This window comes from Mus musculus, chromosome 10 (genome assembly GCF_000001635.26).
Source record: "Mus musculus strain C57BL/6J chromosome 10, GRCm38.p6 C57BL/6J".
Taxonomy (NCBI): Eukaryota; Metazoa; Chordata; class Mammalia; order Rodentia; family Muridae; genus Mus; species Mus musculus.
The window spans coordinates 67,868,193-67,940,281 of NC_000076.6; the positions used below are offsets into that span (position 1 = coordinate 67,868,193).

The 72,089-nt window shown below is 43.7% G+C and overlaps 1 protein-coding gene across 1 annotated transcript; it reads right to left on the bottom strand.

Moving 5' to 3' along the window:
* Positions 1-17,912: 17,912 nt before the first annotated feature.
* Zfp365 (zinc finger protein 365) lies at positions 17,913-44,470 on the bottom strand. Its single transcript, NM_178679.2, has 5 exons — positions 44,179-44,470; positions 41,009-41,767; positions 29,242-29,422; positions 21,761-21,798; positions 17,913-20,899 (listed from the first exon to the last, which is right to left on the bottom strand). Exons 2-5 carry the CDS (start codon positions 41,752-41,754, stop codon positions 20,638-20,640), a joined length of 1,227 nt encoding a protein of 408 aa, NP_848794.1. The 5' UTR covers positions 41,755-41,767; positions 44,179-44,470; the 3' UTR covers positions 17,913-20,637.
* Between the last annotated feature and the right edge of the window lie 27,619 nt (positions 44,471-72,089).

Sequence of the window (72,089 nt, forward strand, 5' to 3'; positions counted from 1 at the left end):
TGTGAGTTTGAAGTGGTTATATATATATATATATATATATATATATATATATATATATATATATATATATATATGTTTATATATCCTTGTTTGGGTAAAGAAGATCCTGGAAGGATACCCAAGAGAAGTTTTGTTTTCATAATTAATGTTATTGCTTGCTAATAATTTCACAAACAATTGGAAAGAGAGGAAAAGTCAATGTGTTTGTCTAAGTCTAGAGCTGTTGGCCAAAATCAATAGCTCTGACCTATTTGTAATAAAGTAGCCGGTCTCCAGGCAGAACTATTGCAGTGGAGACCAGGAAATGTGATAGAGACAGAAGGTGAGGCCCATGACTTTTTACCAACTGTTCTGGTTTTTTTCCCTTTGGCCAAACACATTATGAGCTGTTTAAAAGGGAAACGCTATAATTATATCCCAAACGGCAAATAAAACTGGCAGCAAAAAGACATGATTAGATTCTTAGTCCCTATTACCACTTCTGTCAAAACAGGCGTGGCAGCCACTCAGTCGACTCATTTGGGAGCACACCTAAGGCCACACCTCGATTGTCATACTACGTCTTGTTTGTCAGATGTCTTGTGCCTGGTCTTGAAATAGAAAGAAAAATAGTCATTGTGATTCACTCAGCAAGTTCCACAGGTGAGCCCGTGTGCCCACGGACTTCCCTGGTGACTCTTACTCTTTCCTAGTTCCATACCTTGTACTATGGTGACAAATGAACAATTGTTGTAAAGAGTTGCCACTAAACTAGCATTTTATGCTTTACCTGGGGTTTTGGTTTTATGCCACATAAAGCTTATGTTTTAAAACCTGAAAAGTAACTTGGGGACATAGCTGCGTTGATAGAACTGATGATGCTTTTACTATGTGCTGAGCCCTGTGTTTGACCCCAGCACCACATAAACCAGGCTAGTGGTGCCTGCGGGCTGTCTTGTAACCCAAGAAGCAGAACCCAGAGATTCACAAGTTCAAGGTCATCCTTGGATACAGAGCAAGCTTGAGGCTACCCAGTCTGAAAAAGTAAATAGCAAATAAAATTTAAATAATGTTTTTTAAATGAGTATCATTGAAAGTTCAAATGGGAGGATTTTTTTTTAATGTTTGGGGGAAAGCTTTCTATTCTAAGTATTCTTTATATTACATTGTTCAACTTTAGGGAGGAGGGCTCTCACCTGCTATTGTTTAGGAAAGGAAAATCATGGGAAGCATGTGATATCATGCCTGTGTTCAGCGTTCAGTGGGCTAAGGCAGGAAGATTGCTGCTAGCTCAAGGACACCCTGGAGTATATAGTAAGTAAGGTCTGATCACAGATAGATAGATAGATAGATAGATAGATAGATAGATAGATAGATAGATAGATAGATAGATAGGAGATGGAATGATGGATAGAGAGATGATAGATTGATGGATAGATAGATAGATAGATAGATAGATAGATAGATAGATAGATAGATAGATAGATAGACAAATAGATGAATAGATGAGAAAACAAAACAAGAACTTCAGAAGTTTAGTGTAATGAGACAGATTTCAAAAGCACACAAGAAAAGAAGCACTTCAAGCACGTGAGGCAAGAACCTTAAAACCATGATGCAACCACTGTGCTTGTAACTCTTCTCTAAGTGATAACTCACAGGCAGGTATGGGATGAGCTTGGCTTACAGCATCCAAATGGAATGGCGGTTACACTTAACGACGGGTAACTCAATTACATTGTGTTTATGAGACAGAACACATAGTACCATTAAGAACATTAGTGGTGAACACATCTCAGCTCTGTTTACTCAACCTCCTACTGATCCTACTGTTCGAATGCCATGGCTGTCCCTGGGTTGTGGCCTTGTCCTGGCTAAGGATCATTTAGGAAGCAGTACTATTCAAGAACACTAGCACTCTGTTGAGTTTCTCTCCAGTTCTAGCCGCGACTCCTCACAGTCAACAGAACGTCTGCTTCTGCCCCTTCATTTCCGAAGACAGAGGTGGGAACGGGAGAAAAATTCATCCTCATTTCTCCCTTTGACGCAGCTAATGGCTGAAATTTCCTAAGAAGTCGGGAGGACAGCACATCGGCTGGCACTGTGCCACTAGTATTGAGAGTTCCTGAGGAAGAGGCACTATGTTAATTATTTTTACTTCCCTGTGATGTCTCTGGCAAAAGAAAAAAAAACTCTTTAAAAAAAAGATAATTTTCTTTGGTTTTGGTTTGCAGAAAATTCTAGCATGATGGGAAGGCATGGTGGAGCCTCTCATATTCTCACTAGACAGGAAGCAGAGTTGAGGGTGTTTGTGTGTGTGTGTGTGTGTGTGTGTGTGTGTGTGTGTGTGTGTAGTCATGTCTGTGTATATGTATGTATATGTACCCATGTTTATATCTGTGTGTGTGCATGTGTATGTATGTATGTGTAGCCGTGTCTGTGTGTGTGCACGTGTGTGCATGTATGTGTGTGTGCATGTGTGTAGTCCTGTCTGTGTGTATGTGTGTGTATCCATGTCTGTGTATAAGTGTGTGCATGTGTATGTAATGCATGTGTGTAGCCGCATCTGTGTGTATGTGTCTATGTGTGTATGTGTGTGTGCATGCATGTGTGCACATGTGTGTAGCCATGTCTGTGCGTATGTGTACCCATGTTTGTGTGTGTGTTAGTGGTGGGATTTAAACAATCCCCAAATCCCAAGAACCTCTCCCTAGTAGGCCACTTTTTCCAGCTGGGCTCCACCTCCACCTAAAGGTTCTAGAACCTTCTAAGATATTACCATCCATGGAAAGACTAAGTGCTGGTAGCATGTATCTGTGGGGCACATTTCATATTCAAGTGAAAGCACACTATCGGCTTTTACCATAATGCAAACTTTGCGTGTGTATTTAGCCACACAATAACCTCGGAGAATTTAGGAATAATTGCCAGGAATTATTGTTAATTACCTGATTAACAACAGCTAAATAAATGTGATTTTTTTCTTTCTTTTTTTGGCTTCTTTTCTTCCTTCCTTCCTTCCTTTCTTCTTTCCTCCCTCCCTCCCTCCCCCCACCCTCCCTCTCTCTCTCCCCTTTCTGTCTCTCTCTCTCTTTCTCTCTTTTTTCTTTTTCGAGACAAATTCTTACTCTGCAGCTTTGAGTGAGCTGGAACTCACTATTTAGATCAGGTTGTCCTTGAACTCGGATCTACCTGCCTCCCCCATCACTGAGATTAAAGTTGTGTGCCACCATGCCTGGCTTTTGTTTATTTTCTAATTGATTCAAAGGTTTAAAAATGTCCTCCAAAGACCTTTTCTTTATTATAATTGTTGTTCTTGCTGTTGTGTATGCATGCATGATACATGTGCAGTGCCCAGGTACCAAGGCAAAACTGTGGATACCAGAGGACAGTTTATGGGAATCCATTCTTTCTTTCCATCGTGTGGGTCCCAGAATCTAATTCAGGTCTTCAAGCTTTGTGGCAAGCATCTTTGGGATATCTCATTGGCATCGATAGTTCAGTTTTTAGCACATCAAAATCACCTTTCGGACCTTCAAGTGGAAATGCTAGGCTGTAGTCTGTAGCATTTTGGGAAAAGGCTGTCCCTGCAGTGAGCCAAGATTGAGATTCAGATCTTTACTGTCAGACAAGCACATGAGGCAGCAGTGGCCAGCGTCCCCACTTATTACACTTATTGCTCTCAGGTCCACTTACAAGACTGGGAAGCTTCCTGCAAAAACCCAAAGACATCCCTACCTAAGAAGGGTTGACACCCAGAGAGAGGCATTTGCAATTAGAGACAGTAGTCATTTAGGACCAGAGCAGTTCCTAACAGTAGAGGGCAGCACCGTGCATCTGTGGTTCCACTCAGCCACTGCTCTGCCACTGTTCACTGGTGGCTTCACCTGCAGTTGTGGACATTGACACTAGGGTAAACAGAAATGCTATCAATTAGGGCTTTTCCCAGCACACCCCCAAGCCTACTGTTAAAAATGTAGCAAGTAGTTAGGAGAATCCCATAAAGGACACTTGTAGGAGAGATGGCCTGTGTGGGGAGACACTTGTAGGAGAGATGGCCTGTGTGGGGGGCATTGCTTGAGAGACTTTCTTAACATCAACCTGGTACTGAGCTCCTATCTGGGCATAAGTTGGGCTGGAATGGGAGACATATTTCTTTGAGCACCTATCTATGTCCGGAATACCTTTAAAGGGCTCAAATTCCACTCTCTATAATACCAGTATTGAGAGGCCGTAGCCAAAGCCACATGAAACAAACATTAGCCTTCATGTCTTAACATATTTCTTCCTTTATCTATCCTAAAAAATTCCAAGCAAGTTAGTAGTTGCATATGATTCACATATACTGAAGACAAGGTAAAATACGGGACAGAAACACATTCTCTGAGCTCCTTCTTGCAATAGAAGATGAGTAATGCAGACTCCAAACTGCTCATTGTGGAGAGAATAGGAGACTATCAGGAGTGCGCAGCCCTAAGTGCAATTGATCAGTGTCACATCTCTCCCCACACCTCAGGGATCAACTCTGAGGAGAAGGTGGAGCCAGAGGTATCGTAGCTGGATACAAAGAAACAATGTTTTCCTGGGCATGAAAGGGCAATCACACATATAAACTCACTGTGGTTGGGACAGCAAGCTCAAGGCAGACAAAAATTTCAGGATAGAGGTCAAAGATAAGCATGAAATTCCCTAGCCAAGAACCTATTGGTAATTTGATGGCTTCTGCGAGAGGGAAGTCAGGGTTTCCTTAGGGGTGTTGCCCCCTGGTAGATGGATCACAATGGGGGGGGGTAATATATACACGCCCAAGCATGTTTTGGCAGTATAAATTGGATTCCATGGGTTTACTACTATTATTTTTGTAGGGACATAATTTAGGTAGCTATAGAGACAGGGCTAGATCTGAGAGTAGATCAGAAAGGAAGTGAATACGATCCTATCAGGTTGTATGAAATTCTCCAAGATTTAATGAAAATACTTTTAAAAGAGAAGAAAAATAAGTTTCTCTGAATAGGCCTGTGATTCAGCTCCAATGTCTCCACATTCCTTCATTTCCATTATTTGGGAATATTGTCTTTCATATTTAGATAAAACGAAAGATGGAAATATATTCATTTCCTCTCTCATTTCTGTGACCAAATACCTGACAAGAAGTAATTTAAGGAACTTATTTCCTCTCACAATTTCACAGTGAGGAAGGTGGGGCAGCCGGGACTCAATGGCAGAGGGTAGCAGCGCATCTTGTTCTATCTTGGCAGGTCCAGTGGCAGAGACCGGAGTAGTACTGGGCTATTTCTTCAATTGCACTCTTCAGAGACCCGCTTTCTTCCGTCTGTTTCCCTTTCCTAACTATTCCACAACCTCCTCCTCACCGTGCACCTCCAGCTTTGAAGCCTCTGTTATGGTTTAAATGGGAAGTATCCCCACATTCAGCCACGAATGAGGGGGGGGGAGCAAGGAGGAGGAAAAGGAAAAGGAAGGAGAAGAAGGAAAGGAGGAGGAGGGGAGGAGGAAGAGGAGGAGGAAGAGGAAGAGGGAGGGAGGGAGGGAGGGTCCAGAGACAGCTGAAGAATTTGGTTATGGAGTTACAAGAATAAAAAGTCAAATATAGGTTTTAATGTATGGAGAGGGAGCTATCCATATTGATTGATTGTGGACAAGTTATTGTAACATCAGAATGGAAAGCTATCATAACACGATGAGAAGTGTGTGCATAGATGTATGGAGGTATGTGTATAGAGGTCAGAGGGCAAAGGTGAGTGCCATTTCTCAGACACTGCCCATCCTTGGATTGGAGGCAAGTTCCCACAATAGCTGGGAATTCACAGTGTAGGCTAAGCTGGGTCACAGAGCCCCATTGTCTGCCTGTCTCTATCCACCCAGCCCTGGGATCACAAGTGCATGCTACCACACCTGGACTCTCCCCCCCCCCCACTTTTTATTGTGGGTTGTAGGGAATAGAACTTACATCTTCACATTTGCAAGGTAATCCTTGTAACAGTTGAACTGTCTTCTCAGCCCACGGCACTCTATTTCAACTTGGATTTTTTTTTAAAATTGTGACAGAATATCTTTTTATTCAACGAAACTTTATTAAACCACTACTATATGTCAGGTGTTAGCTTCAGTGTGAAGTATCATGATAGTGAGCTCATGCAATCCTTTACCATGGGATATCTTTGGGCTTCTCAGCTGGGAGGACCTGGGGCTAATGAGCCCTTGTGTATTAGTTATAGAGTAATTACCAACCCTCAAACCAAATAAGCCTCTGCTCACTTATCTTTTTAACCATCTCTTTGTGTGTGCCTTTTTAAACAGAACATTGAGAGTTCAGTTTGGAAGCCAGGTTGGGAGGTGGAGTCAGTGTTAAGCAAAGTGCACACACACACACACACTCACTCACACACTCAAACACACACATGCATACACATATACTCAAATACACACCCTCACACAGACACACTCACACACACATAATACACTCAAATATACACACTCACAAACACTCACACACATTTAAATACACTCACACTCATACACACCCAAATACACAGACACTCTCCCATACACACACTCTCACACACATGCACAAATACTCAAATACACACACTCACACACCCTCTCTCAAACACACACTCAAACATATACACACACTGAAATATACACACTCAAACACACATACACACTCAAATACACACACTCATGCACACAGACACACATTCACACATTCACACACACTCAAGTGCACACACACTCACACACACATTCACACACTCAAATACACACACACACTGACACACACAGCCTCTCAAGTTAAAATCTTGAGGAATCGACTATAACCAGGCATTTTTGTTTTCCTACAGGTGATTTTTTTATGGTCTATTACAAAAACCTCATTAAATGCACAAAGTCATTTGTAATCAGATCTGATTTTTTTTTCCTTTCATCAAGACCCAAGCCCTCATTCTGTTTCCAGTTCTCTCCTCCCACCAGTATAACCAACCAAAGACACCGTAACATATGGCCGACTCCGTGGACGAGAATGCATCTTGTAAGACCAAGCACATTCAATTCTGAAAATACGAATGATTTTAATAATCAGAAGAACCAAGTGTATAATCATGGTGCCAAATATCATGCTAGTAATTATAATTATTTCCCTCTCAAAATCAATTGGTGTGTAAGCTCAAAGCATGTATTTCATTATAGCCTAATTGGATTCATACAGCTGTGATCTCCTGGTAACCCTAATCCTGTTATAAAACGGAAAAAAATCATCATTATAGTTGATTTACATACATTTTTAGTATCACCTACATTACCCTCTTGGCAAGGGTTTTCTGTTCAAATTTCTTTTTGACTAGAGAGTTGTAGTAATTTATAATAACTCGAGGAGCATTATTTCCTAGTCTCCTCGGAGTTCAAATAAAAATTTAGCATTTTCATTCCTCATTTTCAAAACTAAATATTATCTCAAAGCCTGGCTTCCTAAAAATTTCCAAAGAAGTTCTGAAAGCACTAAAAGTGTGAAGGGTCAAAGTGTGAAGGGTCCCTTTTATTCCACTTACCATGAAATATGTAAAACAAAAATATGTTAGTGCCGTTAGATCTTATTTTGGGGGGTGGGGGGCTGTCCTGAAACTCACTCTGTAGACCAGGCTGGCCTCGAACTCAGAAATCCGCCTGCCTCTGCCTCCCAAGTGCTGGGATTAAAGGCGTGCACCACCAACGCCCGGCAGTGCTGTTAAATCCTAAAACTCTTGATATTGGTCTGCGCGTGTGCGTGCGCATGTGCATGGTTGTTGCATGAGCGTAAGCAGGTGTATTTTGAAGTATGTGCTCCTAAATGCTGTGGAAGCCGGAAGTTTGGTATCTTCCTTAACTACACTCCACTCTTTCTTTTGAGATAAGGTCTCTCATGGATGCAGGATGCTGAGTGGCTAGCTGGCTAGTGAGCCTCCAGGATCAGCCTGTCTCCAATCCTTCAAGAGAGAGGAGTCTCTCGCCTCTCTACCGCCCCCTTTGGGGTCCTGCCATCTTTATTACACTTTGTTTGTTTGTTTTGTTTTTTCCGAGACAGGGTTTCTCTGTGTAGCCCTGGCTGTCCTGAAACTCACTTTGTAGACCAGACTGGTCTCGAACTCAGAAATTTGCCTGCCTCTGCCTCCTGAGTGCTGGGATTAAAGGCACTGCGCCACCACACCCGGCTCTTTATTACATTTAAAGAGCTCTTTACCGTGATACTCTTCCCTGCTGTCGCGGCTCAAGATGGACACTGGAGAGCCTTCCAAGCGCATTGAACCTGTTTTTGTTTTTGTTTTTGTTTTTCAACATCTTGCTTATGAACCTGTCTGATGAGCTCTTCTTAGAGGGTCCAGTGAAAATGGACAGCAGACAGAGGTGACAGGCCGTTCCGATATTCCGATCCCTGTCAGGTTCTCTCCGTTCTAGCATTCAGTTTTGAGACGCTCCATTTGTCTAACACAAGCCCCCCCCCCCTCATAGAGTCCAGCTTCCGTCAGCTAAGTGCATGGCAAAATCCATTCTAAATGTATTGAGTTAACACAATCAGTCCAAGGTTTCTATTCTTTCCTATCAGTTCACGAGAATACATTGTCCTGGTCTCAGTGATCGAGTTTATACTAAAAGCCATCCCAACGCCTATTCCCCCAAGCTTCTGCCAACACAAATCAGACATTGTATTGGCATTTACACTGTCTCCCGTGGCTTAGAATTTATTCTTGTTCCCCTGTAGTGTATTGAGTATTTCTCTACCAGGGCATGGATCTAGAGACAGTGTTGGATGGGCTGGATCTTAAATAAAAACCATGCCCATTTGCAGCAAATTCTAGGTGCATTTGGGGTCTCCAGAAAGGGGTAATCAGCCTCCTGGTCCAACAGGAAAGAGAATAACTGAGTGTAATTCAGGGATTGACTGGATTTTCACACCCACCCTGCTTTGCTCCACTCTGGTGTTTAGAGTGTCAGTCAATGAACTCATTTCTCCAAAAGACATCTATCTCTTCTCATGCTGCAGACTGGGAGTCTCGACATAGCCAAACTCTGACTGTGGCTTTGAGATGTGTTGGTGTCGTTAGTACAAGAGGTAATATGCTATTTTAGGATGGTTGTAATTATGTTTGTTCAACCATGTTTAAACCCGGGAGTTTCAAGCATTAAGCTTGTAAATTCAACTAGGATTTCCCACAGTCTTTTTTATTGTTCCTATCAAAATAATTCATTACGACAGCCATTTGGCTTCGAGAAGATTTCCTCTCAGTAGACATTTTACTCTAAGCAAAAATAAACTAAAATAGGCAAATCTTTCCTTGACTGATGTAAATAAAACATTACCAACCACAATTAGCTATTAGTGAACCTTATATATAACTAGACTAGATGCCTTCATTTGACTGGTCGTTTTCCAAAGCTCTTCTGATAGAAAATGTTTTACGGGTCAGGGTTCAGAAGAGAAAACAGAAACATTCCAGAAGGGATTGGATACTTTTGAAGGATCATTGGAAGAACTAGAAAAGAAATATGGAAGAAAGCCATCATGTGCTTTTGAGTTCACCGTTGATTTGCATGAAATTAACATAATACTCTTGTGGCCCAGGCCAAGAACTCTCGAGGCTGCCCTGGAGTAAAGTTTACTCTATACTCAGTCTGATTTCCAGCCTGCTATATAAAGTAACTGTAAAGTGAAAAAGAATATGCACACATCTTCTCTGGGCTATGGCAGATACATGCTCACATGCAATACAATGGTCTCTTCCTGGGAGAAGGTTACCTATGATGATGCAGGGTTCAGTTTGTGTCTTACAAATATGGAAGGAATTCCCGTCTTAGATCCCTACCTACCCCAGCTTGGTTTTATGTCGATTTGACGCAATCTAAAGTCATCTCAGAGGAGGGAGTCTCAATTGAGAAAATCCCTCCATTAGAACAGGCTGTTGGCAAGCCTATGGAGCACTTTCTTAATTAGTGATTGATGGGGGTGGAGGGGCAGCCCATTGTGCGTGGGGCCATCCCTAGGCTCCTGGTCTTAGGTTCTATAGGAAGGCAAGCTGAGCAAGCCATGAGGTACAAACTCGTAAGCCACACCCTCCATGGTCTCTACATGGGCTTGAGCCTCCAGATTCCTTCCCTGGTTTTCCTCCATGATGTACTTTTACCTGAAAGTACAAACAAAACAAGCCCTTTCCTCTCCAACGTGATTTTAGTCAAAGTATTTCATCACAGTAACAGTAACCCTATCTAAGAAACTAGCTGTGTGCGGTAGATTGCTTGGGTGGGCCTGCAGTACATGAAGGAAAATAAAATTTAGATTTCAGTGTTAGTCTGTTGAAAAAAAAAAGCTAGCTTTGTTAAGAGATTGGATGTGTGTGTGTGTGTGTGTGTGTGTGCAAACACTTTGTAAAAGAAAATCAAGTCTATAAAAAAAAGTAAATTTATGGTTCATAAAAATCTAGAAACTTAGGTATTGTGCTTTCTTTGCTACTGGCTTTCTAGGTAATTATTGATAATTATTGGAACATTACTCCCTTCAACATGTCTCAGCTTCCCGGGGAATAAAAAGAGAAGCCTAAAAGCTCTAAGTCCTTCCCATTTCAAAGGAAGAAAAAAAATCTGTGTAGTCTGCTGTGGGTGCTGACACACATCTAGCTTGAGTTAGGTGGATGCACCTGTGGAATGTCGGAAAGGGTCCCCCTGATTTGATTAAGAACCCTACCATTCACAGGTAACGGCCGAAGAAAGAGCATCGCCTGGTTGGTGCGTGGCTTTAACAAAGAAGCAGGCATGCACAATTGTCTGTGTTCACAGCAGGTTCGATTTCTGAGATACTGCTGCTTGTTTCATCCCCTGGCATCATTAATGGCATTTGAAAACTAACTAGAGGCCATAAGATATTAAAATGGTCTTCTCCAAATACTCCAGACCAGACGCCTGTAACTGTCTGCATCAGGCCTAAGCATCAGGGACCATTACCACAGCACAAAATGAGGGGGAATAAAAAACAAAACAAAACAAAACAAAACAAAACAAAAAACAAAAACAAAACAGGCACCTCGCGTTTAGCTCCGATAGACTGCTACCTTTGAGGACCAGTGTGAGAACTAGAAACAATTGTTTGTAAACAAAGTAAATGCATTTATCAAGGTTGATTTTTAATAGTTTCAAAAAACTTTATGTGATGGATGAATGGATGGACTGGTAGGTGGGTGAGTAGATGGATGGATAGATGAATGTATGTACGTATGTTTGTATGTATGGATGTATAGATGGATAGATGATGTAGAGACAGATGGAAGAATATATAGATAGATTGAGATAGATAGACAGACGGATGGATGGATGGATGGATGGATGGATGGATGGATGGATGGATGGATATATAGTTGGGTGGGTGGATGGATGGATGGATGGATGGATGGATGGATGGATATATAGTTGGGTGGATGGATGGATAGATGGATGGATGGATGAATGGATGGATGGATGGATGGATGGACAGATGATGGATCAATAGAGAGAGAGAGAGACAGACAGACAGTCTATTTTGATCTCAAACCAGATGGAACTACCTTTAAGCATTCTTATGCTTGAACTAGAGAAGTACATTTCTGACAGAAACTCATGTTCTGTGGTTATATGTCTGCTCATATGCCTCCAATCCAGAAGTCTTCCAATATAAATAGAAAAGGCACAATGTACCGCTCAGTGATGACAGGATTCAAGACCTTTTAAAACGTCTCAAATCCATCAGCTATGTCTGTCCCCAACACTCTGCTATGAAGAAGTGAATTTACAGGCTCTTCCTTCAGGAGGTGGACACTTGTTCTGGAATGAAGTTGTAGGAAATCCTGTAAATGTTTCATCCTGGATGGGCTCAAGAGTCTCTTCTACAAGAATGTTAGCTTGGTTGCACATAGCCATTCTCTGCCATGCCTCATTTCTTGCATTTGGTTCTCTTTATACCAAACTTCAGCTTCAAAGCATTTCTGTTAGGTTAATGTTAATGGTTGAATCCACTGTGTGGGAGATGCAACCATTTGAGAGGTTCTCTCAAAACTAAAGGTGAAGGAATAAAATTCAGAGGTGAATTCAAAATAAAAACTAGGCCATGTATGTGGTTGAGTGGTCAATCAAAAAGCATGTTTAGTTTTTTAATGAGAATGGCCCACATAGGCTTTTATGCTTAAATACTTGGTCTCTGATTGGTGGGACTGTTCAGGAAGGATTAAGAAGAGGAGTCCCACTTGGAGGAGGTAGGTGTCACTGGGACCAACTTTGAGTTTCAAAAGATTCTTGCTTTTCCCAGCCAGTCTCTCTCTGCCTCCCACGAGTGGTTTGAGATCTGAGCACTCAGCTGTTTCTGCTACCATAGAAAGGCATTTGAAAGCCTCTATGATTCCCCAAATCAGTGGACAAAGACTTTAAAGTCACTGTGAGCTGGGGTGTAATTCAGGAGCAGAGACCTTACCTAGCATGACCCTTGGATCATTCCCCAGAAGTAGCAGCAGCAGCAACAGCAGCAGCAGCAGCAATAACATTTGATTGCTGTGCTTAAGAAAGGAGAGAGCATTGTTTTTAAATGCAGAATTTCTCAAAGGACTATGTTTTCTGTAATGTAAACGATATGTTGCGTCTCTCATAGACATATGATTTAAATGCATGGCCTCCAGATGGTGGTACTATTTTGAGCTCTGGGAACTTAAATGGTGGGGCTGAGCATGAGGAAGTAGGTTACCGAGGGCAGTTTCTTGGGAATATATTATCTGTGGCTCCTTTCTGTCTGATTCTCTGCATCTTGTCCTCCAAGGTGTGAGTTGCTCTACTCTGCTGTACCCTCCCTACCATGATATCGTAGAACTTCTGAAATTGGGAGCCAGATTGAACCCCTTCTTCCTTAAATTATGTTAGCATTTTGGTCACAGTGACAAAGGAAGTGGCCAGTACACAAAACCAGTACCAGGAGTGTGGTTATTGCTGTGACTAAATCTGACCACCTTGTTTCTACACTCTTGGAATTGATTTGTGGGGACAATTTAGAAATATGAGCTAGAGAAGCCCTAAAATGCTCAGACAGGGATTGATCAATGATTCTAATGGAATCTCAGAAGACTGGATTGAGACTAGAATATGGATTAAAAGGTAGACAGTAAAGGCCAATCCATGAGGTTTCAGATAGGAACAAGGATTCTGTTGGAAATTGGACTAAAAGACATTCACGTTACACTCTGATGAGGAATGGTATATGCTTTGTTTGTCCATGTTCTAAGTTTCATAGAGAGACCCAATTTTTAAAAACTTGACTAATTTATTTCACAGCAGAAATTTTAAGAGAGACTAGTATTCAGGATATGGTGCCATGCTCATTGGTTGATTACAATGAAGTTTATCGTGAAAATTAAAAACAAAAACAAAACACAGCGGAAAAAGATTTGAAAATCTTGCTGCCTCTCCAGAGAAAGGATGGATGAATTAATAATAGTGGTCCATAAAAAGATACGTGCTATTAAAAAGCTCTGGGACAAAAGGAAATTGGCCAGACCATAGCCACCACTGTGTCAAAGATATGAAATAACAAGGTCATGTGAAAGACTTTTCCTTTAATGGAGAGAGTCACTCAGATACTCTATATGCAAAGGGACTCATGGGGAATTTTTTCTCAGATTCAGGTTCTATCACCCAAGTATTCACAGAGCACTGCAACCAAAGTTCAAGGTTGACAGACATTGGCCTCATTCTTGAGGGGCTGGCTTTGTGGAAACACTGAATGTAGGAGTTATGAGGTCATTGGGGCTTCTCAAGTTCTTAAGAATGTATATGAGGGGGTAATTCTAGGTAGAGGGACTCTCAGGGTATGGTTAATAAAGCTCTGATGTGGGACCTGGGCTATAATGTAACCTTGGGTTGATAGTGATACTGAAATGTAGAATATCCACCAATATTCTTATAGCTATGGGCTATAAGGTGAGTCAGACTAAACAATGGCCAAGTGGACTGCTAATGGCAAGACCAAAGGAACGGATCTAGCAGAACACCACTTCCTCTGGATGCTGGGCATGGGGTTCTAAGATTTAATGATAATCTTGGTAGACTTCAGCCTCTGGTTCTATGGTGGTTTGAATAATAATGGTTCCCATAGGCTCATATACTTGAGTGCTTAGTCACCGTGGAATGGAACTGTTTGAAAGGATTAAAGGGATTAGGAGGTGTGGCCTTATTGGCGAAAGTATCTCACTGGGGATGGATTTTGAGGTTTCTAAAACCCATGTCAGACCCAATCTCTCTGCCTGTTGCCTGCCTACCTGTAGATCAGGATATAGCTATCAGGTACTTTTCCAGCCCCATACCTGCCATGCTGCTTGCCATGATAATGGACTAAGTCTCTGAAACTGTAAGCAAACCTGCAATTGAATGCCCCCTCTTTTAAGAGTTGTCTTGCTCAAGATGTCTCTTCACAGCATTAGCAAACTGACTAAGACAGTTCCCATCTCTCCTTTCTATGCTGCAGTTTGGACACCCTGTGTTTAGAACTTGGACTAAAGGCATTTTCTACTATAGAAAGGGTATTAGCTTTCGGAGGCTAGGGACAAAATTTTATGGCTTGAATACATAAAGACCCCTGTAGGCTCATTATTTGAGTGCTTAGTCCCCAAATGGCAATGTTATTTATGGAAGACCTGGAAATGTAGACAGTGGGCTGACCTGGAAGAAGTATGTCACAAAGGGTGGGAAAGTGTGAGCATGTGACCTTGGAGACCAGAGGCCAACCTTGAGTTTCGTATCAGTCTCTTCATCATCATCATCATCATTATCATCATCATCATCATCACCATTATTGAGGCAGGGACTCTCAGTGACTCTGGGGCTCAATGATTGGCTAGCTGAGACCGTCCCAACCTACACAGTTCTGGGATTGTAGAAACTTGCCACCATTCACCGTGTTCTACATGTGTAAGGGATTTCCAAAGTCAAGACCTAATGCTGTGTGTGCAGCAAGCACTTAACCTCCCCAGTCCCAGAGGCACTAACTGATTGATTATCAATGCAAGGCTGAATTCTAGGACGGGAGTCTTCATGGAATCAACAGATACATGGGTGTATGATCATCTCCTCATTTAGCAGTGAAGAAGCTCAAAGCTGGAAACAGGAACCAGGTAAAATTCAGAACGATGTCACCTGGCTCTCACTCCCGAGCCCTAGAAACTTCTGTAAACCATAAACGTCCCAATTTTACTGTAAAACATGATAAAGTCACCTTCATAGCTATCTTCATAACAGAGACAAATGCTGATGTATAGCCAACACAACATGGAAGAGATGGGGGTGGGGGGACAACACGACATTGGAGCCCAAAATGCCACACACCCATTGTGTCTCACTAGGTCCAACATTGCAAAGTTCTCCCCAAAGCTGGAAAGGATTGCTGTTGATTCAATGGAGCACCAGATGAAGCTGTTGGCTTGCCTTCAGGAGCCATGTTGTAACAAAAAGGTACCTTCTCTGAAAACATCAGATCTACACTCAGCCAAGCAAGACACCCTGTGTGCTGAAGCAGCCATTGCCAAACTCACGCCGCTCATTTCTCCAGCCACCATCTCTCTCCACCTGCCAATGGGAAAGCACACTGTGCTTCCATTATTCCTACGCTTCTCCCAAAGACTCCAGAAGGGTAAACGCAGGCGTGTGTAACTGGAAAACTTTACAAAGCCCACACCAGTAAAATATAATCTCTCAAATCAATTTGCCACATCACCTCTATGCTTGCTTTACGGGGATCAACATTTACATTAATGCAGAATCTATACGAAGTATCATAGAAACCCAGGACTGCCTTAAAAATATCCAGTCTAAATGCTAGCACAAAAATCGTATCTGCCATAAAGAGCTGCTGATGCAGGGAGCTCACTTGTTCCCAATTTAACCTTTTCCTTGCTGCGCTTTAAACATTTTTATTATGTAATGATCTGACTTCTGATTCTTGACAGTCTTCTTGCACTGACTCCAGTAATGTCTTTTACAGCCACAAGGCTGGTCATTCTCCATGTGACTCTTGAGATACTTGAAGACAGCCATCATATCCCCTCTTGTCACATGGCCAATTCTCATGTTCCATTCTGGGTACCTGCCACCAATGTATGCAAAATTTATCAGTGTTCTTATTACGGGGTGGCAGAATCCAGCCTGCCCATAGATTAAGTTCCTCTCCTGAGTAGCCCTTTCTGTCCTGAGCAACAGCAGCCTATGTATTAGAGTAAGTCAGGGTAAGTCGTTCTTTAGTAAGTAGCTGACATAAGGCACAGATTGTAAAGGTTGACTGCTACCTTAGTGCTACAGGAAAGAAGCCACACACACCTTTAATCCCAGCACTTGGGAGGCAGAGGCAGGCTGATTTCTGAGTTTGAGCCCAGCCTGGTCTACAAAGTGAGTTCCAGGACAGCCAGGGCTACACAGAGAAACCCTGTCTCAAAAAACAAACAAACAACCCCCCAAAACAAAACATGTCTGACAGCCCATGTCTGTTTCATTTTCCCAACAAATCATTCATCAAGTTTTGTGTTTTGAGAAGAGTAAGTTTGTCAGTGTTTTCTCTTGTGGCACATGGTCCTAGCTAAGAAATGCTAACTCCAAGTCACCAAGGTTTGTGCCACCTCTAAAGTTTATCATTTAAAGGCCTAAATTGTGACGTCGGGGCTTGTTGTGAGTTCTGCACAGTGTCGAGTTCATTGTGTGCTCTGTGGATATTCAGTGTTGCAAGCGTCTGCAGGGTTTTGTCCGTCCTTCTTTCCTCCCTCCCTTCCTTCCCATCTAAATTCTTTCTTTCTCTCTGTTCCCATAGCCTCTCATGTATCCCTGGGTTGGCCTTGAACTTGCGATGTGTCTGAGGATGACCTTGAATTCTTGATCCACCTTCTAAGTACTGAGATTACAGACTTTCTTTGTAGCTGAAGTGTTGGGTGTTGTTATGTCATTTCTTTATGTATGGATAGAGCACTTGGATCATCTCAGCTCCTCTGTGACTTATTACTCTTTCTCCCCCGTTTCTTTGTACATCTCTTGGCACCTCTCTCTTGCTCCCATGCCTTCCTATTTCCCCTTAGCTTCTGCAAATGAGACAAAGCATGTGAATGCCTGACAGAGTGAAATGGATGCAACTAATGATCCCCATGGTGAGGTCGTGAGTCCTCTAGAGGAATCCAATTCTTAACATTGCCCATTGTTAGTGTTTGAAATCTGCCCAAGCCTCCTGTTCAGGATTGAGCATGCATGTCATCCTTGGAATTCAAGACACTGAGACTAACATTTTCAACTGCTGGGGGATAATCATGAATATCATGCTAGTGCTTAGACCTGTAACATGGAAAACCCACTAGCCTAACACTAGTTAAGTATTGGGAGCAGAGGCAGGCCATCTCACCAATAACTTGGAAACAACTGGAATTCACTGAGTTCCCATAGTTCCATGCTTCGTAGAAAACCAGCGGTTGAGTGCTTCCTCTCTCTGAAGCCTGCTCTTAGTACAGCGGCAAGGATGTGCAGCAGCCACAGGCTGGGGTGGGTACGCTAGGACATCTGTTTATGGTTTCCGCTAAGAGTTGACAAGATAAAACTAAAGTGTTGGGAAAATTACACATAGTCATCGAGGAAGACAGGGAAGATGTGGAGAGGGCTTTTAATGAGCCTCCCTGGGTGTGAACATATGTTAAAAAGAATATTTAGATAGAGGTATTAGAAAGTATGAAAATAAATGAGCCAGTTTTCCTGAAGGCTGATTGGTGTACAAGGGCATGCTCATTATGTACAAAAGGAACAGTTTATTTGTGAAGCATAGTTTTGTTTGCTGTTAGTGGAGCAATAAATGTGACTTTCAAAAAAAAACAAAAAAAACAAAACACTTGACCTAGAAGGAACAGACCAAAGTGTTAGTCAGAAATATAGCTTTATTATCATAGTATTTCATAATCTAAAAACTTCTCTTTTTTTCCATCCTGGGAACAGAAATACTCTAACATCTATACATTTGACTGGCCCTGCAGCATACTGGAATACAGCTTCCAAGCAAGCCGCACTTACACATAAGAATCTGTTATAGTTTGGGGAGAGGGTGGGGCATTGACACAACAGTTCAAATGAAGATCTTTTCCCCTTACAAAATAAATAATAAAATTCAATGTATACCTCAGTTAATTCTTGATAACAGTTTCCCAGAAACTTTGGTGATTTGTTTAAAAAGTCACTGCTTCAAATCTAAGGTCGATTGCCTGAGGGGACTCGAGAGCGTGTGTGTGTGTGTGTGTGTGTGTGTGTGTGTGTGTAGATGACATATAAATGGAACTTAGCCATGATGTAGGTGAATGATCCTTCCGTTAAAACAGCTCCCATACTTCAACAGCAGATTTATGTCTTTAGGGAGTCTGTTATACTTAACACATTTCCTTCTATGGGGATCAGAATGCAGCTGAAACTTAAAAGATGTTTTTAAATTCAGTAAGTCAATCTTAAAACTATTTGTCTTGAGTAGTGTATATAGAGTACAAGGTTATATCCAAAGACGAGCATGGACCACTGTCAAAGAGGGCTGTCCTTCCTTCTAGGCTCTTTAAAGGAACACCAAAAAATGACTTACTTTAAATAAAAGAGGAAACAAATCTGTCCATATGTTTGTCAAAGCTGAGGTGTTGTTACTGCACACACTACAGGACGGGGAGCATGCGATACAATCAGCAAGTCACGTTTTCAGTGTGGACAAAGCAAAAGTGCAACCATGATATAAACATCAACAATAAATAACTATGGCGGAGATTTCTTATCCAGATAAATAATAACATTACAGCTTTCACAACGTCAGCCTCAACAGTGATATGATACGCAGCTGTTTCTTTCCCCAACTTGGAATCTGCCTGCACACCACACAGAAGATCTGCTCCCATAGGCCGGAAGTCAGTGAAGACTCACACAGAAACCTCTCCTCCACAAGGACAGGTTCAAAGTATCTGAAAACGATGAGTTATCCTTTTCAATTTATTGTCATCCCAAGGAACTGCTTTATTATCTATTTTAATGTAATACGCTAATCAGATGCTTGTTGCAATAACAATAATTCTACAAGTGTTAGTCAGGTTACAATCTTAATTTTTAAAGTAAAGGAATTTGATTTACAGAAACAAAGCTATATAGTTTTAAAGCCACCCACCACAAACACACACTTTCTCCAGGAGTATTTAAAAATAAACTATTCATATACTTGACATATATATAGCGTATGTAATATATATATGTATATACTTATGGACAACATTATTCCTGTTTTAGAAAGAATGTCAGCACAAATACACTCTAGAGACCTGATGGTGTTGCTTAATTTAAGGAAAAAAATATATAAATTCCTTCTGGAAGAAAATTTTAAACCAGGAGATTTTTTAAAGTTTTTTTTTTCTTTAATAGGAACAGTGTCATTTGGGGAGGGTAGTATCACAGGTCATAGTCCGCATGCATTCTTTATCATCTGAAATTACAATAGAATGCACTGCACAATGAACACCCCAGAGGTGTGGCTGGGAGGGGGTCAAGTGTACACCGGCTAAAGAAGCAAGAGGAGGCAAAGTGAGCTTCCGGGTTGAAACGGAAGTTAGCAAAGAGCATGCTCACAGGTAACCGGTAGCAAGCCTTCCAGAGTAGCCGGTGGGAGAAGAATGGTGGGCGTGCCCACAGCATGGCCAGGATGGCCATGGTACACTGAGTGTGCCCCCCTCTAGCACATCAAGCATTTTGGGCACCACATCAAAGATGCTGCTGACCCCAAGGGTTTTAGCAGCTATCTCTGCAGAGGCCGGTAGACAGCTCTTGGGGGTGCAGCGTGCTTTGCCAAAGAAGGCAGGAGGGGTGCACCCAGACCTGAATAAATAGGCCCTGGAGGACCCAGATGTGAATCAAACAACCCCAAAAGCCACCTGGCAAAGTGAGAACCGAGGTCTAACTAAACACGGCCTGTAACCCACACGGAGATTAAAATCTTGATTAACCAGAATCCTCAAGGGTAACAGGAACGAACCTCTACCGTAGAGACTTTCAAATGTATCAAAGGGCGTCTACACGCAAACCACAAAAGCTCTGCTTTTATTTCACTGCTCTTGGTAAGAACTTTACACTCCCAGCTGGGTGTGGTAGCGCACACCTGTGCACTCAGGAGGCAGAGGCAGGAGGATTGCTGCAAGTTCAAAGCTAGCCTGGTATATATATATAAAGCTCCAAGCCAGCCAGGACTACATAGCATAACAAGGCCCTGTCTCAGAACACCAAAAAATACTATTTTTCTTTAAAGTAGAAGAACTTCACAGTCACATTCCTTGCCTCATAATTCAGAGAGCAGTGGATACCAGAGTCTGGCATCTTGTGAGGCCCACGTACTAATGGGCACTGGGTAGAGGAACCCCGGGTGCCAGGTCTGCGAGAAACTGGCCCAATTATTTAAGAAGTTACCCGCTCGTGTTTCCTGAAACCGGTTGTTTTACATTCTGGTTAATCAGAGTGACCCTGTTTGTTGTGTTCCCTGCGTTCCTACGGCTACATGTCCAAAAGGACAACGCTGTTGGACTCTGGAACATCATTTGGTAAGCCCCGTGGTGATGCTTCCGAGCCACCCAAGCTCTAGATGATATTCACGATTGCTGTAGGCTTCTTTTTAGCCATTTTGGGCCTGAAATTCCCTTTCCGGCTCAGACCCAGGTGTTCCCCTTTCTTGGCTGGTCTGAAGAATTCTCTTGGAGACTCAGCCGGTTCGTGAATGGCCTTGGCGGGCTGCATCCCGGCTCGCTCATCCTTGGCTTTCTTCAGGTAGCTTCTCCCCTTCAGATGGAAATGGGCCCTCATCTCAGGATGGTTGCAAACAGAATGCTGGTGCCCTCGGCTTCTATAGGGGTCAGGAAGAGAAACGGAGAAAAGAGAGAGGCTTGTTAAAAGAAAGACAACTAACTACTCCTGTCTACCATGGCGACCATGCTCCCACACAGATAAGTCGCAGATACTAGAATTTCAATTCATGACAGTTCCTGTGACTGTGTCATGCTAAATCTAAGAGAAATATTACTAGCGCTACTACCAGTGATAAAACAGGTACAGAAAAAGTCAATGCTACCAGGATGATGTGCACGAATACAGGATGAACCCAGCTCTTAACTCTTCAGGCAAACACCAGGAGACTCAGCAAAAGATGTTGTGTATATACTTTAAAGTATGTGACATATAAATAGTGCATATCGGGCAATAATAATACTATATATCACATGTATAATATATGTGTAATATATAAACATACACACTATATATCATATAAATATATGTCTAGGATATAAACATATATTCATATATAAAACAAACATATATACATACATATTAGTATACTATATATCATATGTATAATATATGTGTTAATATATACTATATATTATATGTGTGTGAGGTATAGACATATATACATATACATATATAAAACACACATATATAACATATTAGTAAGATTAAGTTGCAGTAGATAATATCCTAGGACCATCACTCCAGCACTGCTATAGGACCATTCACACATCAGCTGCTATTTAAAAGTGGCACCGGCATGCAGGTAAATGCTCACATAAGCCTTTAAAAATCCATGCATTGCTATTTTATCAAACACAACAGGCTTAAAATCCACTTATAGATATCTCATCAAATGTAGTTAGAAGACACACAAGGTAAACATGATCTGTTGGCTCATGAATAAGAAAGGTATACGTACAGGCATCTGGGCTTCCTGTTCGATGGGATGTCTGTGAGCTGATGAGAAATAAATAGGAGAAAGCATTATTTTATGAGAGCTAGGCTAAATGAGACTCGTGTGTGCATGTGTGTAGGATGGTGGGTGAGGGAGGGGAAGGGCTAAATGGATTTAGTATTTAATATGGGCGTGCACTTACCCCAGCAAGCACACAAAGCAGCCAGAGAAAGACACTGGGCATATTCCTCTATTAATCTCAAGACACAGTCTTGCCCTGAACATGGAGCTAACTGTTAGGTTAATGGCCAGTAGGTCCCAGGGATCATCTGCCTGTCTCCTGCGGTGCTGGAGGGGAGAGGTGCACACAGACATGCTTCACTGTTTATGCTGGTCCTGAAGATCTGAACTCAGGTCTTCAAGCTTGCACGGCAAGTACTTTACCCACGGATTCATCTCTCCAGCTCCTGGACATGGTTTTCCAGCTCGATGTTGTTTAAAGACACTACATTCTCACTAAGGAGGTCTGTAAGTAGTCAGCGGCATTACCTAGGGAGCCATCCATTGCATCAGAGAACAAGACTGTTCCAGACCGGCTCGGTAAGCATCTCTGGACACCTGTTCTCAGTTTTCTAAGAAGCTTGTATCGGAAATATCTCAAAACTTGAAAAAAGAAATCAAAAGGCTTCCCCGTAAGTCGGGGTTGGAAAAAAAGAAACATGGTTTGAAAACCTGACACAATGTATAATTATTTCTCGGGATCTGGCTGTATTTGCAGTTGATTTAGTACAGCTGTAGCTAGTCGCAGGGTACCAACTAAGAGGAAATGAACATCAAATGTTATTTCCTAAATATATCATTTCTAAAATGAGACCATATGAAGACCAAGCCCACAAGCATCCCCAAGGCCATCTACCATCGGGATGATGTCCGTTCCAAGTACCATGCAATAAAATATCTGCTGGTACTTTGTGGCAGGGCTCAGAGTGCCTTCATTGGGAACATAAATTGATGATTATCGTATTGCGATCCAGATGTCATCATTCCACTTACAGGGGAAGCCCGGGGTATTGCCAGCCGTAGCTTCCCACCCTCTCTCTTGAGCAGCTCTGAGTAGGATGATGTCATATCACATCTTTGAGCAGGTTCAGTAAATAAACAGTGAAGAAAATGTCAGGGAATGGCCTTCTTGGAGTTTGGACCAGGGGCTGTCGAGGGAGGGCGGGGGGGGGGGTGTGTTATGATGTGCTTAGTATCAGTGGAGGATTGGGTCCCACATCACCTCAGGACACCAAGAGCCATGAATACAGAAGTACCTTATATTCCCCACCCCACCCCCATACCTACAAGATGCATCGAAACTTTTGACAGTGTCACATGACGCTGTCATCTGCAAAGTTCACATTAGCAAACTCAAGTTGTACAAGTCACCCACACACAAAACCACAAACTGTTTTAAGTAAGTTTATAAGTCACAGAGAGAACTCAGCTACAGTCTGGTCATGGGCCCGGCACACCTGCAAGTCTAAATCATCATTAAATTGTTTACAATGCCTAATAAGGTGCAAAGAATGCATAAGTCACCGTCATTTACACACAATGGAGCTGGCCAGGCAGTGGTGGTGCATGCCTTTAATCCCAGCACTCAGGAGGCAAAGGCAGAGGCAGGCAGACCTGTGGGAGTTTGAGGTCAGCCTGGTCAATAGAATTTCAGAACAGCCAGAGCTACACCAAAAAACACTGTAACAACAACAAGAAGAAACACTGTCTTAATAATAATAATAATAATAATAATAATAATAATAATAATAATAAATAAAATAATAAATAATGGGACTGGAGAGAAGAAACCCCAGGAATCATTGCAGAAGAAGGGCAGAAAGATCGTAAGAGCCCAAGGAAAAGGGAGTTGGTTATGGGACTGTGTCTCTTAGAAATGCCAGAGAGGCTACACCCATTGAAGTCTCATCAACGTGGCTGCCTAAACATGACCTGAACTACTATGATACAGAAGGAGAAAAACCCCCACATATCCTCAATCCTAGACAAAAAATCTATGGGCAACTAGGTATTATTGAAAGAAGGAAGAATGTGTCGATTGACTATCTGTCTTGGTTAGGGTTTTACTGCTGTGAACAGACACTATGACCAAGGCAACTCTTCTAAGGACAACATTTAATTGGGGTTGGCTTACAGGTTCAGTGTTTCAGTCCATTATCATCAAGGTGGGAAGCATGGCAGCATCCAGGCAGGCATGGTGCAGGAGGAGCTGAGAGTTCTACATCTTCATCTGAAGATAGCTCGGAGAATATTGACTTCCAGGCAGCTAGGGTGAGGGTCTTAAAGTCCTCACTCACAGTGACACACTTCCTCTAAGAAGGCTATACCTCCTAATAGTGCCACTCCCTGGGTCAAGCATATTCAAACCTTCACATTATCCAATACCAAGTGATCAGTCCTGAATTGTCACATGTAGCAGCCATTATACAGACTGAACAAGTGGTACCTGTGTATTTAAGAATATAAACTTATGCATATATGTTACATATATTATATATATAATATATATGATATATATACACATATAATTAAAGAAAAAGTAGCCATGGTTTTGAGAGAGTAAGACATAGGAGGAGCTGAAGAGAGAAAATGAAAATGGAGCGATGATGCAATCACATTGTGATTTTTCTTAAAGCGGTACTCGCTGCTCTTCCAGAAGACCCTGGTGGTTCCTAGTACCACATGGTGGCTAACAGCCATCTCTAGGTCCAGTTCCAATGCACACATATGGTGCACATATATCCATGTGCACACATAGTCATACACACGAAAGTAATGACAAGGTTGGAGTGGTGGTGCACTCCTTTGATCCCACCCAGTGTTTGGAGATAGGCTGGCTTCTATGGGTTCCTGGCTGGACTAGCCTACATAGTGTGTTCCAGGCCATCCAGAGATGATGATGATGATGGCCACTACAACAATAATATTTATTATTTATTGCTTATTCAGTTATTTTTTCCAAATAATTATGTTGTGCAGATGGCTGGACCCATGGTGATTGGGCCTATAGGCTTCTACATTCTAGGCATGCTGTTTTGAACTGCCGCAGGTCTGGCGGAACTGGCCCTCCACCTTGTCTTAAGTTTTGTAATAAGTAATGGTCCTATGCACCCTCCTGTTCAGACCAAGACCTCCAGGTCGTTCCTGATGCCCCTGCCCTCTCTCCTCACCTCAGTGGCCCTCCAGCGGCTCCCAACGGCCTCTTCAGGTCTACTCCAAGGCATATCCTCTTGAATCCTCTCTCCTCCTCTGCTGCTCCCTCCCAAGTACTTCCTCTCTGCTCCTATCACAAGAGCCTCTGACCATCTCTCCTTCTGATGCCCTTCCGCCCGCCCTCAAAGCCTTCCCCTGCTTCCCTGCGCGCTGGGAATAGACCCTCCCTGCACGCTGGGAATGCTCCTCTTGCAATCTGCAGCTCTCTGGCATTGCCTCCTACCATGCAACCGTGCCAAGTTTGTTCCTTCCATCCGTGATACACTGTCCTTGCCTGGAACATCTTGCTTCTGGCTTTCCACAGAAAGTTATCCAAGGCAAAGTCCAAGACTAGGGAGCTTTAGGTCCATTGCCCCAAAGCAATGCCCCTCCCCGAACACCTCGAACATACTCGTCTTCAACCATCTCTGCAGTAGTTACCATGCAGGAACGCCATGACTGATTTGCTCGCTGTCCCCTCCACACAAGAGAAAAAGGACTTGTTTGTTTTGTTCTTGGCATCAGAACCTCATAAGCACTGTGCCCTCAATAAATACGTGTTAAGTGCATTGCTGCTAGCCCTCAATTAACAGCCAGGAGGTAATGAATGCAGTACTTAAAACAAGATTATCTAAGCTGCAAGCCTATATCTGAGTGGTTCTGAGCATTAATTTTTTTTTTTTTGGCAGATGGGATATTAGGTCACTTTGTGTCTAATCTGACAGCGTTTTTCAGAGCACAAAGATAAAAAATCTGAGTAAGCAACCTATATTTTTAGAAGCCAGCCAGGTGGAAAAAAAGAACACAGATGCCCAAGGGGATTCAGGGAAAGATGCGGAATGCCAAACGTTGTTTCAGAAAAGGCACAGAAGGTGAAGGGGGACAAAGCATCCCCAGAAGGACGCAGGGCTAACAATCACCTCTGGAAGAGGCAGCCCACTTAGCGATGTGAAGACTGCCCTTCCCTCTGAAGTGGCCTTTCTAGGGGAAAGGGAATGAGGGCGGGCAGCAGCAGCGGCAGGAGAGCAGTGGATCATCATGGATCATCATCTTGCATCCTGCAGTGTGGGCTGGAGGGTGGGAAAAGCGGAGTGATTTTCTCATCACCCTGGCGGAGGGATATGGAAGTGCTGGCAGGGAGAGATGAGACATGTCTGCATCTCCTGTGTGGTACTAGGTAACTGTTCTGGGTCAGTCCAGAAGCCGGGTAAGATGGGAGCTCTGTAACACACTACGCTGGGCCAAATCCTGATTCAAAGTTCTTCTTGCTAAAAACAGCCAAGCTATTCTGTCTCCATATTGGCATTCAGTGTGAGAGAGCAGACACAGCTCTCTGATTATATCAAAGACATGGCTCCTTATTTTATAGACGGGTGCATATGACTATGATGAGAGTAAGAGGAAGGGGGAGGAGAGGAAAGGGGGGAGATGGGGAGTGAAAGAGAGATAGAGAGAGAGAGGGAGGGAAAGGAGGGAGGGAGAACAAGGGAGAGGGGGCATGCCCACTCCCACTGTAGAGTCTGCAGACAGCCCAACTTGACCCAAGGAAGAGTTGGCGAAGACACAAAGCAAGAGGATAAACTATCAATACGTGTGCCTAATCTCTTCTGAATTCACTCTGTACTCTGGGTCCATCCAAAGCCAGAGCAACAATCTACATCAATTAGGCCGGTCCTTTCATTACCGCGTGATCACGCCAGCCACTCAGCTCTCATATCTAAACTGCTCATTACAATCTCTACTGCATGGAGCATCATTTGGATTAGCCAGTGATTCCTTCGGTTGAGCCAGCTGGCTGGAGGCAGATCATGTGACTGAGCCAGGAAACAGACAAACATAAATATTTAATTTTCTACCATGGATGAAGGAATTTGTTTTGTGTACCTTGTACACAAACATATATACACAAACACACACACACACACACATATATATATACATACATACATATACATATATACTGTGCAGTCTATATGTGCGAGTGTATCATGTGAATATGCACATGCTTACATGTTTATATAGCTGTGTGAGTATATATATGTTGATATGTTTTATAAAACTTGGTTTGATGTGGGGGGGAGGTGCCTTAGCAGGCCCATGCTGAGGCACACCCCTCCTCAAGTGCCAGCCATATGACGGGTGTAATATAAAATGAAGTTTATTTGGGGGCATGAGGAGGGGAGACTGAGAAGGGAGTAGAGGCAGAGAGAGAGAGAGAGAGAGAGAGCAAGAGCAAGAGCAAGAGCAAGCATGAAAGCAAACAGTTCTTTTATAACAAGCCAGGTTTGTACCTGCCTGTTGCTAGGTAACTATTGGGTGGAGCGAAGAAGAATCACTAATGTACATTGTGTGTGCACACATAAAGTTCCACATATGTATATCTGACCAGAAGCGGTGGGATGCTAATGTTTGATTACAAGACTAAAATACATGGGTGATAGCTATTCCTACGACTCTTCAAAGATCAGCATTCAGGCTGGGGAAGCAGGCTGAGTGAAGGACATGACCCCAGCTATATAAAGAGAGGGGACACTTCTGGCTTCCCAGCTTTCTCCCTGCCTCCTACTGCTCTCTATTCTAAGACCCCATCAGCAGAGTGTAGGTCGCCACACACGGCTGTGTTTGGGTTGACTTATCCACCTGCACACCGAAAACGTTAATACTGCCTCACAGGCTCAGGAGTCTGAGACCCCAGTCACAGGCAAACTGACAACTCAGTTCAAGAGTGCTGGGCGCACTCCCTTCATTTTCTGGAGGAAGAATGGGAGATCCAGAAAGGCAAGGCTTGGCAAGAAGCAAGTTAAGAGGGTTCTAGAGCCAAGCCTTTTCACCTCACATCCGTGCTCTGTGACCTCAGAACACAACCCTTCCCTATGGGATGAGATGAGGCAAGAAAGTGGCCAGAGAGGGCTCAGGGTGTCCCTCCAGCCACTGCTAGGCAAGCGAGGACATTCCAGAACTAGCTAAAATAGGACATTCTTGGGGTCTTCCAAGAGGGAGCAGAGGAGTCAGCTTGGTGTGATGGTTTGAATACACTTGGGCCAGGGAATGGCACAATTAGGAGGTGTGTCACTGGGTGTGGGCTTTAAGACCCTCATCCTAGCTGCCTGGAAGTGAGTCTTCTGCTAGCAGCCTTCAGATGAAGATGTAGAACTCTCAGCTCCTCCTGCACCATGTCTGCCTGGGTGCTGCCATGTTCCTGACTTGATGATAACGGACTGAACCTCTGAACCTGTAAGCCAGCCCCAATTAAATGTTGTCCTTATAAGAGTTGCTTTGGTCATGGTGTCTGTTCACAGCAGTAAAACCCTAACTAAGACACTTGGGGGATGATGTTTGTGCCTCAGGAGGATGACACAGAGTATGCAGGCACGTTCTGGAGAAGAAGAAATAGGGCATAGCAGCAGGTATGGAGAAGTGTGCTGACACCTCACATAGAGACTTTTCTCCTTAGTTAATCTACTATTGACCTGTAGGGCAGAGGTGAAATCTGGTTTTTATTTATTTTGTTTTGTTTTATTTTATTTTATATTTATCACTCCATTCCCCTAAGGTTGAACTGTGTAGCAGGAAGATCTGACCATCCACTCACCCTGCCTAAAGGCTGATTAGACAGCCTATTACCCTTCAGAAGCCAGGGAGTCCTGATCAAGCAAGCCACTTAACAAGACCCTGGAGCATGAAACACTGTCAGGGGCTTCATCTAGGCTGGCAGCAGGCTTATGCCCCAGAAGTTCCTGTGTGAAATAGTAACCAAAGCCTATCACCTGCCATGGGTTCTTTTTGAATATCCACTTAATGAAAGTTTCACAGTGAGCGCTGTGGAAGAGTGTTTCCCTCCGCTGTAAGGAAGGCTGAGGGTATATATGCACATGGTTGAATCTTGCTTTCTTGAAATGATAACACTTAGAATATCAACTTGAAAGCCTTCAAATCTGGGTACCTTCTGGCCTAGTGAAAACTAAGGCTGCGACTCAGATATTTCTGACTTTGTTCTTTTACAAGTAAAAAAGTGTCTACCAATTCTGCTTGGAATGGAGGTCAAAAAAGAGCAGGTAAGTGCGTACCTCAGGCTCAGCTTCCTCCCTGCAGCCATGGTAACCATGGTCAGAGACAGGCATGGTCTGGCTAGGGACATCAAATGACTTCTAGGAAGCCATGAAGCTCTCTTGTCTTCTGTCCTAGCTCTGTCTAGGTTCATTCTGACTGCATTCAGGGGGGGCCATAGGGTGGCTGACTGGAAGGGGACTCACCATATGCTCACTAGTGTCACAGCTAAAACCGGAGGCTTGCTGGCTTTGATAATATTCCAACTGCTTCTCCGCCAATTCTACCCGTTGCAGCAGATTTTCAATAAAGTCCTGGAGCCTCGCTTTTCCTTGAACCTCCTTCTCAGCCGCTGCCTCCAGGAAATGGTTGAATGTGACGACTTCTCTGCAGGGACAAGACACAGAGTGACTCTGGGAATCATTCACTGAGCACACAGTGAGTCCCCATCCATCCACCCATCCACCCAGCATCTTGATAGCCATGGCCGTAGCATAATGAGAGGGACTGAGACTGCATGGAAGGAGACAGTCATGGTACAATGTAAACATAAATGTGTTCTGTCAGGAGTTAACAGCATTGGAACTAGGTACAAGGTGACAAAGTGACAGCCGGTCGTGGGGAGGCAAGATTTTAGAAAGCAAAGTCAAGATCAACCTTTTAGATGGAAAAGCCTGGAGGAAGTCCTGAGGAAGAAGCCAGGGGGACACCTGGGAATCGTAAACAGGTACACCAGAGACATACTGATGGGTCTGAGCCGCTTCCAGGATATGTACACAGACAAGGAGCTGGGAGGCTCCTAGGTAACCATGGAGATCCCAGATGTATGGAAAATGACATGAGAGACCACAGAGAACCACTGAGAGCCACATCTTTATCTCCCTAAGGAATGGTAGGGGATTTCTGGGTAGGGAAATCTAAAGGTTAGAGCTGAGGCTGTAACTCAGTTGGTAGACTGCTGTCCTGGCATGTGAGAAGCCTTGGGTTTGATCCCTAGAACCGTATACAGTTGAGCATGGCCTGTTAAGCTCAACACTTGGGAGGTGGAGGTTTCCAAGTTCAAGGTCATCCTTGACTACCTAGTGAGTTCAGGGACGGCCTGGACTACGTGAGACTCTGCCTCAACACCAAAACACCAAAACGCAGGAAGTTAACCACAATGTATTTATAACTTCTGTAGCAATTATACTCTAAACCATAAAACACTTGCTCAAGGCACCCAGCGCACAATGGCTCTCCATATAAGAGAACAAAATACTCATGATGTGGCTTCAGAACCCACACATATACGCATTTAGAAACTACCAGTTGTTGTTAAGGTTTGGCCTGGTGTCACCTGCTGCCGTCCGTGAAGGAGATTCAGACACTCCTTAGCCATCTCACTGGGTCTCTGTGTGACCCCATATTTCTTTCATCTAATTCCCCGCCCCCCAAACAGTAAATTTGTGCTCCACTGAATATAGAGCTACTGAAGCTTGGCTGGGCTCTGGGAAGCTGCCGGTTGGAGGTGCTCCGAGGGTGGGTGAGCAGACTCACTGAGTAAGAGAGCTGGCAGCATGAGCCTGCAACTTGAGTTTGGTCTCCACAACCAACAAAAAATAGGAGACTACCAGCTCCTGAAAATTGTCCTTTGACCTCCACTCCGCCCAGCCACACCCACCCACACAGGCAACAACAATGAATAAAAAATTTACAAGTAAACCATACCTGTGAAACTTTTTAGAAACAATGTCCCTCTTCCCACTAAATTGTTCTGAGGGAGATACTTTTCCTAAAATCTGTGGTTTGGGCTAGCAGTTAGGACGTTTTGTGTGGTGGCTAAGGCAGACATTATAAGCAGTAGAGCCCGAAATATCCAATGTCAAGGCTTATGACTAAGAAGGAGCAGAACATGATGCAATCTTACAGGACAGTGAAACTCATTCATGGCTATAATTTAGGTTCTTGTCCTGCTGAGTCAGAACACTGTGTGACGCTTCCAAAGGCCAGACACAAAGATAAGGGCCAATCTTAGTGAAATTAAGCCAGGGTGTAGGGGGAATAAATCTCTTTAACTACTCCTAAGTCACTTCCTGTCCCATCTTTACCACTTACTCTTTAAGAAGAAGAGCAAAATAGAATTAAACCCAAGATTTTATGGAAAGTATGCCTATTAAAAGTAACATTTGACTCTAAAAGGGGGGAAATGCCAGGCACGGTGTAAGAATTTGACATTGAAGCTTCATCACTATGCAGAGTGATCTGCAGCCCTGAGACACTGATTCATCCCCAGGACTCAAAGGCATTTTGAAATTAACACAGCCAAAGGAGGCACAGAGGGGAAAGCCCTTTCTATAAGGCCAGAACTTTAGTGAGAAGAGAATATTTGCTTACTCATCTCTTTAGTCATTTATAGGACAGCCATAAACTCTGCAAGCTGAATATATTACTTTTATTATTGTATTTATTTATTTACTTGCGTGTGTGTGTGTGTGTGTGTGTGTGTGCATTCTCACAAACATGCATGTACATGCCAGAGTGAATATGTGAGGGTCACAGGACTGAATTCTCTCTTTCTACTATGTGGATTCTGGGGTTCAAACTCAGGTCTTCAGGCATGATAATAAATACCTTTAACTTGCCAACCCTTGGATCACCTCTTCCGAGATGAGTTAAAGGCAGCTAACCTTGGGGAAAAAAATCAAAATGCACTGTCATGTGATCATCACACCTAGAAGCTAATTTAGACAGTGGTAGGTGCAGGGAGGAGAAGGCTCAGGGGATAAAAACATCTTGGTGTGGTGGCCTCCAGGCTATAATCCCAGCACAGCGGAGGTAGAGTCAGACAGACAATCACTGGCATGCCATCCTAGCCTATTTGTGAGCCCAAGACCAGTGAAAGACTATCTTCAAAAGCAAGGTGGATGGCACCTGAAGAACTACATCCAAGGTTGACTTCTGGATTTCAGACACACACACACACACACATACACACACACACACACACACACACACACATACACACACACACAGACATACTAAACACACATCATGCACAAGCACCCACACACATGCACACACAGAGAAATTACACATGCACACATGCACACACAGACACACCACAAACACTCATGTACACACACAGGTGCACACACAGACATAATACACACGCATATACACACAAATACAGGCAGACACACCACACACACACAGGCCACACATGCACTTTCACGCACACATAAACTCAAGCACACATGCAAACATACATATTCACATACACATAGCATGGGTGAACAAACTGACAGAAGTGAACAATATATCATGTATGATATTCACAATTTGCATGCATTCGTTGAACATTATTAAGGAGCGACAACAGATGGCCCCTATCACCTATTCCAACTTGCTATAAAAGACCATTTCTTATCTTTCTGACTTCCTGCATCTTAGCACCCAGCCAGATTCACACCTGTGACAAGCTGATCTCTCAGCTAAAACCTCTCCCTGGTCCCCTGTCTTACTGCTATCTGTAACCTCAAGGTCTCCCTGCAGAAACCATTTCCACACCCCTAATTGTAGTGACAAAGGGTTGTGCACTCCCACAGAACCCTTTAGAACCCTGTCAGGGCACACACCACAGGAGACCAGTTGTGTGACTTACCCATTTCATCATAAAAATCATTGAGTCAGGCCGGGCAGTGGTGGTACACGCCTTTAATCCCAGCACTTGGGAGGCGGAGGCAGATGCAGGCGGATTTCTGAGTTCAAAGCCAGCTTGGACTACAGAGTGAGTTCCAGGACAGTCAGGGCTACACAGAGAAACCCTGTCTCGAAAAAACAAACAAACAAACAAACAAACAAACAAACATTGAACCTGGGGAGCATATTAGTTACTGGCCTTGCTGTGGCAAAAGACGCTATGAAAGCATCTTTAACAAAGGAAATGTTTATTTTGGCTCACAGTCCCAGAGGGTGCCATCCCTCAGTGGGGAACTCACCGAGTCAAGAGCTTGAAGCTGGCCCGTGGCATCCACAGTTTAGAAAGCAGAGAGGGATACAGGCTGGTACCCAGTTTAGTTTTTCCCTTTTTATTTAGCCCAGGACCCCACCCCATAGACTGCTGCTGCCCACAATTGCAGATGGATCTTTCCACTCAGCTACCCGAATGGAGATAATCCCTCACAGTTGTGCTGGGAGATTTGTTTCCATGGTGACTCTAAATCCCATCAAGTTGACCATCAGGATTAACCACCAGGGGCACCGTGTGTAGTCCACAGGAGTCCAGCAGATAATGGGGACCTAACAAATTCTTAATGAAGTACAAATGTACAACCAGAGCTCTCGCTGAGCATCCCACACAACAGGAAAAAACCCTTTGCTTCCCTTTGCCCCTTCCCAGGTCAGTCTCGGGGCACAAGCCAAAGAATCAACCACAGACACCTCCATCAGGAGTAGGGTGGGATCTAAAAATGGACTCCTGTCTTCGACTCTTAACAATCACACTGGCTTCCCTTCCCAAGGGGAGACTCAATCGAGTTATTTAAATTTCATTTTTGCATTACTGATTTATGAACCTATTCAGGAGTATATGAAATGATAAAAATACCCCCAGCTAAAAATAGTCTTAACTATTGATCACACAGCACCTCAGATGCTCTGTAATGTCAGCCATGAGGCAAACCAAGGAGAAAGAATCCTTCCAGGCACCAGAAGCCCAGTGCAAACTTGGAGGGCAGAGAGCCACCCAAAACACTGTGTTCTCTCTGGTTTTGTGGCCTCTTGCCTCTCCTTTCTTTTTTGGCTTTACGAATAAACAAGGCTCTTTATTAAGAGTTTTTTATTAAGAGTTTTTTCGGGGAGTGGCAGATTGGGGGACATATCTCTGTGAGTAACATGCCTGCTGCAAGCTGGAGGAGCTGAGCTCAGACCCCCGAAACCCACATAAAAGCTGCCACCCCGATGCTGAGGTGAGGAGCAGTGACAGACAAATCCTTTGAGCTCATTGGCCAGTCAGCCTAGCTGAATTGATGAACTCCAGGTTCAGTGAGAGACCCTGTCTTAAAAGATAAGGTATAAAATGCTAAAGGAAGACACCCAACATCAACCTATGACCCCCCACACACACACAATTGCACACACTCACTGAAGTGTGTATATGTCACAGACAGAAAGATTTTTTTTTAATTTTTAATTTTCCTAGTCAGGAAATTAAATTAATTTGTTAATTCTAAGCAGATTAATACTATATTCTAAATTAATTACTCAGGTAGGATGAGAAAAGAGGAGAAACCTGGAGAGAAAATATTCCCAGGATTTCTAAATTTTTCCATGCTATTCCTAAGAAAATGTGTTCAATGTCCTGTTGATTTTTGCATTAGTCTGTGTATCCGAACACAACAGAGACCATTTATAGGAATGAACTTAGGGCTGGAGAGATTATCCAAGTAGAGCACTGGCCATTCTTACAGGGGACCTGGGTTCAGTTCCCAAGAGTGGCTCATGACCATCTGTAACCCTAGTTCCAGGGCAGTCTCCCTCTTCTGGCCTCCATGAGCACTGTGCCCACACGGTGCAGAAACACAGATACACACAAACACTCACGTACCTAAATTAAAAGCAAACCAATCTGAGAGATGAGCTAAAAGTGGGATCCACAGATCCCTCTGAGCCTTCACAATCTCTGCCTCTCAAGGGATGTCTTTTGGTCACTTTCCTAGATGAGAATCAGCAGAGATTGTGTGTGTGTGTGTGTGTGTGTGTGTGTGTGTGTGTGTGTGTGTGTGTGTGTATGTGTGATATGCACACATGACTGTTTGTGCATAGGGGCTAAAGGCTGATGTTGGGTGCCCTGCTCCCTCACCCTCCACCTTATTCCCTCGAGACAGGGTCTCTCACTGATTGAACCTGCAACCACGGTGGCAGCCAGCAAGCCACAATAGCACTAAGGTTACAGACATGTACGTCCACACACAGCTTTTCATGTGGGTCCCTGGAGATCTGAATGTAGTCCCCAGGCTTGTATCACGAATGCTCTCATCCTGAGCCATCTTCCCAGCCTCACGCTTGCTGGGAACACAGCAAATGACCAAGAGAAGAATAGAGCATCTACCTACTTTAGCTTACAAACCACAAACTAAGAATCATAGATGGAATCAGAGGCCCCTCACCTCTATCCAAGGCTGACAGTGGGATTTGCCCCCTTCTGACTGGGTGAGGGCATCTGGAGAGCTAAGTTAAAAGCTCTGAGCTGGATATTTTAGAAGCTTAGCGTCACGACCCTGCAACGATGCTACCAGGTTCCTGTTTCCAACACTTCCAATGCCAGCTGACGTTCTCTTTAATCACATCAGAAAAAAAAAATAAATGATGTCACCATAGCAGCCGTCTCAAAATAGCTGAGAAGCAAACTATTCCAAAATGGGCCATGCTTGGGATTATATAAGTCCCGATGCTTTGGGTAAATCTCACATCATCAGAAGTCTAGCAAGGACACAGTGAACCTCGGCAAGGAAACTACATAGCTTTGTTACAGGACCTGTTTCTAGGCAAGGCACTCCCTGACTCTCAGACTATTTTTGTTTTTTGGTAAAAAAAAAAAAAAAAACAAACAAACAAACAAAAAAAACAAAAAACCTGTGTCCCCCTGAAGGAGGCACAGGGCACCTTCTAGTTCCCAAATCACCAACTGCAGGGAGCACTTAAGGCCTCTCTGGTTTTCAGTGAATCTGCCCGCTGCTTACTATAGCAAAACACCCTGCCTCCTCCTCCTCTTCTTATGACCTCTCTAGGTGGGAAGGTCTAATCTTTAATGTCCTGTTAACTTGAAATCGTGGCGCTTGTTAAATCCACCATGTAGCCAAGCATGGTGGTGCACACCTGAAATCTCAGCGTGAATCTACCCAACAAAGCCCCGAGTTAAAAATATACAAGGCGTGGGGTGTCAGTAAAGTGCTTGCCTTGCAAACATAAGAGCCTGAATCCGATCCCCCAAACTTACTTTTTACCAAAGATGGGTATGGTGGTGCTTGCTTGCAGTTAGGGGAAAGAAAGGAGAATTTTTGAGGATCACTGGCCAGTCGGCCGAACCTATTGGGCAAGTTCCAAACCAGTAAGGGATATCTTAAAAAGTGTCCAAAGAACAGCAGTATTGTTTCATACACATAACAAACCACACATATAGCACACATACCACACACACACACTGCAGACACACACCTCGCAGACACGTATCACACATGTACCACATACACACAGCACAAATACAATGCACACACCATACCACACACACACATAATACACATCATACCACACACACCACACCATACAGACAGATATACACACACACACACACACACACTGCTGTCAGACACACACATACACATGCACATACAGACACCCCACAGTATATGTAACAAATCCCTGACCCTGTATTTGCACAGGGTACGCTTACAGATACATCTTATGCTTTCTGCATGTACCCCTTGGGGGGGGGGGAGAATAAGGATTTTATGCTCTCCAGACATGGCTACCCCCACCCTGAGTAAATCAAAGATAGCCCGGTAGCATGCTCTAATCCTATTGGCTGAAAGTGTGTGAGAAACGTAGTGTTACTTTCTTACCAAGAAACTAACTGCGAGACTATCTAACACCACCGTTCTGGTTAGGGATCCATTACTGTTACTGCAAGGAGGCCTGGGTTGATTTACTAGATTAGACGGAGTGCTACCCAGCAGCCCTCACTGCTTGTCAATAAGTAAAGGCATCTCTCGTCAGAGCTTTTAAAGTCACACCGGCTTTAGTGGAGATGGTGAGCAAATTCTTCTCTTAGATTTGCACAGCAAAGCTTATAGATCACCTGCCAAGGGGACCCAAGACAACGGCCCAGACGATAACCAACTCAGATCACCCTCTCTGCTAAGGACTGAGTAACTGCTGTAAACTGAGTTAATGCAGCCTGGAGATGGGGCCAGGGCTTTGCTTGGTTGGTTTAGTTTTAAGTTGGCTATGCTGCTGAGACCGATTCTCATTCTGGAACCCAGCCTGGCCTGGAACTCAATATGAAGCTCAATATTTGAGTTTCCTTTCTGTTCCTCTGATGAATTACTCTGATCGAAAGCAACGACGGGAAGGTACAGGTTTATTCCATTTACAAGTCTAGGTCCAAGTCCATCACTGAGGGAAATCAAGGCAGACCTGAGAAAGAATGTTGAAGACATGTCTGATTACTATTTCACACACTGTTACCTCCAAACATGGGCCTCAGTTCACTGCCAAAGAAGGATGGTGTCAGGACTCATGGAGAAGGATGCTGGGTGGCCAGCAGGCTTATGTTTAGCTACCCTTATATAGTTTGGGGCCCACTTACCTAAGGAATGGTCACGCCCACAGTGGGATAAGCCTTCACTTATCAATCAACAGTCAAGAAAATCATCCAGACATGCCCACAGGCAGTTACTCATGTGAGACTCCCTTCCCAGATAATTCTAGGCTGTGTCAAGTTGACAGTTAAAGCTAACTAGGGCACCCAGATTGGTCTTGACTTTTCAGAGGCAATCTCTGACCTTTGCCATCCAAGTACTGTGATTACAGAGATATATCACCATGTCCAACTGTCCCCAGAGCCATTAAATTTCAGTTTCAAGGAAAGGCACTTTCCCCTTTGCATTTGCTTTGTTTGTGTGTTTGTTTGTTTTGATCAAATCTGCTCTCTATAGTTTAAAGATTACCCAGATTTAAATGGATTTCAAATGGGAAAGGAACAACCTGTATGCTCAGAAATGAACTTTTAGCCTTGACCCTAGAGCTTAAAGAGCCCACCATGAGATATTTATTCAGAACGATCTGGAAGTTTCTTCTGCTGAGAGGGGTCTCTCTTATCAGAAGTGCCACATCTCTGGGAGGCGTAATCCTCTGAAAGAATTGTGACACTGAAAGGAACCCAGCCAGATAAACTCAACCAAACCAATTCAGTTGGAATCTACAGATGTGACTGATAGACAGCTGTCTCTGTTCCCCTGCAGATGTCAGAGTGCGGGGCAGGGTAGGGGACAGGCTCTGCAGATACCGAGGGACAGAGGGTACTGTCTCTGTCTTTGTTATACTCAGACCAAGAGACCCAGTGTCCTTCCTGCTAACAAGACCCTTTCAGTTCCAATTCATGTACAGAGAATGTGTGTAGTTAAGTGTTGAACACAGAAATTGCCAAGATGGCCTCAAACGGAGGCTGACAAAAATGATGTCTTTATGTTTGGAAATTTAAGGCAAAGTCTCTATATTTTTATTCCAAGTGAGTTTTTAAAATTTTTGAGCTAAATACTCCTTTTCTCCCCCCCCCGTCATCCCCAACATGACATAGTCAAAACACCAATAATAGCATGACTGTAGCTCAGCAGACACATGCATGCTGAGCAAACATGAATCTCTGACATAAATTCCAGACAACAAATACACAAATGTCAGATTATAACTCACACAAATGTGAACAAAGATGTAGTAAGATGTTAGCTGGAGCTGGGAACAGAATGTTTAATTCTAGGAAAATAGTATGTTCAATTAAAGCAACCACAATATAGCCATACCAAGGAATACCATGTACCAGCCCACAGGAATGGCAGAATTTTGTTTACTGTACAAAAGATACCAGAGAGGCATGGCACTGTGAACGCATAAACGGCTGTAAGGTCAAAGGGCATGGCAGTATGTGTCAGGATTCCATTGGAGGAACATTAAGAGTGTGTGCTTCCGTTACAATGGCTGAGTGAACACAAGCTAGGTCTGGAGGGAGGTTTATAAAACTCCACAGTGCTTTCTCCTGAGGGTGATGTGGGATAGGCTTAGAAAGGGAGGAGAACACATATCCATCTATCTCCTGGGGTGTTTTGTTCCATAGATAGCACCTCTGGATGAACAGAAACTGTCACTATCAATCCACAGATTAAACCATATTTTCTTATGAATCAATGTGGGGAAAGAATCTCATGAAGCCTGGGCTGGCCTTCAGTTCCCAATAGAGCTGAGGATTGTTTTGGATCCCTGATCTTCCTGCCTTCCCTTCCATCCTGCCGGAGTATAGCACTATGATATCATAATGGAGTTGTTTGGGTGCTGGCAATGGAACTTAAAGTTTTGTGTGTGCTAGGCAAGCACTCTACCAAATGAGTACATTCCCAGTCATTAATCCACTCTTTTAAATACTAAATCACTGGCTGAGTCCACCATGTTAAATGGAATTCTTGACAATAACAGCCATCTGACCACGTGAACTCCCTGCCATCATTCCACAGTCTATGCAGTCACTACCCCTAAATCCCCATCCAGTATTATTGGTACTATGAGAAAATTATGAAATATTTAAAAAAGAGAAATAAATGCATTAATTCGCATCCCACTTAATTTACTGCTATTAAATAAAAATATCAGGAAGTTAGTCTAGGCTTTTCTCTACTATCACAACATCCACATTGGCCTTCTCACAGTATTGCAGGGTAGGCCATCTGGTCCTCCCCTGTGGCTCCTAACGGGAAGCACCAGAGAACAAAGCAACGCAACAAAAATGATATACTCCTTAGAGAGCCCTTTCTTAAGAACAAAGAAAGTCAGAGGTATTGAAGCTTAATCTTGATTGTCAACCCAGTGGGATTTAGGATCACCATGAAACACACCTCATGCTGTATCTATGAGGCTATTTCCAGAAAGTTTTAATTGAGTTGCTATCCTGGTTTCATTCCTTCTGCTGTGATTTTTAAAAAGCAGCTCAAGGGAGAGAGGACTTTTTTAGACTACAATTCCAGTTCACAGTCCATCATATCAAGAAAGTCACAGTGGTGCGAACTTGAAGCAGCCCATAGTCAAGAGCAGAGAGAAATGGATACATGCACACGGCAAACACACACCCACACCCCACACTCCAACACACACTCACTGTACGGTCACTGATGCCCTGCCTAGGGAATAGAGCCACCCACAGTGGACATGGTTCTGCCGCATCAATGAATGTGATTAAGACAATCCTCCACAGACACACCCATTAGCCAACCTTATTGAGACTCTCTTGTCCAGATGATTTTAAATTGTAGCCAGTTGTCAATTAAAATTAATCACAGTCAGTAAAACCAATTAACTAGGAGCTAAGCAATCTCATAGGCTTCAGTCCAGGACTGAATAAAAAGGAGAAAAGAAACTGAGCACCAGCATTCATTGTCTCTGCTTCCTGATTATAGATACAATGTAACCAGCTGCCTCACATTCTTGCCACCGAGACTTTGCTGCCATGATGAACTATGCCCTCTAACTGTGAGCCGAAATAAACCCTTCCTTCCTTAAACTGATTTCATGGGGCATGTTGTCACTGGTGGTATACAAAGTAACTAATAGAGTAGCGATTCAAAGTCATCCTAACTACATAATTAAAAAAAAAAAAGTCTAGTGTGACTAAGGTTTCTAGGTATCTCCTTAATGGGAACATAAATATTTAGCAATAGCAAATGAACTTCTCTTTATAGTATGTAGTTTTTCTGGTCGTTTTTAGTTGCTATAATTTAAGAATAGTATCACAGGCAAACAAGCAAAAAGCATATTCTTGAAGCATGTTCTATACTAGAACCTCCTGCTCTTGACTATACAATCTACACACACTGGTGAAGTGGTTCTCCCAGAGTATTATTCTGGCTTCCCACTCACACATATTTACATACCATGGGCATGTTTATGAACAAGCTAGGTTATCATGCTCTCCAACACCATCTGTGGAACAGTTTCTAAGGGAACCAGGAGTTAGATATTAATCAGATTAATGCTGCCACCTTGGTCACCATGTCCAAAGAAGATGAACAAATACCAAAGCTTCCTGCCTCCTGGTACTCCTGAACCAGTGAGGAAGGCAGCCAAGACATGTGCAGGGGATGCTCACCAAACCTCGCTGAGCATCTGCTTGTAACTTGGGGAGGGGAGGGGTCGCCCAAGGAGGGGTTAGCATCCAGTTTCATCAGCACTTACTCCTCTTTCCTCAGGAGCTCCTCCTCGGATTCCGTCAGACGCTGCTTCAGCACTGCGATCATTTCCACGGCCACATCTACCTGTTTGTTCAGGGCCCGCTCTCTCCTCTGGACCTCCTGCTTCTTCTGAGTCAGCTGCGCAAAGGCTGCCCGGACTTCCAACAGTTCGGCGGTTTTCTGGGCCAACTCTTTGGTGAGTTTGTCGATTCTCTTCTCGATGGTCCTGTCCACGGCCTCTACCATGCGATTGAACTTTTCTCGGACGTGAGCCTCGAAAGCAGCTTTGGTATCTTGGGTGGGGAGACCAGGGCTGGCGCAGGGAGCATCCAGAGAGTCAGCCCGGATGTCCACGGCCGTGTAGGTCTGCACATAGGACACGGGCCTCTCTGCCACCATCTCAAAGGGTTTCGTGTCCTTGGAGTGCCCGTGGGAGATGCTGTACAAGTTAACATAGCTCGACTTCTGCTTGGTCACCTTTGCGTGGCCCCGGAGTACTTTTCCCTGCTTCGGGAGTTCCGAGGACCTGAGAAGCTCTGTGTCCTTGAGAGAGGGCAGGAGGCTGCATTTTGTCAGGAGGGTCCGCTCTTCGTAGCTGTGACTGAATTCCAGATGGGCCCTCAAGGATGACAAGCTTCTAAATCTGGTATGGTCTCCACACCTCGGGCAGCGGAATGGCAGGCACACAGCGACATTCTCCAGCGAGTCCTGCCAATGGTACCGGCTTTCCTCAAAAGTCGTCTGTTGCATCACTCTGAAAGTCCTGGGAGGGAGAGAAGACCCCAGTTTACAGGTCTGTCAGAAGCTATTGAACTGACACTGACTGATAATCATGGCTGCCCTTAGGTGACTTTTTTTTTTTAATTGGCAAAGTAACGGGTTTCACTGAGTCAGTTTCAAGCTTACATTTTTCTACAGGTTCTCTTCCCCAGCACTTTACTACATCTCTCTGTCTGCCTTTCTAGTTGGTCCCCTTTCCTCCCATCCCAATATACACCTCTACTTTCAAGTCACATATATTCTATTACCCTCCCCCTTTCTTTCCTTAAGAGACCTGTTTATCCAGTGTTCCTCTTACATGCCCTGAATCACCCGAAAAAAATGCATACACACACACACACACACACACACACCAAAATAGAAGTTAAATTCTAAGATCACTATTTGAGAGGAAACAACACAATACTTGTCTTCTGAGTCTCGCTTATTTCATTTAACATGGTGTCCAGTTCCATTCATTTTCCTGCAAATACCAAGCAGATGGTATTTTCCTTAACCGCTGAATAAAATTCCATTTTATATTTGCACCATGTTTTCGTTATCTGTGCTTATGCTGATGGGCGGGCATCTAGGCTGGCTCGAATGCTTAGCTACTGTGAACAGTGCAACAATAAATATGGATGAGAAAGTATCTCCGTAATAGAATATAGAGTCCTTTGGGGATATGCCCAGGAGTGGTATAGCTGGGTCATATGATATTTCTATTTTCAGTCTCCTGAAAAACCTCCAGGCTAATTTCCATAGTGACTACATCAGCTCAGCCTTCTTGGGTTAAAGCAACTATTTCATATATAATATTTAATGTTGATTTTTATGTGGAAATTGAAACCTAAACCCCTTTGTCAAAGGCAGCTACATCTACTCTCTTCTGTATCATCTGATGCTTCTACTGTATGGTATTTCTGCAGGGTGGGATACAGATGCTAGGGCCTGAATTTCTAATCCAGCAACAGCCTAGCTTAGCAAAGGTGGCTAACGCTCATATGCAGATGAAAAGCTAGAGAGAGGAGGTGAAATAATAAAGCCCCGGAGAGGAAGGAGAGTGGTCCAGAGACAGAACTCAAGTTTATTGCCCTCCTGAATTTGGCATGCTACATAGACACGGGTCGCACATAAATTGTGAGTCCATTGGCAGTCTCTTTTCAAGTCTGTGAAGGATGGATCAAACTAAGCACAGTGGCTTTAAACACATCAAGAGCTGAATATTCTTCAACCAAATGTTTTTTTAGATTTTTTTTTTAATAAATAGCATTCCTTATTTACTCTGTGAGTGACTCTGTCTGTGTGTGTGTAGGCTGGGGAAAACTTGTGTGAATGGGTTCTCTCCTTCCATCATGTGTGTCCTGGGGATTGAACTTGATTCATCAGGTTTAGTGACACGCGTCTGCTTGTCATCTTGGTTTGTTCATGCCGTTAATATTTTTAGTTACTGGTATGATGACATACATCAAAGCGTTAACATAACAATAACGATCTTTTGAAATTTGGAAACCCGAAGTGTCCGGTATTATTTGATATAAACAGGGCCGTGGCCAAGATCCTAAGCTAATAGAATGTTCTGGGTGGATGCGCCTTGCCTCTGATGCTGTTTTTAGCGCGACAACTTCTAGAGTGTTGGAACCAGGTGGGCGTCAGCATAACTCCTCCATAAACAGGAAGTTCTTGTTGCCTCTGCATCTTTATCCCCTTTGCCCTAGCAACAGATGACTCTTACAACCCAATTTTGCAAGGGTCGTGGTACTTATTTCCTCCAAGAATGGCAACAAGGAGCACTGGGTCCCACAGGGAAGGAGCCCGGATCTTAGGGTGCATCTTAGAGTGAAGTGTCTGTGTTACACCCTTATCTGCCTCCAGATGCTGAGATAGAAATGGTGCCTGATCCGCCAGGCAGGCACATTTTCCAGGTTACTAAAGTCTCTGGACCCCAGCAAAGGAGAACCTTCCTGTGCTGCGCTGGGTTGGTCAATAGGATGCAAACCCTGGCCCAGCCTAGGGCTGAAGATGCTTGCAATGGAGTGCAGGGATAAGAAGAGAGGATTCTATAGCAGCAGTGGGGGGGGGGATGTTTGGATGGGGGAGACGAGATATACCACCCACCCCCAGCAAAAGGCTTTCATCCGCCCAGCGGAAACCTAGGGCACAGGTTAGCAAAAAGGGTTTCGATTTCCTGTGCAGAGCTGGGCAGGCTGGGCAGCACCTGCGTGGGGGTCCCGGCTTTCCTAGCCCCCGCTCCCGCTGGTGACTGCGTGGATTCGTGCTCACGCGAGTTCGTGCAAGTGGCTGTGGGGAAGCCAACGGTCCCGACTCCCCAGGATGCTGCGCATCCGGGACCACCTCCCCGCGTGTCGGCGGAGCAGGGGGCGCGGGCGCACGGCTCCAGCCGAGCCCACTTACCGGACTTGTTGCTGCCGCTGCAGCCGCCGGTGCTGATGCTGCGGGAGCCGTGCGAGCGGTTTTCAGCAGAGCCGTAAATCAGGCTGAGCCGGGTCGGCTCCCACGCGGGACGAGCGGCGACCGGGGCGGAGCGTGGCGCGGGCGGGACACGGGGGCGGCGCCCGGGGACGCGAGGCTGGTGCTCCGGCCCCGGGCAGCCACCCCTGGGTCCACCCCATCGGGGCCCCTCTAGCGGGAGATCCTGGGCCTTTCCCTTCACTCCAGCTCAGGATTCCGCTGACATCACGGGGAGGGATGCAGGATGGTCCCTGGGGAGGGAGGCGGGGACACGTGCCAGTCTTGCCCAGCCTAGTCTTGCTACAGGCCCAGGCAAGTGCTCCCAGTTGCAGGGGCGGCGAAAGTGGGCGTGAAGATGGAGCCTAGCTGGCTAGCCCCTGGAAAGAGCTGCCAGCAGGAAGGCTCTGATATTTATTTATATTAGAACTTCATCCAGGCAACCTGGCGGGGGGGGGGGGGGGGCACAGGACCAGCTTACTCCAGCCGTGGAAGGTAGTAGTGTCCTGGGACTAAGTTAAACAAAACTAAAGATAATAAAAGTGTAGAAGTTAAGAAACATAAATGCCAAACCCTGAGGCCTCCTCACTGAGAGGATGCCCCCAACACTAGTCTCTCAGTGGAGGAAAGATTTAGCTTCTGAGAAATCTCATTTCCTAATTGAAATTTCGGGATGTGTGTGTGTGTGTGTGTGTGTGTGTGTGTGTGTGTGTGTGTGTGTGTGTGTGTGTGTGTGTGTGTGTGTGTTATTTTGTTAAACCTGCTTTTAAGGGGCTGGAGAGATGGCTTAGCAGTTCAGAGCACATACTGCTCTTGCAAAGGACCTACACTGCTCGAATCAGCTGCTGGGCTGTCGTCAACGTTCTTTCACTGATATTCATACTAAGACTTTGATGACAGGTGCACGCCTGTAAAATTCAGGAAAGCAGTACCAGAGAGTGACTCCTACAAAACGGGGGTTGGCAGCTGCGCAGAGGCTTGCTCTCTCAGAAAATGTTATGCTTCTTGCGGTCACTATCTTAGGTCACTCTCTAAATTGAGCACGTTTATTCCAACTGTTTATTAAGCTGAAAAAAAAAGTTTGGTCTGAGTGTGCATTGCACACAACCAAGAGTCAGGGTGCACCCATCATCTTGAACAGCAGGAAGCTAATTCTGACTACCTTTGGGGCAGGATGCTAAGTATGACCTGGGAGAGTCAAGGGACCCAACGTCTAGAACTCAGCCCTCTCCCAACACTGAGGCAACTTGTTTGCCTTGCTTGGTCCCGAAATGTCTCCACTTCAGGTGAAGCGCGAAGACTTCCTAGGGCCATTTTTTTCTAACAATGGCATAAATATTATCACATTCTTCATTAAACCATATTTTACATTTATCAATACAATTTCCATATTAAATTGCATCGTGACAGAATGATTCGATAAAGAATGATTTTAGATGAAAGTAAAGGAGGGAAATCTTTTCAGGTGCAAAAGAAAAAGAATAACTCTTCCTTAAGAATACCTTTTTAAAGCTCACCTCTAAGTAGGCCAGTGTGACAGATGTCAGTGAAAAGCCATGGCTACTTCACAATGAGCTGAGGGTCGGTGACTTTAAAACAAAGCCAACACCTACAACCAGAGCCACAAGGGAGTAAGGCATGTTGGGTTTTCCTGGATGCATATGTAGTTCTGGCTACTTCAATACACAAAATGTTGTATTAACATATCCACAATCAAAGAAAAAACAATGACAGAGTTGAAACAAACAAAACAACAACAAAAACCACTTTATATCCTCTCTCATGACTTGTGCCCTTCTGACTGTATTCCATCCTAACCACCCAGTATTACTCTCCTTTGGGTCCCCTTTTTGGAATACTGAACCCACTGTGAACAATGTCTTGGGGGACTATGGGAGGGACTCCAGGAGAAAAGGCAGATCGTCATTTACCTCAAGGGCATCTTGTTCCCTGGATTGTTCTGGGACGTGATTCCATGCCCACTGTGACAAACATTTACATTCAGTTTATACGACAAGCTTATTCTTGTTGGATGTCAGAACATAGCTATAGAACCCAATCTGGTCAGTGTACTCTGATTCTGGATACGGCCTTCTGCCTTGCTTTCGTGTGTTCCCAGATGTAGCCTTTAGTATAGGCCAGGTAATTGTGTTTAAACAGGCCCAGCCTGAGAAAGGGCTGTTAATCTTCAGTGTGTGCTTACTGGTATTTATTTACACGTTTTTCTGATCACGTTTTCTGAACTATAACAACCTTCCTCAGATCATTCCTTTCTTTGTTACATTGTGTATAAAAAGACACAGAAACTGAAGTAAGGATGTCTTCAGCATCAAACTCTAGTCCGCCCTGTTCTTTCAGAGCCTCAGATTCCAGGTCCAGCAGGGAAGATCTGCACGGGTCAACTGTAGAGTCAAAATGCTTCCTACAATTTAGACTATCTTCACACTTACACTTGCCCCCATATATTATAGACTGGGACCTGCTTATGAGGAAGAAGAACTGGTTTATTTCTGAGTTTGGGTAGCTTCGCTGAATACACTTTCCAGGTCTAGGCATTTGCTTGCCATTGCCATGATTTGTTTTCTTTACCACTGAACAATATCCGGTTGTGTGTATGTATTAACTCCTCTGTATGCTTCGACAGTTAATAGACATCCAGATGGGTTCCATTCCCCCACTGCCCTGAATAGAGCAGCAATAAACATGGATGTGCTAGTGTCTTTCAGATGAGATGTAGAGTTCTGGGAGCCCTAGAGCTGGACCGTTGGTTGTTCTATTTGGCTGTGCTAGTCTGAGCTTGGACCAGCAGTGAATAAAGTTTCCTCTTTCTCTACACCCTATCCTACATCTGTCCGATGTCTTGATGGCAGCCATTCTGATTGGGGTTGAGGTGGTAGCCAAAGGTAGTTTTACTTTGCCTTTTCCTGAAGGCTTTGAGATGTTAAACACTTCTTGAAATGCTTAAAGATTACTATAGAGAGGTTGTGTGCAGGGTTGAATCTGTGGAAGATTTGGCACTGGTCCACAGGACCTTAATTTAACCCAAGTGGTTTCTTTTCTTTTTCTTTTCTTTCTTTCTTTCTTTCTTTCTTTCTTTCTTTCTTTCTTTCTTTCTTTCTTTCTTTCTTTCTTTCTTTCTTTCCTTTCTTTCTTTCTTTTTTTTTTTTTTGTTTTTTGAGACAGGGTTTCTCTGTATATCTCTGGCTGTCCTGGAACTCACTTTGTAGACCAGGCTGGCCTCGAACTCAGAAATCCACCTGCCTCTGCCTCCTGAGTGCTGGGATTAAAGGCGTGTGCCACCACCGCCTGGCTCCAAGTGGTTTCTGAAGTGCGCTTTGCCCCCTAGTAGTTGGAGCATCTGACCCTTGGTAGAAATGTGTGTTATTGGTGATGTTTCATACACATAGAAACGTGTGTTAGTGGTGTATCATGTGCAGTGAATCCCCAGAAATATAGGGTTTTACAAACCCTCCTGGTAATTCTTGAATCAGCATTAGCTCTGGAAGTTTGAGGGCCTTCCCAAACCTTGGAAGTTCTACTTACTTCCTGGGCCTTGTACAATCCCTTTACTTCCTGTGTTTTACAAGTTTCCTTTACTTCTTGTGTCTTACCAATTTCACTCCTTCTCAGAAGAAGGAGTGCTTGAATAAATAGCTACGTGACTGATGTCCTTTTATTGAAGAGTCTAACTTCTCTCCATCCCTCAGGACTTAGCTCAAGTATCCCCTCTTGATGGAGGTCTTCTGAAGTGGAAATGTCTGATTTCTTTGGAGACTCAGTGTCATGTGATGTTTTTCTGGAAACTGTCTTATGAGAGGATGTTTCTGCTGAAGCAGACACAGAGGAGGATCTTTTGCTGAGAACAGACATGTGGTGTTTTAAGCTGCCTGGAAAAAGGGTCATGTGATGTCTTGCTAGAGCGGATGCTTGAGAGAACACGTGATGTTCGGAAAGGATATAAATATGACCCAACAGTGGATGACTCTGTGTGGGATTGGCTCACCTAGCCACTCTTCACGGATCATTGTTTGTCGTGGCTTCATAGAGAGAAATGCACCAAAGAACTTCTGGTGGCCTTCCACCAGCTTCTTGCCGCTTCCACGGACTCATTTGGTGGAGCCTTGAGGTTTCTTCTGGATCAAACTGCCATTGCTGATTTGTACATGATGTTTGTGAATGGATCGAGCTACTGCTACTGATTTGTCTAAACTGAACTGCTAATGTCCTGACAATGCAGATTAAATTCAAGCCCCCACCAAACATCTACGTCTAATGAGGTCCTTGCCCTGTTATCCTTTCCTTTCTAGTATCTTTGGTTGGTGGTGGGCTAGAAGGGAGGTTACAACATTTAAGTATACTTATTAAAGTAGATTTAAAACATATGTAGGTGTACAGTCTTCTCTGAAACCCCTGAACCAAATTAGTTCTCACTAGTAAAATTAATTACAACAAAATGGTGCTGTTTTATTGTATGATTGTTCATGTCACATCTCTTTCCACTGTTACAGTCTAAGCCACATGAGTTGGTGGTCCTTTGTCACCACAGTGCATTCCCAGTGCCTAGCACAGTTCTGCTCCGTATAAAAGGCTCAATATTTCCAGAAGTAGTCAGGGTTGAATACATGAGTCCCCTTTCTACACATCACCCACCATGAGCTTATGATTAGTGGGGGCTGGTAGTGGGGTGGTACAGGAACAGCAAAGCACACATAAGCTATACTCATTTTAAAAGAAAGTAAGTGAGAAGTACCCACAGAGCCCCTGTATCATACTTGGAATATGAAACATACATGGGTATTGAATAAATAATGATCACGGCTCACAAACATACTGTGTGCTATGATGTGTCTTAGTCCACTGAACATTGCTGCATGTATTCAGTTTTCTTAAACTGGGACCGGTGGAGCTGGAGGAGGAGGAACTTGGCAAAGTCACCTTGTAGGAATCAGCTGCAATCTATGGGTATATTGATCTTTCCCTTTTGGAGCTCTGAAGTTTGGACTACTGAAATTTGAGAGGCTCCAGTCCTACAAGAATGATCAGAGACAAAGGTTGGCTGTGCTGTACTACTGCCTTGAGAAGATGCTGCTAAGCATGGGGCGTGGCTTGCTGGGGGTCACACCCATCACGAAGAAGAGAGATGGAAGGGCGTGGCTTGCGTGGTGACGTTGGATTCTGACTCTTGAAGCCTGCCACTTTTCACTGCCACTGAGTCGGGGAAGGGAGGGGATCAGAAATGAGGATAAGTGGACTGGAAATCGGGCAGGGAAGAAGAAGACAACAAGGGAGAGACAAGGGGCAGAAGGAAGGCAGGAAGGCCAGATGCCTGTTCCAGAAGATACATTTCACTGGGAGGAAAATGAGCCTCTCTTGGGTTGAGTTTATCATATCTTTGCTGGAAGAGCTGGGAATTGAGTGGAGACTTAAGGACCTTTCTTCTCTTTACCAAACCCCCATGACTCACTGTGGCTAGAAGGGCTGTCTTGGAAATACATGTGTCTTGAAAAAAACAAAGCTATTCAATCATTTTATGAATCCACTGTCTAAGTACCTTCATCAAAAGGCCCACCATACAGCCATTATAGGTATGGCTAAGTTGGCCAGATTAAAGGTCTGGAAGGAAATCCAGGTCACATTCCTGACACTTGCATCATGACACCCTGGGTGACAAGTTCTATAAGTGGCCCAAGAGTCAGAAGCAGCCTTTCTCCATCTTCCAACTCAATGAAAGGCCCACGTTCATTCTTTTCACAGTGTCACAGTATACCTACTATGTGCCAGCACAATTCACTGACATCCTTTAAGCTTCAAAGTCATAACTGTAATCTGGCTTTAAAGCCTCTACCAAGCACAATCCTTTAGAAAATTCTATTTCTATTACATCTTTGTTGTCATGGCAACCACCAAGCAACACTGTGGAAAGTCTCTCAAATGCAGTGACAGTCTGTGAGCTCAAGTGAATCTGCAGGGAGTAGGCCATCCATAAAAGCTGGGAATAGACATCTTTTAGAAACCACACCCCCACCCACGCACCAAAGCCAGAATGAACACTGTGAGATACTTTGTTTCTTGGTGGGGTCCAACATGAGCCAGATAAGAAGATGGGCCAATGCTCTGTGCTGTAGGCTTCCTGCAGAACAGTGCTTGGGCTAAATGTAAAGGCCACATGTATGCCCATAGTTAGCTGTAGGAGGTTTGGTTAAACTGGGCAACCTCTCTGTGGGAGAGTTGGATGGGCCCAGTCTTTCCACTGCCTCCATCCTAGTAGATGCATTTTTATGCTAATGAAAGCCTGGATGGGCAGCCAAGGCAAAGACGAAAGCAGGAAACAGTGTGGGTGGAGTGCTCTGTTGGTAGACAAGTTGGCAGAATTCATTAGACCTCATTTCTTAAGGTAACAGCAACATGTGTCCTTCCCACATACCGAGGACGATCCTAAATGGTTTTCAGATCCTGTACCACTTGGCTTACCTAACAAGGGCAGGGATAGTCTTAGTTCAAAGTGAGCAGATTGACCCAGAGACAAGTAAATAAGTCACGTTTACAAAGCTAGCCTTTTATGTAGCTATGATTTGAACCAGGCTCCTTAAACAAAGAGTCTGATGGGGCTGGGAAGATGGCTCATCAGCTAGGAACACTCTTGCAGAGGACTAGAGTTCAGGTCCCAGATCCACATTCACAATGGGCAGCTCACACTGTAACTCCTGCTCCACGGATTCTTTCTGGCATTTGCAGGCGTCTGCACGTATATATTGGTCCATATATCCATGCCTCTCACTCCCATCCTCACCTCTAACCCTACATCCCCACATGGGAGAGAGAGGGAGACAAAGACAAGGAGAGAGAAAGAGAGAGAGAGGGGAGAGAGAGAGAGAGAGAGAGAGAGAGAGAGAGAGAGAGAGAGAGAGAGAGAGAGAGAGAGAACCCACAGCCTAACAATTATTCTATCCTATTTCTGATGCCTACGTCCTCACTTAGCTCCCTGGGGATGTTTGAAATGTAACCATTGGGCATGCAAGGTTTGGTCAATGCCCTAGACAAGTCCCCTTCTTCACAGACCTTCAAACCCTTTCTTCCTTGGTAGCTTGTAATATGAAGAACAACCCCCTTCAGACATCTTTCCTAAGCAAAATGGTTGTGGAGGAAACTAGAATGCATGTTGTTCTGGAATAAGCTATAGCAAAAAGGATACTGTTGAAAATATGGGGATTGTTAAATAACGAGTGTGAATTATGCAGCAATGTGAAGTATGAATTATGGAACTGATGACGCCCTGTCAGAATAAGGCACACTTCCCAGGACCTAAAACACATCGGCAATTTTATTCCCATTTTAAGTGAAAATTACCTGAGTTCTTGGGTGCGGGGAGATAAAGAGTATTTTGCTATAGGTAAGAGAGAATTGAATTTAAAAATAAATATACATAGGCTTTTCTCTACTACAGAAACAAAACACACGGAACACATTAAAATGTGGTTAACCAATACCCCAGGAGTATGTGGTGAGATGAATCGCTTCAAATCTTAGACTCCAAAGCAGGCACTGAATGGTTAACTGTTCTCTCTATATTTTTAAAAATCTTTATTGGTATATTTATTCTGACTGAAAACACAATAGATCCTCCTCTGGCACCCCCATCAAGACCTGCTTGTACTAATTAATTAATTTCACCAAGCATAATACAATAAAAATTAATTCAAGAGATAATTTCTTTAGGATGTGTAGAAAACATTCTAAATTCTCTCCTTTCTAATCTAATTCTACCCTAAATCTATTTTTTTTCTTTTAAAAAATGGTTGAAAACTGACTTTTTGTGTCATAATTGTAATTTCACAACTAGAGAGACCCGTGTAACCAGCAACCAGATCACAAAATCCAGCGGTTGCCTTCACATTGTGTGAAGGTGTGTCTCTGTATCTTTAATTGATAATTCCTTACATGCAGAGAGCTAAATGCTAACAGAATATTGATATTGTCATTTCTACGGCCCATTACCGTCCTTATAGTTTGTAAATATCCATCATTCATGGCTTGCCTGAAGGCAAGCTAGACTTGTATCAGAGATTCTGATTGGTTTTCATAAAGGTCTGACAGCCAATAGCTGAGTAGGAAGTGGAGAATGGCATTTCCCAGGCAGAGAGGGATGCTGGGAGAAGAGAGCAGGACTGGAGATTCAGAGGTCTCATGTGGAGGACCTAGATGGACCACAGTGGAGCAGAGAGGTCCGGCGATAGGCACGTGGCGGGCATAGGCTAAATGGTTCCAGTAAAGTTTAGAGTAGCCGGGAGACTGCCCAAGCGAAAGGCTGACACTTAAAACTATACAGAAGCCTCCGTGTCGTTATTTACACTGATCTTGGCTCCACTGAAGGTCCCGCTCAGGAGATTAAGGTGATCGTGGGTTTGGGGCCTATCTGGGCTACATAGCCTTGTCTACAAAGCAAAAAGCAAGAATGAGCTACACTTGGTTTTTGTGGTGTGGAATGGGGGCAATCAAACTCAAGGCTTTGGGCATGCTAGGCAAGCAGTCTACCTACTGAGCCACATTCCCAGGCCTTCATGGACCTGTTTAAAACATTGCGTGAGCGCGCGCCCGCGCGCGCGCGCGCGCGCGTGTGTGTGTGTGTGTGTGTGTGTGTGTGTGTGCGCGCGTGCGTGCGCGCGCGCGCGCATGCGTGTGTGCATGCATGATCTCAGGCCAGCACATGTGCAGTCATGACACACCATGCCTGGGAAATACAAAGGATAACTCACATAGTCTCTTTTTACCACAGGGGTTCAAACTTTTGCTCACTGAGCCAGCTTGCAGACTCCTGAGACATCTTTGTTTAGTCTGGGATTGTCAAGGCAACTTTTTGTGCCCTTTGAGAGCTAGTTTCATTTGTTTCCCATTTAGCTCTGCAATCCCTCTGGAATTAAATTCTGAGCTGTGTTATTTGGAAATGGTAAAGGTACATTTGAAAATGTAGTCAATTAATCTAGCAAATTTTTGTTGGCAATATAATTCTTTCCTCAATACATAGATGACTTTTTCACAAATCGGGTGACTTGACATGCGGGCTTTCGGATCCATTGGTTAGTTTATCTAACTTGGTGCTGACCCCGACGTTATCTTTAAAATGAGTTTTGTTCTCATTACAAATCTGCCAGCTTTGATTTCCCCTTTAATTACCTCGGATATTCTCGGCCCTTTGCATTTCTCTATGAATTTTAGAATCAAATGTTACTTATTAAAAAAAATCCTAATGGATTTTTATTGAATTAATATTGGACATATAAATGGATTGTTTAATTAATTAATTTCTAATTAATTAAGAGTAATAGGTAATTAATTTCTAATTAGTTAAAAGTATTAACAGCTTCGCCCACCAGAACTAGATGGCGAGGCTCCACAGCTAAATATATCACCCACTTTGGATACAGGATGCAGACCAATCAAGCTGAAATCTTCCTCCCTGCTAGCTAACAAGCATGAAGCCAGAAGGTGCCTTCCAGGTTATTTTGGGAAGAAAAGAATCAACATCCTTAATATAGAAGCTTGAATGAGAAACGCCCCCTATAGGCTCAAACATTTGAACACAATCCCTGGCTGATGGTGCCGTTGGCGGAGGTATAGGGAGTAGGACCTTGCTAGCGGAACTATGTCACTGGGAATAAAAGGCACTGCTTCTTTCTGATTTGCTCTCTGCTTCATGATTATGCTTCAAGATGTGTGTGAGCTCTCTGCATCTCACCCTGAAGAGACTTGATGTGCTAGGGTAGGGGTTACCCATGGAGGGCCCAGCCTCTAGAAGAGAAGGGGAGGGAGGATAGAACAAGGGGCAGTGTGAGGGGGCAGGTGGGAAGGGGGCAGCAATTGGGGATGTAAAATGAATAAATTAATGGAAAAATAAAAACAAAATAGGATATATATATAAATCCAACTGATATATATGTGATATGACACACATAACATATGTATGTGCGCACGCACACACACACACACACACGTATATGATGTGAGCTCTCTGCTTTTGCCATAATGGCTGCCCCTTGTAATTCTTACCATCACAGACTCTAGCCTTCTGGAACCACAAGCTCAAATAAACTCTCCATTTTGCAAGTTGCTTTCATTTCGATATTTTTATCATAAGAGAAAAGCAATGAATAATCTGACTCAGTTACGGACTTTATACCAATCCGCCTCCCTCCCCTCCCCTCCCCTCCCCTCCCCTCTTTCTCCTCCTCCTCCCTGCTGTTCTCATGTTCAAGGTTAACCAACCCTTTCTGATTGGATTGGATTTGAGGCCTGCACCACTGGGAGGTATACATTCTCGGTATTGTCAGCTTGCCCCAATGCCTCTGGTTGGAGGGATCAGCTGTAGATACATATCAACATACTTCTGATGATATGCAAAACAGCCATGGAGCCAAACTGCCTTCTGCCTTCTAAATATTTATGTTGGTATCCAGGAGCTGTGCTGCTCCGAGCCTTGGCCAGAGAAGCTTCCTCCCCTACCCCCAGTAGAAGTGGTTAATACAGAGATTCTGAGAATAAGTGACCATTGGATGCTCAGCCCTAGATAGGACATCTCTGTCACCCCCTGCAGGGCTCCAGACCCATCACAGGAGTCAGGGTGAAAGATTATATACACTAGATGATGGGGGGGGGGTGATATAAAATGTTGCCTTCTGGATATAAACCCACAGTAGATGTGGCTACCTCCTAAGACCTGTGCACTGAAGAAACCATGAGAGCCGGGGAGAAACACGTTGGGAAGAAGAGATCAGCAGGAGTAGAAGGGGTGAACAGATGAGAATTTGGGGTGACTGCTCTTACAAGGTATCCTACACATCCATGAAATTGTTAAACAAATTAAACAAAAAATATTGAAATCTTTACAATTCTTAACTTTTCAAGAATTAAGATTTTAGTAATTTTAATCACTGAATCCGTGTTGGAGGTGGCGATGTACACCTTTCATCCCAGCACTTGGGAGGCAGAGGCAGACAGGTCTCTGAGTTTGGGGCCTGCCTGGTCTACATAGTGAGTTCCAAGCCAACCAAAGATACACAGTGATACCCTGTTTCAAACAAACAAGCAAATATTTGCATTTGTTATTGTCAACATTGCAATGAAGTAATTATTTTTTGTAGAAATAATCAAATATAAATTTTACTTTGCTATGATACATGTATGGTTTAAAATCTAACACTCAGGACCGAGGCAGTACCTCAGTGACAGAGTGCCTAGTATGGGTAAAAAAAAAAAAAAATCCCCAGGATAGATAGAAAAATAAGTGAATAAAATAATTTGTTTCTGGATGATATGGAAAATTTTTAATTAAGAGCTGGAGAGATGGTTTCCTGGTTAGTTTTAGCTGTCAGCTTGTCACAGCTGGAGTCATCTGGGCCACTGAGTGATAATTTCAGATCAGATTGGCCTGTTAGCTTTGTGAACATGATTGGTGGCCCAGTCCACTGTGGGTGGTTCCATCCCTAAGCAGGCAATCTTGAGCTGTGCATGAAAGCTAGCTGAACACGACTGAGCACGTAAGCAGTGTTCCGAATGGTTCCTGCCGTCAGGTCCAGCTTGAGTTCCCGTCTTGGCTTCCCTCACTGATGGATATTAACCTCTAGGACACAATAACACTTTCCCCTTGAGTGGTTTGTAACAGCAACAGAAAAGATAGCTCAGAGGTTAAGCACGCATGCTGTTCTTGGAGAGAGAGAGAATACAAATTCAGTTCCCAGTCCAGTGTTCGGCGGCTTACAACTGCGTCTAACTTCAGCTCCGTGGAGTCTGACGCCCCCTACTTGACACTATGGGTACTGCACTCACATGCACCTATGCATACCAAGACAAGCACAGACCCACATGACTTTGAAAATAATAAAAATGCATATTTAAAAGATAATGACCTTGCATTCAGCCATGTTGCAGATTCAATTATTAGCTCAGATAGTATGTAGACTATTTTGTATTTTCTTGATGATGATGCTCGTGAATAATGACAGCATGATTTCTTCCAGATGCAATATCCTTTAAAAATACATTGAGATGGCTAGAACCCCTTGTTAAATGTTGAATGTGTGCACGATAGCTAGTTTCCATGTCAATTTCAGTCCATGTAGAAACGTTTTCGAGATTTCACCATTAGATGTGATGTACCATAGGCTTTTGGGATTTTTTTTTTTAATGTTGTGGAGTGGGAATGTAGCTGAGTTGGCAAAGTGTTCGCCTGGCATGCACACATCTTTGGGTTCCATCCTCATCACCAACTGAACCTAGTGTGGTGACACACGCCTGTAGTCTGAGCACAAAGATACAGCAGTAGTAGGGTCAGAAGTTCAAGGCCATCCTCAGCTACACAGCCAATTTGGGCTAGCCTGGGATATGTAAGAAAAAAATAGTATTCTCTTTTAGTCCTAATTTTCCAAGAATTAAGGAAAACAGGAGTACAGAGGGGGATAAATTTTGCCCAAATGTATTTCTTACTACAATAAGGTATGGTATATATGTCCCTTTGTCCTCGTAGTGGAGTTGTGTGGGTTTTTTTTTTAAATGTTAACTCAATCTAGCATTCCTAGGATGACTTCAACCTATTTATCATAAGATTTGTCTACTATGTCATTAAATATTTTTATCTCTCTGTTTATGAGAGATTGATGTTCAACTGTCTTTTTATTGAAGTTGTGTTTGTCTCATAAAGCCGGAAGGAAAAAAAACAATTTTCCTTGTATTTTTTTTTCTAAAAAAGGATCTTACACAAATCTTGGATTACTTCTTATAAGTTTTTTTTAATGGAATTTACCAGTAATCCCCTGTGATCCCGGACTTTCTGTCCGAGATTTCCAGGTAACAGGTAAGTGTTTTCAATGCATACTAAACTGCTTTCTTTCTATCTTCATAGTTTGTTAACTTTCATTTTTCTACAATTTTTCCATCTCACCCCAACGGGTAAATTAATTCATGCTAAAATATTCGTATCTTCTTATCATTGTTAGGTTTCCTGGATTATTTTTTATTGTTGTTTATTTGTGTGTGCACACATGCGTGTGTGCGTGCGTGCGTGCGTGCGTGCATGCGTGCGTGCGTGCGTGTGTGTGTGTGTGTGTGTGTTTGTGTATTGTCTTAGTCAGGGTTTCTATTCCTGCACAAACATCATGACCAAGAAACAAGTTGGGGAGGAAAGGGTTTATTCGGCTTACACTTCCATACTGCTGTTCATCACCAAGGAAGTCAGGACTGGAACTCAAGCAGGTCAGAAAGCAGGAGCCAATGCAGAGGCCATGGAGGGATGTTCTTTACTGGCTTGCCTCACCTGGCTTGCTCAGCCTGCTTTCTTATAGAACCCAAGATTACCAGCCCTGAGATGGTCCCACCCACAAGGGGCCCTTCCCCCTTGATCACTAATTGAGAAAATGCCTTAGAGTTGGATCTCAAGGAGGCATTTCCTCAACTGAAGCTCCTTTCTCTGTGATAACCCCAGCTGTGTCAAGTTGACACAAAACTAGCCAGTACAATTGACCCCTTGTCAACTTGACACACAAACACATCACCAGTAAGCCTCAACCCTTACATTCTTATTCATCCCCAAGATCTAAATAACTTTAAAAGTCCCACAGTCTTTACATATTCTTAAAATTTCAATCTCTTTAAAATATCCATCCAAAGTCTTTTTACAATTAAAAGTCTCTTAACTGTGGGCTCCACTAAAACAGTTTCTTCCTTCAAGAGGGAAAATATCAGGGCACAGCCACAATCAAAAGCAAAAGTCAATCTCCAACCGTCCAATGTCTGGGATCCAACTTACAATCTTCTGGGCTCCTCCAAGGGCTTGGGTCACTTCTCCAGCCATGCCCTTTGTAGCACACGCGTCATCCTCTAGACTCCAGATGCCTGTACTCCACTGCTGCTGCTGCTCTTGGTGGTCATCTCATGGTACTGGCATCTCCAAAACACTGCATGACCCCTTCAGTCCTGGGCCATCAATTGCAACTGAGGCTGGACTTTCACCAATGGCCTTCCATGGCCTCTCACAGTGCCAAGCCTCAGCTGCTCTGCTCAACTCCTTCATGCCTTCAAAACCAGTACCACCTGGGTGACCCTTACACATTACCAAGTCCAGCCACAGCACAAGGTACAACTTTGGCTATATCTGGAACACAGCCACTGTGCTCTCAGAAAACACTTCCCAGAAGATGTCATCTCAATGATGCTGGTCTCTTCTTAATCACCGCTAATTTCTTAGCTCCAGCTAACCAGCATCAATAGTCCCAGTAATGCAAAGTTTTTGCTTTAGTAGTTCTGGTATCTTGTTAATCACAGCTGATTCTTCAGCCCCAGCTAACCAGAACTACAGAATCTTCACAATCAAAACAGCAATAGCCCTGAAAAGAGTCTTTAATTTTCCCTCTGAAATTTCACAAGCCAGGCCTCCATCTTCTACACTGTTCTCAACATTATCTTCCAAGCTCCTACATAACATCCCACAGAGCTCTTAACAACGGATGGATCTTCAAGCCCAAAGTTCCAAAGTCCTTCCACAGTCCTCCCCAAAACATGGTCAGGTTGTCACAGGAATACCCCACTCTGCTGGTACCAATTTGTCTTAGTCAGGGTTTCTATTCCTGCACAAACATCATGACCAAGAAACAAGTTGGGGAGGAAAGGGTTTATTCGGCTTACACTTCCATACTGCTGTTCATCACCAAGGAAGTCAGGACTGGAACTCAAGCAGGTCAGAAAGCAGGAGCCAATGCAGAGGCCATGGAGGGATGTTCTTTACTGGCTTGCCTCACCTGGCTTGCTCAGCCTGCTTTCTTATAGAACCCAAGATTACCAGCCCTGAGATGGTCCCACCCACAAGGGGCCCTTCCCCCTTGATCACTAATTGAGAAAATGCCTTAGAGTTGGATCTCAAGGAGGCATTTCCTCAACTGAAGCTCCTTTCTCTGTGATAACCCCAGCTGTGTCAAGTTGACACAAAACTAGCCAGTACATGTATGATATGTGTAGGAGCTGACAGCACTGAGATAGTAACTCATACACTGAGCATTTGGGAATAAATTGGTGGGGAAAACTGAATAAAGTCAAGGAAGTTATTGGTGAAAGCGAGTGCCATTTGAGACCGTTAATGGAACCAGGGCTGCTGTTGATACACACACATACACAGACACACACAGACACACAGAGACACACAGAGACACACACACAGACACAGAGAGAGAGAGAGAGACAGACAGACAGAGAGAGACAGAGTGACAGAGAGAAAGAGGGAGACTGATAGAGACAGAGACAGATAAAGAGGCAGAGAGGGACAGAGAGATAAAGACAGAGGGAAACAGATAGAGACAAAGAGAGACAAAGACACAGAAAGAGACAGAGAGAGACAGAGACAGAAAGAGAAAGAGACAGAGGGAAACAGTAAGAGAGGGGTGGGAAGCTTAGCATATTGCTGCTGCGGTAGCATGGGAAATGTAAAATACATTTAAGCCAGGGAGTTAAATATGTTCCTTGCCTTCTGCTTGCTGCTCCTGCTGCAACAGACAAGCACAGAGAGAAGCTGCAAGAACTGAAAAGAATTCAAATCCAGTGGGTGCTAGTTTTGAAATCAAAAGCAGTCCTCGGTCCAAGGTTCTACAGATGGCGAACAATGTTGAGGTTAAGAAATAACTTTCAGGCACATATCAATCAAGAGCCCTCACACCCCCCAACGTGAGCTAAAGAGGAAGCAGATGGTAGAACCTGTCAATTTCTTTGTGAAGAGTTTAGAAAAACCTAAAGCAATGCCCCGGGGGATTGTTCTGGGAGAGGAAAAGTTCTGCAAGGATTGGAAAGCTGTATTCCCAGCCTCAGAAGCCTATGGCTGAGACGAGCTTCCAAAGAAGGCATTGGTGAGTACAGCTCTTCGTTCATACATGCCAGTGAGATGCAGACCAAAAATAAAACGTTTTTCAAAATTAAAAGGAATTACACTAACTGAAATCATCCTTGGGCAGAAAGAGATGGAGACATCAACAAAATGACAGGAAGCCTTTGAGTTCAGACAGTGGATAAAGACAGAACGGGACTAAGGATCCAGAGAATGAACCAAAGGCAGAACAATGCCAATACAACTCTGATTAGACCAGAAAGGGTGAAACAAGAAATGCAGAAAATGGCGCAAAGATGTCTCAGAACCTTCAATCCAGAGAGGGGACCAAAGAAGGCGTGGAACCAGGAGTCCAGAGAGTGGGCCAAAGCTATCTAGAATAATTACTAGGGAGCGCTAGAACTGGATCTGAAAACGTGTTGTGCTGTAGCTTCAAAATCCCCACATACCCATGGTTTCTGCCTTCTCATCTTCCTCTTTTCTATTGGGAGGACTCATAGCAGTTACTCTGTGCCTGCCTCACTATTGCAGGCTGGCATTTAGGAAGCCTAGAACCAACCTTATTGTCCCACCGGTACTCTGATCAACAGGAATGACCTTAAAAGCTGTATGAGAGGAAGTGCAACCTCACATCTAGGAGCCCCACCTGCTCCTGCTTCCTGCGATGTTCAAATGGCCCGAGATGGGCCCGGTTTAAAATTAAATGTTCGATTACTGAAGTATCACAGAAGGACTCTGTCATAGAAGACAATGAACAGGTAGGGGCTACTCTGGATGGGACAAAAATGTGAGAAGTCATTTGTCTTGGGGTTTTCTTTGCTGTTAAAAAAAACACCATGACCAAAAACAACGTGGGAAGGAACGGATTTATTTCAGCGTACAACTCCCGGGCCACACTCCATCAGTGAGGGAAAATCATGGCAGGAACTCAGTGTAAGAACCGAAGCAGAGGCCGTGGGGGGAGTGCTGCGTACTGCTTTGTCCTCCTAGGCTTGCTCTGTTTGTTTTCTCATAGCACCCAGGACCACCTGCCGGGGGAACCTTCCCCCATCCATAGCGGTTTGGTCTGTTGCTATGTATTGTAAATGCTGGCTCCCGAGGTCCGTTGCTCCCAGGCATAAAGAGATCCTCACACATACCAAGTGATGCTATGTAGCTTTGCCAGTCCAACTCCCCAAGCTATCCCTGATTGGTCAAATGAAAATGCTAACAGCCTATAGCTGGGCAGAAAAGAGGTAGATGGGGGTTAGGTTTCCTGGCTATGAGGTACAGACCGCGAGGAGGGAAGGAGAGAGGAAGATGTCATGGGGTAGGTGGATCGTGAGCGCATGGTCTTGAGGGCTGGCCAGTTGGATTAGGAGCAGCCCATGGGGAACATGGCAAATTATATCTCAGAGTTATTTATTGACAGGGAAGTAGGCAAAATAACTTAGATGGTTGATATCTCTCAGCTCTAGTGCTACTAAGACTTATTATACATATAAAGGTTTTGTGTCTGTTTGAGAAATAAATAATCTAAGATGGGGTAGAAGCCCTAATTAATTTTTACCATCAATCCCCAGTTAAGAAAATGCACTATAGACTCTCTTATGGGCCAATCCTATGGAGAATTTCTCTCAGATTCCCTCTTCCCAGACGCCTCTTGCTTATGTGAAGTTGACATAGGTCTAGCCAACACAATGCCCTTTACAAACTGAGCAGGTTGTTCAGACCTGTAACTCCTGAGAGAAAGATGGTGGAATCCTTACCATTCTCTAGCTTTCATCCTGGAAGCACTTTCCAGGCTGTGGAACAGAAAAGAGAACCCCAGTCACTGCGTGAATGAGACATGATGTTGGAATTGGGGAAGGTCGGGGTTGTTAGAATGTACCGGCCAAAGGTCCAGAGAAGACGGAATGGAACACAAAGCGTTAACAATTATGCTGAGTTTCATATAAGACCAGGTGAATGGATGACCAAACTGCCCCAAAATGGGAAACTCTGGTTGCTGAAAACTTCAAAACCCTCAGTACTCATGTAGGAGTAGATAAGAATTTTCACTTCAGACTTTCAAAATAGGGTAAAAAAAAATCTATCTGAATACTCGAATTCATTATTTAATCAACATTATCAAGTCTTAAGAGTAAGACTGGACCATCCACAGGGTACAGCTTACTGTAAATTACTCTAGTGAAGTAATCGACATCAAACTAGCCGCCCTGACCAGCAAGCAGTTTTGGCAGATGGTGGAGCAAATTGAAACACATTTTAAACAACACAAGAAAGTCTATCAAATACTTTTTGTTGATATGATAAAATGGTATAACCAAGACAACGTAGGGAAGAAAGAGTTTATTTTGTTTTGTTTTTCCAGAAGGACAGTCCTCACTGGCAGAGGAGGCATGGCAGCAGGCGGCTGGAGCTGTTGGGAACAAGCAAAAGAAACGTATTCTAAGTACTACAATTTTGTTTTCAGACTCCATTTAATCGTAGGGAGAAACTAAATCCAAGCTCTCAGCCCCTAGGGGAGCTGGGGACTTCCCTATAGCTGAACATCTGACTCCAGCCATCTCAAGGACAACTTCTCCATCTTGCTGACAGGGTCAAACAAGGTCATGTTCCCAGGCCTAGAAACGAACACCTATCCCACATCTCCAAATGTTTTCTTAATTGTCTGTTAACCAATAAAAAGTATAGAAATTGCTGTTATCTAAACCAAGGTGCATACGTTGTAAAAACATATAACCAAATGCCTATTATGTTCTAATTAACCATAGGCAGCCAACCCACTCCTTTGTCCCCTATCACTCTGAGTTCTGGGCTTAATGTCTAGGAGAATGAATTAAGGACCTTGAAGACAGTTGCCCTGGAGATTGTCCAGTCTCCAACGAGTACATCCTTTGCTTAATCCATAATGTCAAGATACAACTGGATAACCCCCCTAGCTTTCTGTTTCCATCCATTTAAAATGTTGTACAATATCCCTTTGATACCATTCAGATCCTGAATTGGCCCCCTCCCTGAGCACTCACAAAATAAAGCTTGCATTTTTAAGCTTCTGTATCTGAAGTGAGTTTTCTCAGCTTCCACCCTGAACTCAACAGAGCAAGAAGCTGAGAAATGACCATCTTCAACCACGGGGAGAAAGCAGTGAGAGCAAACTGGAAGGAATGGGGCAGGGTTATAAACTCCCAGAGCCCTGCTCGGGGGTAAGCTTCTTGTCTCAAGGCTGTATTCCTAAAGGTTCCATAAGCTTCCCTAAACAGCGCCACCAAGTGGTGACTAAGTGTTCATGTCCCAAGCCTATGGGAGATATTTTTTATTCAAACCACCATTTAAAAAAATCCAGATGCTTAAAAAATTAACCCCATGGTATTCAGCAATCACTGAAAACTTGGTAGGCATAGAAGGGTGAGAAAATGTGAAAACCAAGAGAAACAGCAGAAACCGATTTAGAAATATAACAGATGGTATGGTTGGATAGTCTAAAGACTTCAAAGCCTTAAGACTAAATGCTCAAGGACTTAAGGACTTAATGCAACCATAATGGGGGAAAACACAGAAGTTATAAATTGAACCAAATATAACTCTTGTGCCTAAGATATACAATACATGAAATATAAGCTCACTGAATAAAGTTATATTATAACAAATATAAAACAGGGGTAAGAATTAAGTAAGAATGAATTCTCACTGACCCCAGAGGTAGTAGCCATTATGTGGTCAGAGACCCAGAAAAGAAAGGAGACAAAGAAAGAAGAAATATGAAATAATAACTATTTTTTTCAAATTTGGCAAAATGTATAAACACACATATCTAGGTTATTTTTCATTTCTAGAATGTATTCTAAATCAAATCCAATAAAGGCAAACTCATGTAGAAGAGGAGCTGCACTGTACCATAAATGAATAGTATTTCCCAGCCAAATTCACCCTTCAGTGTGTGCTGGTGAGGCTTGGAAGGGGTCTTTATAAGCATTTATAAATATTATCTATATAAGTATTGCAGTAAACACAGTATAAAGCTTTATCACGAGTGGGGCTGGAGGGATGGGGCAGGGATATAAACTCCCAGAGCCCTCCCTCAGTGGTAAGATTCTTCTCTCAAGGCCCATTACCTTCCCTAAACAGCGCCACCAAGAGGGGACTAAGTGTTCATGGACTTAAGCCTATGGAGAACCTGTCTTCAGGATACAGTGTCCGCTGTTTTCTTTCCTCAGATTGCAGCAGTACCGTGTGCCAGAGGGACGTGCTCAGAAACATCCCGAGCTCCCGCAAGTAGCAGCAGCACCCAGTCCTCCAGAGAGCTTGCAGCCCAGCTCCTGCGCGGGCTGGAAGCTCTTGCCTCTCCAACAAGAGCTCCTTTAACAAAACTATCTTTTATTGAGTGTGTCCACCCCGCATCCCGCACCCCGCACCCCGCACCCCGCATCCCGCACCCCGCACCCCAGCCTTAGATGTCTTTCCACGTTCTCCTTATGAGTCACTGGCTCGGTCTTGCTGCTTTTAAAATTCTCTTCTCTTTGACAGATTAACACTGACGGATTGGGTGCGGAATCATTAAATGTAGTCTGCTTGGGATTTGTTGAGCGTCGCATTTGTTGCTCAACGTTTTTCCAGCAACTTTGAGACATTTTTGCTCTGATTTCTTTGACTTGTGCTCTCTACCGCTCCTCACTCCCGGGAATCCCACGTTGTGGATTTGGTGATGACTCACAGTCACTTCTAAGACTCTTCACTTTTCTGTACTATTTTTATCCTTGGGTCTGCCCAACCGAATGGACTTTGCTGGTTTCACAGCTCATCAAATCTTTTTTTTTTTTTTAATAGTGTACGTGCTAGGGTATATATGTGTTTACATGTACGTGCCTGTCCATAAAGGCCAGAAGACAGCATCAGGTTCTCTGGAGCTGGTGCCACGGGTAGTTATGGGCTGTCCTATTTAGATGCTGGAAACTGAACTTGGATCTTCTTCAAGAGCAGTATGCACTCTTAACCTCTGAGCCCTTTCTCCAACCCCTAACTAATACCTTACAAACTGCTCTAATTACAGTGTATCTGGTCTTTGCTCTGCTCTGCTCTGCATTGATAACATTCATTGTCTTGGCAAAACATGTTCTTAACGCGTAATCATGTCACCCGTCCCACTGTGTGCGCACCCCCCCCTAATCAACCATGTCTCAGTCCCCTTCGACCATCTTATGTGTCACCTGTTTGCACCTGACACATTGCTACCCAGAATAAGGACTGTACTTCCACATCCTCTCAGCAGACGATGGATATTTGGTTCCCTTCAGAATGTAAGTGGAGATTTACTAACCTGGTTTCCTCTCTGAAGGGAACGGATTGGCTCTCTCCTCTCTTCCCATCTTCTCATTGGTCAGCATATATGCACTCTGACCTAAGGCATCCTCTGCCTGGTGCTGCCAGGACAAAAGCAGGCAGCTCCTTCAGGAAGGAGGAATCCAGACTGAGAAACCAAGATGGGAGCCACTACATTTAGGTACAGGTTGGCACATTAGAAGCCTTTACCTGCTGTTTTGAAACTTGTTGCTATGGGAACAGAATCAATTCTGTTGGCTTACATGTTTTGTTTAGCTGAGCTCTCACACTGCTGTGGCAGAGGAGAGTCCTTGCGAGTGAGATTCCATTTCACCCTATGGTAGCTCCTGGGGTTACCACAGCAAATTGCCTTATTGGATGGCTAAAGTCACAGAAATCGATTTTTCTTACAGAACTTGAAGTCCAGGAGTCCAGAGTTAAAGTATCCACAGGACTCCAGGGTATCCTAAACCTTCCTTTGGCTTCCACAGACACCCACACACATGTATAAACACGCACGCACATACACACATATAATACATGTATATACACACATGCACACAAACATATAAGTATGTACACATACATGTACACATATACACATGTACATGAGCACACAAAACACACAAACACATGTACACATGTGTGCATGCATACATACACATGAATGTATAAATGTGCACACATACACACATGAACACATACATACATGTATGCACATAAATGCTTGTGTACATGAATACACATGTACACACATGGGCACTCACATGTACACATACATGCACACACATGTACACACACCTGTACATGCACATACATCTTAAAAACATCTTCATGGAGTAAGATAAAGACTCCTTCTCATTAACTTGTCAAGATGAAAGGACTCCCATGTTATTCCTTACAACCCTGCTTTGGTGTGCTTATTACTGTGGGACAGTCAGTCAACCACCATTTATCTCTTATTTGTCCTTCCTCTTCAGAAATACTAATCAGTATTCAAATTCTTCCTTCATGATGAATAAGAGCTTATTCATACACTTCCTGGATGTTGGAGATCCAGTTTATCCGTGGAGAAGATGGGACTCTGAGGAAGTGACTCACAAGGTTAAGTCGCATGATAAGCAAGGCAAGCTGAGGTCTCTGAGTGGAAAACTTAACAAGGCAGCAAAACTCCTTTCCCGCTACCTCAAAGGTTATCAACCTCTGGGGAGGATCAAACAAGCTTCTCACAAGGGTCACATACAGATATCCTGACTACCAGATTACATTACAATTTATAACAGGAGCAAAATTGCAGTGATGAAGTAGCAATGAAAACAGTTTTATGACTGTGGGTCACCACAACATGAAGAACTGTATTAAAGGATTGCAGCACTAGGAAGGTTGAGAACCACTGCTCTATTTGAAACACATGCTCAGGTACTAAATAATTCATTTTTAATAGTTATATTACATGAAGCAATTTAGTTTGTGTACATATGTGTGTGGGTGCACATGCCAGGCGTGTGTGTGTGTGTGTGTGTGTGTGTGTGTGTGTGTGTGTGTGTGTGTGTAGATTAAAGAAAACTTTCAGAAATTGCTGGGTTGTTTTGGTTTGTTTGTTTGTTTGTTATTTCTGTTTTACTTGTTTGTTTTTCCCAGACAGGGTTTCTCTGTGTAGCCCTGGCTGTCTTGGAGCTCACTCTGTAGACCAGGCTGACCTTGAACTCATCCACCTGCCTCTGCCTCCCGAGTGCTAGGGTTAGAGGTGTGAACCACCACTGCCTGGCCAACCCATGCGGGCCCCAGGGATTGAATTCAGGTTGCCGGGTTAGTGGCCAATGCCATTAACCAATGAGCGATGCATTGACCTGATTGTCTACCTTTCTATTTATATACTTCTCTTTTTTGTCTTTCCTTACTCGAATTGATGGTCTATATAGACCTGTCTTAAAACAACAAAAACAAGATTTTTTTTTCATTGCTGAGTGTCAAGTTGAAGATCTAACCCTAATCTATACCCCTCAACTGAGTATATAAACTCTTGTCCTGAATTAAGGTTCGATAGTGAGGATTAAAGGTCCAGACCCTTAATTCTAGATCTCACTGAGATAACAGAAATAAAGGACTCATAAACAGAATACAGGAGAGAGGCTGTAGCGACTGGGCAGGGAAAAGCCAGTCTGTGAAACTGGATTTTTACTTTGATTAGCTTTTACTTATGACATACAAATAAGTTTGGCATTCAGATCTCACCTGGCTTATGATTACCATACAGTCACTACGTGACATTGGACTTTACCCTCATGAGAAGAACAATCTCTGAAAACTCTGCCCTCAGAGGGTATCTTTTTCCATATGTATCCCTATCAAAGACCTGAGAATTTTACCTACATGCTCAAAATTGGCATATAACCAACCTATGGGTAATTCCATGTGCAGACCCTAGAGGCAAAGGGAGCATACCATACCCCACTGCACCCCACCCCCCGGTGACTTAAAGTAAATAGAGATAAATCTAGAAATCACTAATCCTAGAATGGAATGCTACATTGACTGAGGTTTGAATCCCCCAGGAGACACACCACCAGGGAGTGAGGGTGTTTCCAGGGAGGGGTGGCTGAGGAGGAAAGCTCCTGAATGTGGGCAACACCATCCCATAGGTTGGGATCCTGGACTAAATGAAATCAGAGAAAAGATGAAGGCAAGCAGAGCCTTCATAGCGCTCAGGTTTCCAACTGTGCATGCGTAGTGACCTGTGGCTCCCTGCCACCTTGACTTCCCTCCGTGATCTGTGTTATCCCCTCAAATTATGAGCTAAACTAAGTTCTTCCTTCCAGAAGCCCCTTTTAGCAGGCTTTTTTTTTTGCCACAGCAATGAGAAAAAAATTAACTAATGCAAACAGCAAACAAACAAAACAAACACCTACCCCCTCCACCACCACCCCCCCGCCTTTTCCTCCAAATCTACCTTGAGCTTGAGATAAAATTCGCATAGTATTTGAAGTTGAAACCAAGCTTATAGGTATGAATACTTTGCTCTCCAAACACTTTTATACTGTGAAAGTAATTTGCCCACGTGCCTTTTTTCACCTCTTGGACTGCATTTTGGACAAGTTGTCTTTTAAAAAACAATAGCTGAAGAATGTTTAGTAAAATATGGTAAATACCATGATAAACGATCAGATACTTCAACCATGAATACCACATGATAATATTCCAAAATCAACCCCATTTCCTTAATTACAAATTAAATCATCTGATATTATTAAGCAAATATGAGGCAAGATTAAAATGATGGTGTTCATTTCCTTACGCATCACTTTAAAAATATTTATTGAAAACAGCATAATGCTGTTCTTGAGGAATGCAGGATTGCAGTTGTGAGCTGATTCACTTACATGCCAACCGGGCTGCAAACTTTCAAGTGCATTGTTTGTTTGGTTTTTGTTGTTGTTGTGAGCCCAGCCTTAAACAGCTGAATCTTCTCTCAGTCCTCAAACACTTAAAAAAAAATTACTGCCACATAAAGTCAATATTGATGTTTTTGTGAGCAAAGACGTCATTTTCTTATCTCCTGGCAATGAACCATGATGCTTCAACTATCTGAGGACAAATGACTCTTTCAAATACTCTTCTACTAGACAGAAATTCTTGCTTTCTTCCAAGAAAGGCACGGCTGAAAATAAAATTGTTTATTGTTTCCACCGCCTAGGGAGCCTCAAAGATTACCTCTAGAATCCAGCAAATTGAGGCAAACCAACTTATTGTCCAACCACTTAAAAGATCTGGTTAAAATAGGAGATGAAGTTTATTCCTAACTTTCTGTTCACAGAATTTTATTATTGATAGCAGTCTCCAAAGATTTCCTCCCAGATCCTCTCCTGGTTAGACTAACTGGGTGGTGATGGTGGAGAACTTAGAGTTTTTAAAGAGTAGGTTCCTGGGTCCCCAGTCTAGAGTGATTTCAGGGGAGGAAGTAGAAAGTCTTCGTTGAAGCCGCCAAAGGATCCGTGACGTCACCGTTCTCGCTGGCTGTAAGCAGGTGGGACCTGGAGAGGAGCTGGCTCTGGAGGTAGCAGTGGTTTCATTTCTTGGAGGATCAAGACGTGAATTTGAACATGGCGTTGTTTATAAGTTCTGGCATGAGGCTTGTAAAAAGGAAGTCTCTGGGACCACCTCAGACAAGTGAAGGGGGGACAGTGGAGGAGGGAGTGGCGTACCTCCCTCCTGGACACGGCTCCTTTCTGACTGTTTGTTGAGGTCCTTCTTCTATTTTGTTTGGAAATATATTTCCACTGTTCAAGTGTCAACTCTGAGAGATCAGTCATCTAAAAGTGGGACCGTAATGCAACCAACATCCATGTTTGAGATGTTTATCTCAAAACCTTAGGAGCCAGACCTCAGTTCTAAGTGCGAAATATAAAAACACTTGGGGATTGAGTGTTTATTCTTTGTCTTTCAGTTGAGAGGTATTTGTTCTCAGCCATGGATTTTTCAGATGTTTCATGAGCTCTGAAGACCAACTGAGCTCAAATACCTACACCCCTGAGATACCTCAGACAGATAAGAAGCTCTGCTCTCGAGGGTCCTACTCATGCTGAGCTTGTTACAGCTTACACCAACAAGGACATGACAGAAGGGATGCTACCCAACACCACCCCTCCTCCTCCTCCTTCCCTCTTCTCCCTCCTCTTCCTCCTTGCTGCCTCCTCCTCCTCGTTTCCCAGACCTTTTCCTTCTTGGAGCCTTGACCTACCATGTGAGACCCTCGACCGCCTTTGAGTTTGCGTTGCTGGCAAGGCCTGGGAAGACATCGGGTTATCAGTCCCTGCAGATACAAGACTCTCTCAGTCAGCCATCCCGGCTAAGGATTTAGGTATGTGAATGAAGCTGACCTCAGCCATCCAGACTAGCTCATTCCCAGGTAAATACCATCGAGCAAACAGAGAAAAACAAAATAAACCCAGAGAAACCTTGCTGAATTGTTAACCCTCACACTCATGAAGGACTTTTACAAACAGCAAGTTAGAGAGCCATTGTTCCATACAGCGGAACTATCTCATGCCGCCAGTGATATAAATAATGACACGGAGACTTATTAATATTTTAAAGCTCAGGCCTTTTGCTGGGAAATCCCCTGACTAATCTGACTAATCCCGGCACTAACTACATGCTGCCAAGTCCTCAGGTCTCTATCTCTGGTCATCCACTCACTTCCACGTCCTTTAACTGAATCCCCTTCCTCTGATTCTTCTCTCATAATGTCTGTCTGTCTCTGCCCCTCTGTCTGTCTCTGTCTCTGTCTCTGTCTCTTTCCCCTCCCTCTTTCCCCTCCCCCTCCCTCTCCCCTTCTCTCTCTGTTCCTGGAAGATGCGCCTTCCACTTCCTGCCCAGCTATTGGCCATCAGATCTTTATTACAGCCAATAAGATACAAGTCTAGATTGCCTTAGGCCAGTGAGGAAGAAAGAATATTATAAAGAACTCAGTGATGGGCCATAGAAAGGCAAGCCAGCATTAGGCTCTCTGTGGGGACAGAATTAACAATTGAATATACAGAGACACATCTTCACACAGTGTACCAAAATAACTCCACACAGTGTCAGGAGGCAAGAGGGGTGGTTACAGAGAGAAAGGAAATGGAATCACAAATTCACGGGGGGGGGGGGAGGGAGGGAGGGAGGGAGGGAGGGAGGGAGAGAGAGAGAGAGAGAGAGAGAGAGAGAGAGAGAGAGAGTCAGTCCTGAGCTAATAGGATAGCTTAGTAGGGAAAAACATTCGACACAGAACAGCCTGACCAGGCCAGCCAGGATTACACAGTGAGGCCCTGTCCAAAATGAAAAAATGAAAGCAACACATAAAATAACCCATAAAACCATGCCTGAGCCACCTTCTCCCTGTTAGACATCAGGGTCACTCACAAAAGGGCACAGAGCAACGTGGGGTGTGTCAACTTGCCAAGATACAAGTAAGGAAGAATATTATGCCTCTTGGAGCTTTTCTTCAGCTTTGTCTAGGAAGCGCCGCAGACACTGTGATGTGCCGTGCTTCCCAAGGAGTATCGGACACAACATTCCTTCGGGAGATCAAACGAGCCCCAAGTGGGAGTGGGAGATAAGTTTCAAAAGAGGACCATGTTGTTTGAGGGGGATGTGTGAAGGTGGGCAGCAATGAACCAAGGTGCCTCAAGTCGGCCACCGAAATCCAATCTTCCAGGCGCGTCAGCTGCAGAGCCCACAAAAGCGAATACCTGCTGATCACCAGCTGACACCCCACAGTCTTCATTTCTCAAAAGTGCAAAAGGGATATTTTAAACGTTCTATTTTCATGTTCATTTAAATAGATGAAGGGCCTGCTTCAAGTTTTGAAAATCCAAGCTGTAAGAACAATCTTTTGAGTTCACCCTCTTCTTTTAAATGGCTCCAATTTTGGTAACTTCATCTGCAGTTCATCCACAAACATCACATTTTGTGGCTCCTAATTTAAACTAAAACGGTGGGGTTTTTTTTCCCCTTCATTCAGTGGAGAAAGCTCATTTCTCTGGCATTGTTAACTTGGAGTAACGTCCTATTGCAAACTGAAATTCTCGGGAGGATTCATTTTTTTTTATTCCATATGAATGACCAGTTTTCACATCTATAAAATGGAAACAAAATATCTCAGACAAATGATGAGTTTAATCATGGTGGCTCCTGTGACACAGGCAATCCTGTCAACAAA

Bases quoted from the DNA above. Each gene is read 5' to 3' on its own strand.
- Zfp365 (NM_178679.2), bottom strand. From the start codon at position 41,754: ATGCAACAGACGACTTTTGAGGAAAGCCGGTACCATTGGCAGGACTCG. The intron at 21,799-29,241 runs GTGAGTCCCCTT...ATTTCTCATCAG, and splicing joins GTGACACTAGTGAGCATATG to CTCACAGACATCCCATCGAA. The intron at 20,900-21,760 runs GTACGTATACCT...TGACCCCTATAG, and splicing joins AACAGGAAGCCCAGATGCCT to AAGCCGAGGGCACCAGCATT.